The following is a 72089-nucleotide window of genomic DNA, read 5'->3' on the forward strand; positions in this document are numbered from 1 at the left end:
TATAATATCAAGGATTGTGATATGCCATTCTGCATGGCGGGAGTCTTCGATGAATCTTCAGAGGGTCGTATCTTGTTGAGTGGGTTCACCATGTTCCGTTGTTGTTCCGGGTCATTGTCTGGATTAACTCAGGAGTATTGCTCGGAGGATATTTTGTCAGGGTTAGCGGGTTAGTTCTCTAGTGAAGTCAGGGTTCAGTGGTTTAATCATCTGTGCGCGTATGATCGGCAGTTGCCTATGGAAGAACCTTGTGGTTCAAAGCACTACCATTGTTAGGAGAGGAGCAATAGCAGGAAGATGGTGGTGTTAGTTGCATGAGTTGCATGGTCATTGGAAGTGCCAGGGGAGTCTTATATATGCATGGGTTGTAGACGGTTAGAGTCCAGTGTTTATTTGAGATTGGAAGTTTGGGGTGAAGACTCGTCAGTTCAGGGCAAGGGTTGTGGTTATTAGTCGCAACATAAGAACTCAAGGAATTGGTAAGGTATCATGGGAAGTGATTTGGATTATCAGACTGGTTAAGTTTTCAAGAGTATTCTTTAGGATTTCAGGAATTGGGTGATTATTGAGTTTGGCTAACAATGGAACGTTATTATCGATTAGTGCAGGTCGTAGGCAATTCATGCTATATGAGGATGATTGGTTGGGAACCCATCGGGTTTAAGGGATGTGAGAACTTCATCTAATCCAAGTGGGGGAGAATCGATCAGGTTTTCTAGAAGACATGAAAGGTGTGAACTAGGGCAAGTTTCACATCTTGGCCAGGAGGAGAGACGGCTCAAGTGGTCGTTTATATTGCGGTGGTGTAAGTGGGAGTTCAGGAAACTTCCAACCGCTGGTTGGCGCCTTCTTTATTATGCCTAGCAGGTTTGTGGTTGAGTTCAAGTTGAGGGCTTCAGAATTCGAAGTATGATCTGAACACCTGATTGGATGTCGTTGGATGTAGGTTTGGCTCAGGATGAGTGGGGTTGTGATGGTTTAGGTGTGGTAAGGCCATGGGTGGTAACCATGGTAGGCTTGAGGTGTTGTAAATATGTGATGGGATCGTAGCATTCACCAGTTTGATGTAAACTACCGTTGGAGTTGGTCATGAGCGTAAAGGGGGAATTAGTTCGTGTCGTGGGCACGTCGGTTAGGATCATCGAGGAGTAATTCCCTATTTGATTTTGAGGACCATTGGGGTCTAAGACGGAGTTGGGTCTATGTAGCTCTAGACGGGTGGGACCCGTGGGGCGAGGCCGCTTCGTGGTATAGTTGGGGTAAGACCCGTGGGTGAGGCTCGTGTGATTATGGCAATCCAGGTGGGACCTGGTAGAGACCGTTGGTTCAAGGATTAGATCTTGAGTGGCAGGATTAAGTGGGTGATCAGTGTGTGTCGCAGAGGGGTTTATAGGCGAGGTGGCCTTGTTATTTGGACTCTTGGGAACCTGGTGGTTGGACCAGGTGTGAGACTGGTAGTATCAGCGATGGTTTGGGAACCTTTGCATCTCGGTCTAGCAAGGGGTTGTCGTTATCAGAAATTCTTGGGTGAAATGCAAGTGCAGATCCATGGATCTTGGGTTATGAGTTGAATGTCGGATTGGTTTCTGAGTAAGATATTGATTCGGGTATCGCGATTGTTTTGTGCATAATTTTCGTTTCTGTGGGTTGAGGATCGGGGTATCTATATGCCGAGGGCATCGATCGAAGGGTTCAAGGGTAATAAATGGATTCAGTTTTGATGGTATATATAACCCAAGTATCAGAATAAGTCAAGGAAGTATTATTGATTTGGAACTTGTGTGTGGAGTGGCTTGTGATTGTGTCTTGGATTGGTTCTATTTGTAAAGGGCGTCAAGATAAGTCAAGGAAGTATTATTGATTTGGAACTTGTGTGTGGAGTGGCTTGTTATTAAGAGGAGATGTTAGGTCACTTGCAGTTGGGATTGGATAATCTCATAGTAGATGATTTGATCCTGTTGTGCAACTCTCGTCTGAGTCTAACTGTTGCAGTGATGAGTCTCCTACTCGAAGGATTATCTGAGCCTCTATCAAGTATAAGTGTTTTGCAGGGATAATTGGTATGTGATTACATTTTCTAATGGGAACCTCAAGTATCAGAAGTTGAGTAGTCAGTTGGGAAACTAAGTGGGATGGATTCAACAATGGTTCAGTATGGGCAGTTTGGCAGGGAGTCACACCATCTCGCGATTTAAGAATTTAGGTTGACTAGTTGTGGTTAATTCGCAAGGGATTACTGTCGGATGATGGAAGGATTCGTTCATCTGTGGGTCGGAGAGCCCTATGAGGTTGGTTTCGGTTGCCTAGGGAAAGTCGTGGTATGCTCAGGGTTGTGGCCGTGTTTCTCAGGTTGTTTGGCTTGTCGTGATTGGTAAGGAATTATTTCGAGGACGGAATCTAATTTAAGTGGGGGAGAGTTGTAACGCCCTGTTTTTTGATCATTTCTATTTCAGAGTGGTGATCAAGGATTTGATATTAGCAGGCTTAGGATCCTTGAAGAATTGAGTTTTAGGCTCATTTGGAGGTGGATGATGTAAATTGGATGATCCGGGTATTCGGTTTGTGTTTTGGAGTCAAAGGGTATTTCGGTAATTTGTCAGCTCGAGATTTTATGGAAAATGCATGTTTGTTCGTGATATGGTAAGGCAGGTATGGGTTGAATAAAGCGTAGAGCTTCTTGTTACCTGTTCATGGATATAAGGATCGTCGGAATTTGGTTTATAGCAAAGAAGTTATGGTCATTGGAGTGATTAAGGGTTTAAGAGGAAACCCTAGTACGCGGGGCGTACCTAGGGAGTACATGCAGCGTACTGATGCAAGCGGTGTAATGATGGGCGTAATGTTGTGTACGCTTAGCGTACTGCGAGGGTCAAATCGGGGTTATGGGACCTTGTACGCTGGGCGTACGAGGAGTACGCGGGGCGTACGAGGGTTAAAGGAAAACCCTAATTTTCGGATGTGAACCCTATATAATCTCATTAAGTCTTTTTGGTTGGATCCTTTACCAGCCTCCAAGACCCCAAAACCCTAGAAATCGTCTCTAAGCCTCCATGGTTGTGATATTGAGCTCATAGTGTGCATTTTGGTGTTTTTGGGTAATTTTCAAGAAGATGGAGTTTAGTGTAAGGTTGTGGATCAAGGAAGAGCTTGTGGATCTTGATTAGGTGCTTCATTTCCAGCTTTTTTAAGGTAAAAAGCTTTGACCTTGTTCATTGTTAGCTTAGATCTTTATGGTATGAGTTGTTGGTTCATTTGTGGTCCCAAGAATGAGATCTAGTGGTTTGGTACCACTCCAGAAGCTATGAGTTGCCTCTCTTGGTGTTGTTGAGGTTTTAGATGCATAAAGTTGCCTCCTTTAGGGTTTGGAATCCCCCATGTATGAGATGTTATCCATTTGGTGAAAGTTTAATGCTTTAAGTTGATGTTGGGTTATTTTGAGGCATGCAAAGTCATCAAGTCAATGACTTTATGGGTCTAGATGTTCTTTAAGAAGTAGATCTGCGGTTTGGACTCCTGATCTTGAGCATTAAGTGCTAATGGAATTTGTCGCTTAATGGAGGAGTAGGCTAGGCATATAAGTCTGTACGTTCAGCGTACAAGCCAATTTGCATGTACGTTGTCAGGAGGATTTTGGCTTTTAGGCTTCGTGTTGGACTTCCTTTTTGGGCTTGGGTGTTTGAGTTCTCAATGGGCCATCTGAGTACAAGTGTTTTGGACTAGGAAAATTGGTTGGGCGTTAGGGTAAGGCCCATGTAAGGAGTTTGGGCCCAATTTTTAAAATTGGGCCATAATTGGGCCTTGGTTGATTATATGGCTTTTGGGCCTTAAGAGTGTGAGTTTGGGCCTTAGTCTTGTACCAAGCTAGGTTAGGGGTAAAATGGTCTTTTTACCCCCAAGTATGGATTTATGGACTATGGATTGGAACCCAATTGTTAATTGGGTGTTGTTTTGATGTTGACATTTCGGGGATCTGTAAGCCAGCAACCAGTGATCGTCTCTGTGTTTCGGCAGTGCGAGGTGAGTCTCCTCACTGTGTTTCGTCTCTGTGTTTCGGCAGTGCGAGGTGAGTCTCCTTACTGGGTTTAGTGGGTCAAAGACACCAATGCTGACCCATGGTTTATATATTAAGATCATAGATGTTTGTTCGACTCATTCACGTGTTATATGATGATATGCTTATCGGGCAAGGCCCGATGCCAGGCGGGGCCTGAGGAGTATAGTGTATGCTGGTTATGAGTATCTGTGTTATGCGTATCGGGCGAGGCCCGATGCCGAGCGGGGCTCGATGATCGTATGGTATGTTGTAGTCATTGTGATTATTGCATGTGGTAGTAAGGTTATGTGTTTGTATGATTATAGGTTTATATGATTATGTGTGTATCGGGCGGGGCCCAATGTCAGGTAAGGCGTAGTAATTGGCAGATCTATAATCCGAGCGGGTCTCGATGCCGGGCGGGGCCCGAGCCCGAGTGGGACTCGAGACCGGGCGAGGCCCGACGGAGGGCGGGGGCCCAGTATGTGATTTATGTATGTGTGGTATGTGGTATCTTGGGGAAACTCACTAAGCTTTGTGCTTACGTTTTTCAGTTTATGTTTCAAGTACTTTGGTGTTTAAATGGAAGAGCTCGGGATGGTTGCAGTGCGTAGACCACATGTTCCTGCATTCTGTGATTTACTCTGATTCGATGATTTTTTTGCTAAATCTTGATTACCATGGTTTTATGGAAATGATATGTATTAACGATTTACTTATTTAAAAATGAAAATTTTATGTTATTATTTTTGGGACGTTACATCATATTTCTCAATCTTGATGAAAAGGGTGGAAAGAGCTTATATTCTTTCAGATTCAGCTTCATTGGTCTTGCGGTCACTTTTCCTTTATCCTTTTTAGCATCTTCTTCAACTAAAACCTCTTCATATTATTCTTCAGCTTTTTCTGGTTCTATTACATCTTCTTCTTCTACCAGAAATTCTTCATATTCTTCAGCTTGTTTTTCTGTTTTAGAAATTCTTGGGCCTTCATATCTTTTTCCACATCTTAGGGAAATAGCACTCACATTGTGCTTCAGATTATTCTCAGTGTGCCCCGGTAACTTTCCTTGAGATTCTAAACGACCCACAGAAGTGGCAAGTTGAGACACGTGTTATAGCTCTGGTTTCATTCTGGAATGCTTGGGTGCTCGTGGAAAGACTCTTCACTATATCTTCTAAGGCCACACTGGAACTGATGGGTTGCTGATGCAAGTTCTGCTGATAAGTTTGCTGATTCGGATTCTAAATGTTGTGCTGATTCTGAGGATTCTGCTGAACGTTCGTCTGATGAAAAACCGGCGGTTGCTGAAATTGTTGTCTTGGCTGAAAAATTATTGTTCTGATAATAGTTTGGAGGCTGATTATAAATCTTTTGTTGTTGGTATCCTCTGACAGCTTTGATTGGAGCAACATCCTATTGTAATATTGGACACATATATGTTGGATGTTCAGTCTTCAGGCAGATACCACAATGTTTCTTTGCAGCTACTTTTTCTTTTGTCTGGAGCAGAACCACTTTTGCTAGTTCAGATATTTGGGACTCCAGATGAGCATTGCTGACTTCTTTGACACCCGTTGGCTGATCTGAATACCATTCGTCTTCATTACCAAAATGCTTCGACTCTATCGCTAGTTTTTCGATCAGCTCCTGGAGTTTTGTTGGTGTCATATCACCTAAGGAACCGCCACTGGAAGCATTTATCAGATGTCGCTCCATGGGTGTCAGACCTTTGCAGAAGCAGTTGTAGAGCTGATATTCACTGATAACATGTTGTGGGCACCGAACCGGAAGCCTTTTAAATCTCTCCCAGTAAGTGTGTAAAACTTATATTTTTCCTTGTTTGATACCAAGTATTTCTCTTCTGAGACTTGAAACTCGCGTTTCTAGGAATTGCCTCTCTAAAAATAACTTTGTGAGTGGTGATGGAACCGGATGGTAGCTCATACAACCATTCTCTTGCTGAATCTTGAAGTGAAAAGGGACATGCCATGAACTTTATTTGGCCTTCAATTATCGCATGTGGCTTCATTCCTAAACATACCACATGAAATTCCTTAAGGAAATTATGTGGTTCTTCATTTTCCAAGCCTCTCAATGTAGGGAGAAGGTGTACCAGACCAGATTTAAGATTAAAATTCTGAGCTTCCAGAAAATTAATGCAGAGAGACTGCTGATTGACTTCTTGGGTGGGCCACTCTCTAAGAGTCTTTTCTGCTTCATCTCCACTTATACATGATTATACAGATTCGGTTTCTGAAGAGTCAGTGGTTTAAGATTTAACTGAGGGTGTTGGAGAGTATGATTTATAGGGGTTGTTAGAAGGTGAAGATGGGGGTACTTTCAGAAAAATGGAAAAGTCGGACCTGGTTCGTTCCACAAGGGACTGCCTTATGGTGTGGTGATTTCTAGAGGGAGTGAAGAGGATGAACCAAAGAAACTAGCTAATTGTTCTTTCTTTGCTGCTTATTTCTTCAGTTTCCTTGCAATTCTTTGAATTTCAGGATCAAAAGCTCGAGGTGTACCTATACGAAAATTTATTGGCATAAAACTATTAGAAAGCACTGTGTCCCTGGCAAGGACGCCATGTTGTTAACACACTGTCGCGGACGTATTAAGAAAATAAAACACAGGGAAGCAGGGTCGAATTCTTAGGGACACAGCCTAACGATCAATGCCTTTTTGCATCAGGCACATTCCAGTCAATAAAATAGGAATTATAAAGGGGTTTTTTTAATTAAACAAAAAACTAAAAATTGCAGTGAAAATAAATTAAACGAAAATCAATAATAAAAATGGTTTCAACTCTGCTGCAACTTTCCTAATGATGAAATCAACCCATATCTGATTATTTAGAATGCGTTCTATCTAAGCTGGTACGGAGTAAAACTAACAAGCTCTAGTATAATCTCTTTTATCTAGTAAAATTAACCAAAACAAGGTCTTCAGTTAACCCTAATTTTTTACTGTCTAATTAAATAAGCTCTTAATTAAGATCATAAAAGTTTCATTAAGTTTTGTGTAAAATTCCCAGCAATCCCCAATACTTCTCACAAGCTTAGAAGCGTAAAGATATGATTTTTCAGTTTATATCAGAGTTAAATCCCAAACACGGAACCAATCTGATACATGTTATTTATTACCATTTGACAAGAACAATTACGAATTCTATTAACTGGTTAACTGGAATGATAAAAACCCAAGCTAGGTGATCAGACTAACAAGAATTAAAAATCAAACATGCATTAAGCTCAAAACTGAAAAATCTAGATAAAAACACAAAAAGGAAATCATGTTTGATAACTGATCACATGAAAAGTATTAGTCTAATACAGAACTGAAAACTAGGGTCTAGCGAGACATGGATAAAAATGTCACACCCCCGAACCGGGACGACGGAAACGTCCGGGGGCGGATGACTTCATGTACAGTATCATAACAATTGAATATAAATGAAACATAGCAACCAAAAATCATACATTGGAAATACACACTTACATAGTTTACATATTGAATTTGTTCATCAGTTACACAAAAGTAAGAAAAGTAAAATTTCTTGAAGTCGCACCACTTGATCTCATAGTCGAGCTTATTACCTGCTACTGGATCCTTGAGAATACAAGTCGTTTTGAAAAGCGTCAACTAAAAAGTTGGTGAGTTCATAAGTATTTTTGTATAAAAATGGTTTTGTACTGTTTTAGAGTAGTTCTCATAGTGTTATCAGAAAATCCGATATTTCTATAAAATAATTTGTAAGTCTCGTTCTAAAACTGTGAATATATGCATGTCTGCTCTTTGTTATCTTTTGTTTGTAAGAGTAAAGCGAATATTCCCAGGAAATCCGATATTTTCTAAAAAGAAATGATTTGAAATATTGGTGTCCGATCTTATGTTAATGCATGTGTGTTAATGTTTGCGAAAATAGAAAGAGAATGATCCCAGACAACCCGATGTTGTCTGTGTAAGAGAATGTTGGAATCTCAACCCCCGAGGTTGAGTACCAGCGCGTATAGGTTACCGTTTTATCTAAAAAGAAGGTTTCCCATAAATTTTATAATGTTAATTCCTCTAAGTGAGCCGCTATAACCATACTTGATAATGACAATTTCGCCTGTCATGACGTCTATGGGACGCCGACGGAATAAGGTACGGTTTGTCACCCTAGACTGACCTAGTCTAACTGTAGTGAACAGCTCAGGTGTGGGGCGTCACCCTCGTATAGATCTATACATAAACTCACGCTCTCCCTCCAAGAGACTCTGGTTACAACTACAGACTACGATCGTACACTCAATAGGTGTCAACCGACACGTCTCACTAGATCCTTAATCAAATTTACGCAGAAAAAGAAAGTAGAACATATAAGGTATATTCCAGGCCCAATAAACATGTAAGTGGACAACTAAGGCCCACTAAGCATGTAAAGTATTTCTAGGCTCAAAAGGAATGAGATTATATATATCTCGGGCCCAATATACATGTAAAAGGACAACTAAAGTCCACTAAACACGTAAAAGGACACTAAGGCCCACTAAACATGTAAAAGGACACTAAGGCCCACTAAACATGCAAAAGGACAGTAAGGCCCACTAAACATGTAAAAGGACACTAAAGCCCACTAAACATGTATATTATATTAAGGCCCAATAAGGACGTATATATATATATATATATATATATATATATATATATATATATATATATATATACATATATATATATATATATATATATATATATATATATATACATATTAAGTACATATTGTTGGGTTTTGAGCATTCTAACACACCTATGGTGTACATGCAACCCTAAATACCTTGGATCTATGTTTTCTCTATTATACATGCAAATATCAATTTTCCAAGGTATTGTTCTAACTAGCATAATATAAAGTACATGTAATATAAAATCTAGTAGAATTACATACCTCTTTGTTGGTGCTTGATTTCTTCAAGCTTTAAGAGCTTAGCCCCAATAGTGTGGAAGCCTCAAATGAAATCACAAATCACCAAAACACATTGGAAGAACTTGAGAGAATATGTATGCACACTAAAATCGGCCCACTCTTATTTTCACACACTTGTGCCAATTTTGTGAGCCAAGGACCCCTTTATATATTATGGAGGATTAGGGTTACATCCATGTAAACCCTAATACCCATGACCTTTCATTTACATAGGATCCATGGGTTAAAAGCTCCATGGACCATCCATGAAAGCTTAGCCCAACCTAAATGAACTTGGCCCATTCCATATATATAAGAGTCCATATTTAATTAGTTCTTTTTGATCACTTAATTAATTCTAAATTAATTCTTGATCAATACTAATTAAATAATATGATTCCATATTAATATATTAGAACTTATAATATATTAATATAAATCATAAATATACTATTCTCAAAAGACTATCCATATAAATTGTGCCGGTGAAGTGCAACCCAAATGGACCATGCCGGGTCGGGTCAAGTACATACCAAATATAGTTATGGACTTAGACATTAATCCAACACATATAAGTTAACATGTCTAGATGTTTTAAAAGTATATATAAGTTATACAAGAGTAGGACGCTTTTACTCTTACATTTGACAAGTGTTTTAAACCTTTCTTTAAGATATGTCACTCAAGTTACAATCTTGGAGTATGACTCTAAGAATTGTTTTGGAACGAAGTATGACTCATCTTTCTGATCTAACCATTTCAACAATTCATGACTCCTCTTCTTAGTCATAAGAATGCACTAAGAAGACCTTTAGAGGACTAATTGTGATATGATTTCTAAATCATTAAGATGATCACAAACATGATACTAAAGTACTCTCCCATCTTTTCAGATTTGAGAAACTTTTATCTTTCTGCCTAATTTGATTCTTCCCATTCGTTCTGCCATACATTGAGACTTTTCCAATGTTTCAGAATTATACTTAAACTTGTAAGTATAACCATATTTACTAAACTTTAGTAAATCAAATAGTCTTAACGAGCTTTGTGGTGGACATGACCAGTGCACAAGAATGTGTACTCGATCCCTTTAGTCCTTCACTTCACTCACACATCTATGTGAACAAGTAATTAGTCTTGATTTTCCAATGCTTGAAAGTTCTCATTCATCATACTATTCAACTTGCATGATTCCAAGTTTTGGTCCAATTGAAACTTGGGTGATGAGGAACTTTCCTGATTTGGTAAATTTAGACACTACCACAAATGAAAGAAACAAATCCATTTTCCAATATTGCTGTCAGTGAAATCATATAAGCAACAATTTTCCACAAATGTCATTGTAAGGATACTTCAAATAAACAAAATTAAACAATTTTTCTTTTATTTTAAAACTTTGCGGAAAAACTTATCCTTACAATCCACATGGAAAATTGTTGTTATTTATTCCTTAGCAATATATCATAACTTCTTAAGCAACTGCTCAAAATTCTGATGCGATCGAAATCCACCTTCGCGATCAGAATCAGCATATACTTCCTTTAAGATTTCTCTCTATTCTTTGATTCTTAAAACATCAACATGTGACCCAGTCACATCATGTAATGAGGATCTCAGAATAGAACTTAACAGAGTTAGATAATGGGCTCTACCTGATGTAGAGTCAAACTTATTGACTTTAACATCCTTAGGTAAATTTGGCAGCTTTGCAATCAACGCCCCTTCCTTTGGCAAAATAAACATATGGACCCTTTGGTAATGGGACTATCTGAGACTTAGCCTTTCTCTTTACCATTTGTTCAACCGGGTTGACTATGGCCAATCCCTTTCCATTGGGAAGAGAATGCTTTTTCTGGATTTCCAGTGTCACCATTGTCACTGTCCATAAATTTTTTTGGAAGTTGATCTTCTAATCAAATTGGCTTTACTATCGTTCCAAATCATTGCTGATTCAGCAGCACCAAGCAAATAGATATGATCATTAAGGTTCATGTCATAGGCTGCTTCATAGTAGTCCCAAAGGAACTCACTATGTGACTTAGAAAGTGATTGAACATCCAACTTTCTCAAGACTTTGACTCCCAACTCTCCCGGCTTGTCAATATGTGACTTCATCTCTAAGATGTGATCACACATCGACCTTGCTTGCCATTAGGGCTTGAGTGACCTTGAACTTGTGGGTTAGGGAGAATAATTGGAGGAGGTAGAGGAAGAGAAGTATGACTTCCATGAGCCAAACTCGGGAAGTCATATTCATTAGAAAAGCTTGGTTTGGGAAGATCATTGTTGTCTAAACCAGACATCAACAATGGGAGAAATTCACGTAAAGTTGATTTAAGTCCTTAATATAACACCCAATATGATATATTAAGGCTAGGACCCAACAAACTATTTTATAACTTGGAAGAGGGATGCCGTAATCCAAGCTATAAAATATTTGAAGGTAGGTGAATGACGATTCACCAATTTCCACCAAGATAAACGAAATGTATTATTAGGTTTTAATTGGTTTTGAAACTCCTAGATTCTTTTGAGATTCATTGAACTTTTCAATGGCATGTTTCAATCTCGAGTGTGCCCTTCAGGTTTTGTGACTGGGATGCCGAGGATCACAAAACAAGGTGTGAAGTAACCATGCAAATATACTTGGTACCCTTAATATTTACCCCTCAATCGATGTGCCGGTTAACCACACACGCTCCAACGATACTATGATAAACATTAAGTTACCCTTTTCCTACCTTGTTAAGTCCAGGTTAGTGTGTCGGTTAACCACACACGCTCCACTAACAGCTTAAACAAAGTGCAAAGTGTAATTTCATGGATTAGCACCTTATTCACATTTTCCTAAGTAACTAAGATTGGGAATTTATAAGTGTTTAGTTACTTAGTATTTATCATTATACGTATAATGAAGGGAGAATTATAGTCCTTGTCCTACCTGTTCGGCTAACGACCCTCCACCGGTCAAGGAAGCGGTGGGTGAGAGTGGACACCCATTAAACTGCCATTTTATAGGCAGTAACCTTATACCCCCCTTATAGACCGACTTCGTGAATCAGGTCTACTAACGGTAAGACTGACTTGCTCTTATACATATATATATATATATATATATATATATTATTAACTTATAATACTATAAAGTATAAGGTTGAATTTTAAGTTTTAAAATTCTAAGGGCTAACTTGGAACTAAAGTATTCATGGGGAAAACTTTACAAATTCCAAAACTTGAGGGCAAGTTTTGAAACTATTCAAAACTCTTGAATTTTCTTAACTTATGAGTTTAATTAAAGTTTTAAAGACTTTAATGAAGAGACTCTTGAACATCCATAACTTGAGGACAAGTTATGGAGTTCATAAAACTATTTATGACAAAGATGACTCTTCAATTTTGTAACCTATGATACTTTTATGAGTTTTAAAATTCATAAATGTGACTTTTCATATAACTTGAGGACAAGTTACAAAAACACATTTTATGAACTATTTCTAGATCAATTTGGATTGAAAACAACTAACACACAATTTTTTTCATTAATCTAAATTAACTCATAAAACAAGGTAACACAAAAAAAACATTTCATGTTCCATAACTTAAGAACAAGTTATGAAATTCTTTAAAACATTAAGACCAAGTTTTGTAACTCCATAAAAAACTTTGAATCAATTTTTTTTAAAACATTTTCATATCCATAACTTATGGAGGTTTCAAAAAACTCTTTAGATCAAACTTTTAAAACTAATAAAATAATTATATCATTTTATCTTTTACTAAATTTGACCTAATTTAACTCATATAGCAAATGATTCAAAATTTACAAATAATTTGTTTTTCACAAAAACAAGTAATCATCTTAAAATCTGACAACCTTCATGTTTTTTTCCTTTTTTTTTCCTTCAACTTGAAAAAAAAAATACATTTGCATCAAATATAATAGAAAACAACCCATGGCTCTGATACCACTGTTGGGTTTTGAGCATTCTAACACACTTATGGTGTACATGCAACCCTAAATACCTTGGATCTATGTTTTCTCTATTATACATGCAAATATCAATTTTACAAGGTATTGTTCTAACTAGCATAATATAAAGTACATGTAATATAAAATCTAGTAGAATTACATACCTCTTTGTTGGTGCTTGATTTCTTCAAGCTTTAAGAGCTTAGCCCCAATAGTGTGGAAGCCTCAAATGGAATCACAAATCACCAAAACACATTGGAAGAACTTGAGAGAATATGTATGCACACTAAAATCGGCCCACTCTTATTTTCACACACTTGTGCCAATTTTGTGAGCCAAGGACCCCTTTATATATTATGGAGGATTAGGGTTACATCCATGTAAACCCTAATACCCATGACCTTTCATTTACATAGGATCCATGGGTTAAAAGCTCCATGGACCATCCATGAAAGCTTAGCCCAACCTAAATGAACTTGGCCCATTCCATATATATAAGAGTCCATATTTAATTAGTTCTTTTTGATCACTTAATTAATTCTAAATTAATTCTTGATCAATACTAATTAAATAATATGATTCCATATTAATATATTAGAACTTATAATATATTAATATAAATCATAAATATACTATTCTCAAAAGACTATCCATATAAATTTTGCCGGTGAAGTGCAACCCAAATGGACCATGCCGGGTCGGGTCAAGTACATACAAAATATAGTTATGGACTTAGACATTAATCCAACACATATAAGTTAACATGTCTAGATGTTTTAAAAGTATATATAAGTTATACAAACTTGCATCTAAAACATGTGTAAAAGCTTTTAGCATGATAAAAATATTTTCTTGTTTTTGACCTTTCTGTCCCTGTTTTTAGAAAAATTATAGACAAATCATCGTAAGTCAAAATTCGGATCCGTAAACTCTGAGGGTTTGGAAAATGAGTCTACTTTACTCATAATATTTATTAAGATTTTTAATGGCTTCAAACCAGTGTGAAAATGTTCATCTTCACAGATTGGCCGAAATCATTCCTGAAATGATAGGCAGTTTTGTAAAAATCGCCAAAAATTGTGTAAAAATCGTATGAATGCGTGAGAGTAGTCATTTTAAAGGTATAAACCTGTACATTTTTCATGTAAAACATTTTTTAAAAATATTACCATCAAGATGGTCAAAACAGTCCGTAATTAGACCAAAACATTCATGTTAAAAGCTGATTTTTGAGTTTAGGTTATAGATGTTTGAACACAACACTTGTTTTTGCTAGTTAGAGTGTATAATCTCAGATCTACAAGTTTTCATGTAATATACAAGACAAATCATGCTTTTCTCATGGTTTTTATGAAGATCTAAGTGATAAACTTCATGTTCAAGTAAAGATCCAAAAGTTAAACACTTAACACAATGGTACATGCAAATATCCAACGGTTAAACGAGAGTTGACTTGTATTCTCCCCCGAAAACATGAAAAATACGAAAGATATGGGGGTATGAAGCTCACCTTGGGGTTTTCAATATGTAGATGAAGAAGATGAAGAATTTTTGAATCCTAGCTTGAGCTTGGAAGGGATCTCGAAATGGTGGTTGATCTAAGCCCCATATTCACGAAAATGGAGTTATTTGAGCAGAAATCTTAATGTAAATTTGAAATAAAAACATGGAGTTTAATAACAACTTACCAATTTATGAATGCTTGGAAGGAACTCTTTGCAAACCACTCACAACTAACGATTTTTGGGGAAGTATGGAAGGGATTTCGTTAAGTTTTTTAGAGAGAAAATGAGAGGATTTATGAGTGTTTGAATGAAGAATGAAGGAGGATAAGGGGAAGGGTGGTGATTGGCCGAATATAAGGGAAAGGAGGAGAGAGGGAAGTGAAGCTTGGAAGTATGTGAGTCATTATCCTCTTGCCTAGATGTATGAAGGTTATTTCATGTTTATTTATGGTGTAATATTGAGGTGGCAAGCCTAATATCTTCTTAATCTTTTTCTTTTATTTTTTTTACTAGCCCACCTTAACCAGCCCAAGGTTGGCCCAATAAATAATTAAAAATATTTGTGGGCTTGATTTGGCTTATTGGATCGAGTTTTTGGGTCTTCACGTGGTTGTTTCGACTTGAATGACAATGTACGCAAGTATGAACTTAATATCATTCACGTTTGAATTTCACTAATTGAAATGTTACAAGGTTACACAAAGAGTTTTTCTTGTACAAAGGCCAACTTCCTAACCCAAATTTGCTAGTTGTGACAAAAAACAAATTAAAACTAATAAAAATATAAACTAACTGATTAATCTTGCTAACTAAATGTAGGAGATGATCTTCAGCTTTCAGATCTTCAGAAATCCCTGAAATCAAAGAGAAATTGCGTCTGAAATCGTCTTTTTCGTCGTCTGGAGCTTCAGGAATCGTCCAAGTTCAATCTGATCAGAGAGGCATCCTATATTTACAATCCAAAGTCTCCAGGAGCAAGAAACCCAAAAATTCGGTCGAAATTTTGGGTCACACGATCGTATTTTTCTAGTTCTGGTCGAATTTTTCATTTTTCTGATTTTCAAACTTTCTAAACTGCGAAGTGTTTACTCGATCAAATTTGAAAAAATTTGATCGAATTTTTGCATTTTATCCTTTTTTTCACAAACACGAAATTCGTCCAGAAATTTGTCTAGTTTCCGGAAAATTTTGAATCTCGTCAATCGAAGTTACGAGTCAAGAGATATGGTCAAAATACTGACATGGGGTCAAAGTTGTCAGCAACATCCTTTAGGCTTTAGAATGTAGAAATATATATTCATATGATCAATTCGATCGAATATTTCTTAACGAAAACACCTTCTAAGCATTCCTCATAATTCTTAAAAAGTTCCAATTCCATTTAGACTTCAATTCTCCATTAAATTCATCCAAAGTTGCTCACAAAGTACTACTCCACTCGAATTATTTGAAAATGACATAAAAACGCTAGCAATACGAGAATTATAACGAATGAAATGAGCTAAACATTATTTAAACTAATGACACGCAAATATAACAAATATGATGCAAAATGCTAATAAAAACTACCATAAAATATGCATAAAATGGCATTTATCACTCTCTCTTGTTTTGCATCCTGTGTTCTATTTGTGAGCTTATTACTCTATTTTTGGGCGACGCTTGAAGACAAAGAAGTTTCTCTTGTTGCAAGAACAAAGACGACCCAAGTGTAGATCTAACAAATTTGCATTTTTTTTCTGGACATTTGTGAGTATAAAGTTTCAAACTTTCTCTTTGGTTCTTTAGATCTTATTAAACACTTCATTTTGTACATTTTGGTCCATTTTGTTTGTGATCTTGGGGTTGAGAGAACCACATCACCTTTTGAACAATTGGGGATGACCCTTGAATATTATTGACTAGGAAAGTTGGGATCTTTTTCGTTCCCATTAATATATGTAAGTTATTTTGGTCTATTAGGTCATTTTGATATATTAAAGTCTAGATGTTGCATTATTGGAATGTATTAATGGATAAAGTTGGAAACTTTATCTATTAATACATTGTTGAGGATCAGATCTAGAAGTTTGAGCTTTTGCTTAATGGATTAAGTCAAAGTACCCTTAATAATTGCATATGGGCACGACACGTCCTTTTCCTTTCACGATGTGCTTTCGGAAATTTCTGAACCGCATCTGCTTTAGCCTTGTAACTTGATTGTTTTGTCTTGTAGTGAGCATAGGGCGGCCATGAGAGTGTGCGATACGTATGGTTGACCAAGAGTTGACTTTTTGACTTTTGACCATTGAATTTGATCAAGTACATGGGTCTTGAGGTGTAGACTACAATTTAATATGTGTTTGGTTAGGCAGTTCGTGTAGCTGAATCTTTGGGGTTTGAGTAGTGAATTTCAGTTCTCTTAGACCAGGTGAGTCTTCTCACTATGTTGTAGGACACTAGGTGTCGTTATGTGATTTTTTGTTTTAATGACTCTTTCTGGTTTGTTGGTCTGCATGTATGATATATGCATGTTTGGTTGAAATAGACATGTTGGGTTGAAACATACCCGTTCGGTTGTACAATATTGTTTGGTTGAAATGGACCCGTTTAGTTAAAACACACATGATGGGTTGAAGTAGACCTATTTCGTTGCCTCTTGGGTTGAAATAGACCAGTTTGGTTGAAATACCCCTGTTCGGTTGAAACATACTCGTTCGATTAAAACAGACTTGTTCGATTGAAAAACACCCGTTACTGTTATGTATGGATTTTGTGTTGTATATGGTATTTTGAGGAAATCACTATGATTTATTTTTATAGTTGTGGATTAAATGTTTTCCAGGTACTTATTGAATCGCGAAGGCGGGACTATACACACATTAGTAAATTTATGATTCGAGATTTCGTGTTGTTTCTATTTATAACTTTGATTTTGACTTATGGTTTATGAACAATTGGTTTTGAATTGAATATATATTTATGTAAATGGGTGTTTTTGCTATTTTGAAAATGAAAAGTTTATTATGAAAATGGGGACGTTACAAGTTGGTTTCAGAGCCCTGGTTTGAGGGATTTAGATGAACACTCGTGGGATTCCCAACTAAAACTAAGGATTTGAGAAATTTTCATACACATTTGAAATAATTATTTTTTATAAAAATGAGAAATGAGTTATAAGGAGTGCATTCAGCTGGAGCCCGATCAGGAAATTGGTTCCTGAGATATGCATACTTGTTATATATGCTGATATGTAAATTGTTAAAAATGTATGCTAGTGCATGAGCTAAGGATCCCTTTAGGAATTGTGTGATAGGATTGTTTGATATATGAGATGCCTTACAGCCTTAGGCGTTTGCTCGCTATGTGCTATATGAAGTTAATGTTAATTTGACTGGTTGTTAAGTGAATTCTTTAGAGTTGTACATAATTAGGATTTATAGCCTTAGAATGCTTGACTTAACCTTACTTCCTATTATTGGGGATTTTAGGTTACAATAAAACTGTACATGCAGATTTTCACATAACTGTTAAGGGTACATGAAACCTAAAAGAGATCTAAGTCTTTTTCACATCTAATAGCAACATACTTATGAAAATACAAAACTAAAACCCTTTGAATCGAATTCATAGTTAGAGAAACATGCCTTTTCTTGATTCCAATCACGCTAATCAAGAGCTTTCTCGTCTCCTTGGAAAAGTAGCTCCAAAAGTATGCGATCATCTAATGTTTCACTCCCACGACTCAAGAAACCCTAGGATTTAGAGGAGAAAGGGGAGAGAGGAGGAGCATTTCGTTCTCCACCCTTTAGGTAGAGAGAGCCGTGAAATCTTGGTGCCCAAGGGTCCTATTTATAGTTTAGGTAACTTAAAGATGAATCCAAATTTGAATAACTAAATAATAAATTTAATCCCAACTCAAATCCTTTCCTTATCTGCTACTAGGATGCTTCCACAAACCCTAGAAACTCCTTCAAAACCGCCCATGCCATGGAGGGTTCTAGAATTGCTTCTTTTGTTCAACTATTGAACAATTACATTTCACCCCTTGCACCTATTATTAATTCCAATTAATACAAAGTTAATTAAAGATTAATTCTGATTAATAATTAATCAATTATAAATAATTTTAATTAATTCATAATTAATTATTAACTATTTCTAATTAATATATTAATTATATAATATATTGACAAATCATTTATCACTCCCCTACAATCAATTCAAGCCATTTCTTGGTTATGAGGACAATCCAAAAAGGACTTTACCTTTATTCGTAAACATTATACCAATTCAGTTAGTACCTTAGAGACCTTAATCCAACAGTCTCCCACTTGGATAAGTCTCTAACTACAATTTCAAGTACAACTCCGAATAACCAGTAAATAGTGTTTCCAAAGATACTGCCAAAATCTGATTAGACGTTGGTCCTAAGGTAAGTAATCAGATATCCCTTCATTCTACAAGATATCATATGGATATGAGACATGGATTATAATCAATCTCATAGTCCAAGATTCTATTTCTCGATTTACCGATTTATGACGACTAAATTCAGACTACTAACTAAACACATCAATTTAGTCCGGGCTTCGCCAAGCACTCCAGATGTCGGCAACAAATCATCAGGGGGAGGGGGCAAAGATATTTCTTTTTCCTGTTAAGGCAAAAGTAATGAATAAACTTTGACTATATAATCATACATTTTACTCATCAAATCATGCATGAAATTACACTTTATAACACTCAGTTACGAGATGAGTTGGAGTAAACCAATGTACAATTGATTTGCAAAATATGAGTTATATATATATATATATATATATATATATCGGTTTGAAGAATAGAAGATATTATCGTCTTAGAATTACTCGTGATTGAATCCATGAAGTAATCTCTAAGAGCAGGTTTAACCAATACTCAAAATCCTTATTTTCAAAGTACTCATGAATATTGCAGCAATCTCTATGCAATGTACAATCCCTATGGACAATCTACAATCAATTCATGACAGTCTTAAATCAATACCTATTCTGAAAAGTATGACTGAATGTGGCATTTCGAATAAATTAATATTCAGGAAGTAAAACAAAAATGAAACACAATAATAACTAATTGTTATATGGCATCATACTATTTGAATATGAATAATTACTTATTATTTAATCACCATAACAATTACAGATTTATCTATTGTATAAAATTTTCAGGTAATCGACTTAAAAAATTGTCCACATTTCTTATGCCAATGCTTTTAGCATGCATATCATGGTTTTCCTTTGGTCATCACTATTGTGAACAAATCATCGAAAAGATATTCACTTCACAACTAGATCTCCATCCTTAACATTTTCTTGGATGTAGTGGAATTTCCTCCTATACATTGACCTTTTGTGATCTCAAGAATCCTTAGTCAATATGACTACACTTTCACAAAATATTTCTAATGGCAATTTGTTACTTAGGACAAATCTAAGGTCAAATATGATGTTTTCTACTCCAGGTTTTCTTCTCGGACATTTCACTTGCAATAATGTGGTTTTACAAACATTGTAGAATCTGCCACCATCTCCTACATGAAACCTTTCATGCTACAACTCGAAATGAATATCCATCTAGACTATGCCTTAAAGTTATCGCTAAAAATTCATGTCACTGTAACTCTTCTCATACATGTTCTCTGTTGTCTACAAGCAACCATTCCTTGCTATCTTTCAATAGTTTAGAATGTTATTGACAGTTGTCTAGCAACTCAGTCATGCCAATTTGTGAACAATCTCATGATGCTCAAAACATCTGAGACATCAAAATAAGCACAAGTCATATCTTTCATGATCGATCCAATATCCAAATCATATGAGACTCGACTCATTCTATCATTTTAATGACTAGTACAAAGGACCTTTTGATATTCACTCAACTCTTTTCTATGAAGCATACAACTAATCCCTTTGGAATTTTCCATAACCTTTCAAAACATTGTGCTTTGATTGAATCTTATTAACCATGTCAATCTATACTTTTAGATCTGAATACCAAGTATCAATGTCGTTTTCCTATGTCTATCAAAGCGAAACAATTCTCAAGTTTTTGCACTTTTCAACTTAGAGACAATGTTTCCTATGAACAATATTGTCACTAGGAAGACAACGACACTCCCACTAGCTTTGACATGAAATCAAGACTCATCTGGACTTCTATAAAGACAACGCTCTTTGATTTCTCATGGAAGAACAGATTCCTTGCTATGTGATGCTTAATTAAATCTACGAATAGATTTTTCAAGATTACACACTTGACTGGATACTTTGTATATTTAAATCCTTTCTGGACATGTCATATATACTTTGAAAGTTTCCTATTGAGGAAATTTGTTTAAACATCCACTTTGCCATGTCTTTTATCAAATAAGGAAAAAATGGTAACAAATAACCAAATAGACCCTTCTCAGCTGCTCATGAGAATGTTTCCTCATAATTAATTTCTTGAGTTTGAGTGAAAACCATTTATACCATACTAGCTTTGAATATGTTTACATCCTATCCATGTTAGTCTTCACGTTGAAGATCTAATCGCAACCCACTGTCATATGACCAGGCTTTGGATCAACTAATTTCAAAATTAGTTATCCTTCATGGATTGAATTATGCTATTCTTAGAATCTTCTAATGCCAACCATAGGACCTACCTTTGCCTCCTAGTAGCTATTAGGCTTATCCAAATTGATCAATGTTTAATCACTAATCAACGTGTCTCTGTTGGGATTATTTTGTGTTATGCCAATAATTGTATTGCATTGTTATATTTAATCTTATGTAACGGGATGAGCCTGTCCACCCGATATTAACGTGTTAGGGTTAGAGTATATATAGTGCATGCATGCACCGTGTTTTGTTAATGATTTTGTAACCCTAACATGCCTTTACAATAGCAGTTCTTAATCGAGCTATTCTAAGGCATATACTATAATCATTAAGCACGAATTTGATCTTCATTATTTTGTGTTTGATTCTTATTCCTATTTTGAATCTATCGATCACTCTTATTGTTCTAACAGTTGGTATCAGAGCAGGAGATTGTGTAAATCATATGCAACTCTTCTGTTGAAGTGTTATTAGGGTTTTTCCGCTTTTATAGGATCTGTTATAGCCGTCTTCATCGTTTTGATCGATTGTTGACTTTGGATCTTGATTTCTGTTACGCCCTAAACTTGTTTCTAGTTTACACATCTGATTCTTTACAGGTTTAAGTGAATCGACAACATGCAACCTGAAGATCCTCACAGGCTCTCCTTTAATCTTTCAAGCAGCATAAGATCCACTACAAGGATCCCTATTTTCTTTCCCCAAGACTATAAAGTCTAGGCTTTACATTTTGAAGATTACGTTCAAGGACTTGAAGATCATGGTTCCTTGATATGGGAAGCCATGACGGTGCAGACGTTCGAACATACTAGTACAATAAAAGTTATTAAAACTCCAACTGATTACAATAATCTTCTTCTTCTTCAAGTAAAAGACGTTCCACGGGACGAAAGAGATAAGTTGATCAGTAATGTCAAGGAAATGAGGATTATTAGGTTTGCTTTGACTCCATACACGTTTTTCCTGGTAATTTCCTTCGATACAGCGAAAGAAATATGGGACAGACTGAAATAACTCTACTCGAGTGATGTTGATCTTGAGCATTCTACTCAGACGCTACTTCTGTCAGAATTTGGAGCCTTTGTCCAGAAGCCCGAGGAAAAACTAGACCAGACATTCAACCGGTACAATCATCTTTTAAGTAGGATGATGAAGCATAAGATAGAACGTGAACTGATTGAACAAAAGGTCACATTCATGAACGGCTTGAAGTCAAAATGGAAAGTTGTGGTATCAACGGTTAAAGCACATGAGCAGTTTAAAAGCTACTCTATAGCGAAGCTTGTGGGGATTCTTAGGTCCCACGAGGATGAAGTGGCAAAAGAAGTGAATTTTGTCTCTGGAATGGGTTCTTTGGCCCTAGTTGCAAAGGGCAAGAAGGTTGTAGAAGAAGAAGGTTCGGAGACGGATCTCTCATATTGCGAACTCACGAAAGAGGAATATGCACTCATGGTGTCAAACCCCAGGAAGTTTGCAAAGAAGAACTTTGGACGCAACAAAAACCGAAACTGGCAGGGAAGTTACAGCTCAGAGAAAGTGAAGGATGAAAGTTCCAACAACTCTCAAAAGGAAGAAGTGAAGAAGAAGAAGAAGCTTATGGGGGACTCCGACTATTATTGTAATTATTGTCATGGCAAAAATCATCTAGCTAAGGAGTCCATGCTAAGAAGAATGAATGAGAAGAAAGAGGAAGAGGATGATGAGGCCTATTGTCTCAGAAAGCTGGAAGAGATCAAAAAGAAGAAAAATGTAGATGACGCTAAACCTGCTTTGATTGTGCAGGAACAGGATGATGAGTTTAGAAGAGTCGAAGTTTGGTCGACGGATTCGGAGGATGAAGAGTTTCGAAGGCCGAATCACGGGAAAAGCTTCATTGTGAAGGCTGAAGTTTCGCAGTTTGGTGGAAGATGCTTAATGTTCAGCAATGACGTTTCATAGCAAAGAGGTTACGCTACTGATGGCGGACGGGTCTCTGACAACTTCTTCGCAGTGAAACCTGTTTTGGAGTAGATAAGTGAATGTGAGAAGATGATCAGGAAGGTAATTCCATTCTCGAATCTCTAAATATTCATGTGTCTAGGTATGAAACTGAATTAAATAACTTAAAATTTACATTTTCAAGTTTCAATGATAGTCTAAAACGAACCTGTTTAACTAATTCTAATTTAACCGATCAACTCGGAAGGGTTTCAAACAAAAGTGAAGAGAGGTGCATGTGGATTGAGAAGTTAGAGTCGGATTTATCTAGGTCTAGGGATGATTTAATTTACTCGCAACGTGACAGTTTGGGGCTTTTGAAACAATGAAACATTTTTTGTTTGATTGCAAAATGTCTTTACTTTAATATTACTCAGCTGCATATTGACTGTGAAATAGGAAAGAAAATCCACAAGATGATTTTGCCTTTTCTTGAATTGAAAGAGGACGAAATCGATGCAGACTGTTACAAGTGCGAATCCATCATCTCATCAGATGAAGTCTCAGATGCTAATAAAATTGGACTGGACAAAATCGAATCTTATATACAGTCCAAAGACCATAAAGAGATGTTAACAAATTTTTGATGAAAAAGATAAAGAGAAAATCAAATTTGAAACTGTACATAAACTTAACTCTCTATGCACTAAGTTGAGTTCGGAAAATAAACTTAATGTTGAAAATGTGTCTGAATTCGATGATAGTGACATGAGTGAGATCTCTGTAGAGGATGAGGTTGATTGTTCAGAATTTGTTAAAAGCGAACCTGAACCTGCGAAAGTTTTAATTTTTGAAAATTCAGTTGAGTTTGCTCCTATTTCTGAAAACAAATCAAAGGTTTTAAAAGAAAAAGATTTAGTTTTCCAAAATGTTAGAATTGTTCCTAATCAATTTTTCGCAACTACCGGACTTAACAAAAATCATACGATCGAACTAACGTCCTTGGTAGAAGAAGACAATGTTGATGGGTGTGACGAATATTTTTTGGTCTTCCCCCATTGACAATGCAGATGAAACCAAAGGTCTCTCTGAAATGATCTCTTGGAGAACAAAGGCAAGACACGTAGCAGAACCGCTGAACAAAGTCAACTCAAGCTACGAGAATGGAAGTCCGAGTGGAACCAATAATGTTTCAAATGATACATCATCCGAACAAGCTGAAACTCCTGTTAGAAAGTCGAAACCTAGGGCTAGTCGTCATAAGTCCTCTGAGCAATTTGCTGCTCAAAAACATCAAAGAAATGCTAGATATAATAAAAATCTAAAAGAAAGAAAGCATTTCTGGAGATCCAAAAATCCTAACTTCGTTTATCAAGAAAAATCATCAAATCCAAGTGCGAAAGTCTCTTCACGTCCGAACCCTAAAAGTTTTTCAAAAACTCACTCTTAGTCTCCACAGGTTTCAAAACAAAAAGTTTTTCAAAAACCCTCTTTTTCAAATCAAGCGAAACCTCTGGAGAAGACTAAGTCTCACTTCTTTCCTAACAAGAATGCTTCACAATTTCTCAAGACATCAAAAGATGTTAAGGGCAAAGGAAAGGTAGTTTTTGAGCCTAAAATTACTGTCAAGAGGTCCGAAACTAACTCAAAGAAAGTTGAGAAGAAGTTTTTCAAGCAACAAATCAAAGATAAACAAAGGAAAATATCCTCAGAGGATAAGAAATCAAAAGATAATAGGATCACTGTTTTTCAAATCACAAAGAAAGATAATGCCACCTTGATTAAAAGATCTTATTAGGTTGATAAAGAAATTGCATTTCCTGTTTTTGTGAAAGCCTCACATGCACCCAAACAACATTGGGTTCCTAAATCTCTTTGATTTTTGCAGGTGATACGTGACGAGCAGTTTGACTCCGAATGGTACATTGATAGTGGCTACTCGCGTCACATGACAGGAAGGAAGGAAGAGTTGAGATACTTTAGAGCGCTGAAGGATGGAGGAAGAGTGAAGTTTGGCAATAATTCACTCGGATAAATCAAGGGATACGACATGATTACGAATGGAGAATTTTCCATTTGCAAGGTAGCATACGTGGAAGGCCTGCAACACAACCTAATAAGTGTTTCTCAATTGGTTGTAGGTACTGGATTGAAAGTATCGTTTGATGATGAGGGATCTAAGATCATTGAAAAGGAGTCCAAAATTGTACTCCTAATGTCTAAGCGAAAAGGCGAAATGTATCCACTAAATCTGAATCCTATCAAAAGAAAGCCTGCTATCTACCTAATTACGAAATCTTCTTCAGATGATAGTTGGCTATGGCACCGAAGGCTTTCGCATCTCAACTTCAAGGACATCAACAAACTCGTGCTTGGTGATCATGTGCGAGGGCTTCCTCTCTTGAAGTTTTATAAGGCACACCTATGTGTTGCATGCGAATTAGGGAAACAGAGCAGGAAGAGTCATCAACAATTGTCAACACCAAAGTGATAGAACCACTTGAACTTTTGCATATAGATCTTTGTGGTCCTTCTGCAATTGAAAGCATTGGTGGCAACAAATATATTCTTGTAATTTTTGATGACTTTTCTAGATTTACCTGGGTGCATTTTCTTAAACAGAAGCCATAAGCCAATCCCAAGCTCAAGGATTTTATAAAGCAGATCGAGATTCAACTACGAAAGTTGGTCTGTAACATTCGCAGTGAAATTGGTTTGGAGTTCAAAAACCAAGCGTTTGAAGAATTTCTAACTGAAAAAGGAGGAACTCACAATTTTTCTGCTCCATACACTCCTCAACAGAACGGGGTCGTTGAAATACGAAATCGGTCTCTGTGCGAAGCTGCGAGAAGTATGCTATCATTTGTGAATCTGCCACTTTACTTCTGGGCTGATGCTATTGGAATAGCCTGCTTTACACAAAACCGATCTCTTCTCAATAAGCGATTTTCATTTACTCCCTATGATATTTTAAATAATCGAAAACCTAATGTCAAATTCTTTCATGTATTTGGTTCCATGTGCTTCATTTTTAATACTAAAGAGCAAAGGAACAAATTCGATGTGAAGGTTGATGAAGGTATTTTCTTGGGGTATTCTTTGACTTCGAATGCATATAGGGTTATAAATAAAATGTCCAAAAAGATAGAAGAAACCTATTATGTCACATTCGATGACAATTATATAAAGAAGTTACAGAAGACTGACAGTCAATCAAATGAGATATTTCCTAAGCCGAATCCAACAACGATTCCTCTTTCCACTCTCTATGAAGAGTTCATGAATCTATTTGACGGGCCATAGAAAGCAATCTCTTCAGAATCTAAAGCAGCTGATAATAAGGAATATGAATTAAAGAAAATTATCGATGATGCTGCAAAGGATCTAGAACAAGAACCACCAAGTCCGAAAGATCCACAAGCTGCGAATGATCCACCTTAGGGGGGAGGGTTTCACATCAACCTCTTCATCTCAGACACATGTTCTGGGGGAGAATGAAACCCCTGAAATCAGCTTAGAACCACCATTCCACGGGGAGGACTTAAATCCAGATGTGGAGACAAATCCATCATTCGAGGGGGAGAATGAGAATACAAATGACGATTCAGATGCTCAATCTGAATTTGAAGAAATAAATGTTGAATTGGATTCATATTATGATCCTAACTACCCTCCTCTAACCAAATGGACCAAAGATCATCCAAAAACACAAGTAATCGGAGAAGCCTCTGCTGGAGTTCTTACGAGAGCACAACAAAAGGCGAATCGGACCGCATTATTCTCCAAAATGGAATTTTGCATGTTCCACTCGTTTATCTCCAAAACTGAGCCTAAAAACGTTAAGATTGCACTTGATCATTCAGATTGGGTGCAAGCAATGCAGGAGGAGCTCAATGAGTTTTAACGAAACAAAGTTTGGAGGTTAATTCCAACTCCGAAGGATGCTTCCGTCGTTGGTCTAAAATGGGTATTTCGCAACAAGCTAGACAGAGGGAAATATGATTCGAAACAAGGCGCGACTAGTTGTTAAAGGGTATTGCCAAGAGGAAGGCATCGATTACGAGGAAACTTTCGCACCAGTTGCAAGACTGGAGTCAGTTCGCATCTTCTTAGCGTATGCAGCACACAAGAACTTTGAAGTATATCAGATGGATGTAAAATGTGCCTTTCTGAACGAGGAACTTGAAGAAACAGTGTATGTGGAACAACCACCAGGATTCATAAACGAAAAGTATCCCAACCACTGCTACATTCTGGATAAAGCAGTATACGGTCTGAAGCAAGCTCCAAGATCCTAGTATGAAACTCTAACTAGATTCTTAAAACAAGCTAAATTTAAACAAGGTTCGGTTCACCCAACCTTCTTTCGCAAGAAAGATAGTGACCATTTGATGATTGTCCAAATTTACGTTGATGACATCATTTTCTGTTCTACAAATCCAAGCTAAACTGTTGAGTTCCGAAAGTTGATGGAAACTAAATTTAAGATGAGCTCTATGGGTCGGATTAACTTTTTCCTTGGTTTGAATATAAGACAGAGTCAAGAGGGAATCTTTATCAACCAGGAGGCTTATACGAAGACCTTACTTGCTAAGTTCGGAATGGTGGGAGATTCGAAGGTGAAGGTTCCAATGACATTCGGAACAAAACTAACTCCATCTCTGGACAAACCAGCTGCTGATATGACTCTCTATCATCAAATGATAGGTTCATTGATGTATCTAACCGCCAGTCGTCCAGACATTATGTTTTCTGTTTGCTATTGTGCTAGGTTTCAGGCGAATCCTCGTGAACCCCACATGATTGCTGTAAAGAACATCTTCAGATATCTTAAAAGAACAACCTCGCTTGGGATATGGTACCCTTCAAGTTCAGGTTTCTTTGTGCAAGCATTTTCGGATGCTGATCTCGGAGGTTGCGGTCTAGATCGGAAGAGTACAATGGGAGGATGTCAATTTCTTGATGGTAAACTTGTCAGTTGGAAATCTAAGAAACAAACTTGTGTCTCCCTATCAACTGCTGAAGCTGAGTACATAGCTGCTGCCTCTTGCACTTCACAAGTAATCTGGATTCAAAGTTAGCTTCGTGACTATGGTATTAATATGAAGCGAATCCCCTTGTATTGCAACTATGAAAGCGTCACTCGTATATGTCACAACCCAATGCAACAGTCTAAGACCAAACACATTGCACTGAGGTATCACTTCATCAAAGATCACGTGGAAGATGGTAACGTGGAGATTCACTTTGTTAGATCCACTAATCAGCTAGCTGACATCTTTACTAAAGCCTTACCAGAACAAACCTTTAATCACATTCTTCAAGGCTTAGGAATGATTGAAGCTGAATCAGTTCTGAAACCACCTTCGCTCTAGGAAAGTATTGATTGAACTGCGAATGGGTGCGAACGCTCGTAGTAATTCATAGTCAACTGTTCAACTGCGAATGAGTGAGAAAGCTCGTAGTGATTTGTAGTTACTGTTCATCCGCAAATTGGTGTGAATGTTCGTAGTGACTCGCAGTCCACTGTTCATACTGCGAATTGGTGCGAATGTTCGTAGTGACTCGCAGTCCACTGTTCATTCGTAGGTTCGGAACTTCATATAATTGAGCAGACCTGAAGGAACATATTCATCAACACTCTCAATTCTAAATGATGGGACAGGTATAAATTCCGAATCTATGCACTAGTTAAGTGTCCCTAGAAGCATGTTGCAGCATGTAGTCTGAAGCCTCTGAGACTCTACGTTGAAGCCTTAATGAACCGATAATACCAATCGTTTCTTCCCAATTAGGTTGTTCATTCGCATAAGTCGTTGAGCTACCTTACTCTTCTCATATCGAGTTAAGAGTTGACTGCTTAGTCACTTTCGTATAGCAGAGGTATATTTATCTTTGTAACCCCCTCCCACAACTTCTCCATCACATTCGTTTCCACACTTCTAACCCTTAAGACTTGCAGAAATTACCACTGAGGTTTACGGTTGCACAATTTCTGTGTTTATGATCTTAAATTCGTTATCACCACGAATCGAGTGAAACCCAAAATCCAACACATATTTACGAATTGACGGTGACCAATTTAAAAGTTCTAGATTAATCACCATGGAATTGACGAAACTCCACTTTTGTGGTTCGTACCTTGAAATCTCTTTTTATTTTCGCGAGATGTTAATGAAATGTTCTAGACCTAAGACTTTTCTTCCCATAAGATCCAATTTTTATTTTTATTGAGATTTCTAAATTATCCAACCACTGAAAATTTTCCAAAGGATACTTGTTCTTATGGCTACATTGGTCAGACAAGTACTTCATACGAACGTTCAGACTTATACTGAGTTTCGGACTTAGTTGAAGAAGAAGCCACCCCTTTCGCCGTATTAAAAAGAAGCATTTCACTATTTCTCCACAAACAGATGATTGTAAATCATTGGGACACCACACAAGCACTTCAAAGTCTCTTCTGACTGCGAATGAAGAGATCGTTGCCCGGGATCCATCTGCTTTGTGTCTTTAATGACATCACTAGAATCCCTTAGAGAACTTGTTTTATTTCTTTATCTTTGGCACACTCTTGCACGAAGATCCTTGTGATTTTCAAAAATCTGGTTCATTCTCCTAATGGTTACTTTCAGGTTCGGAGTACAGTAAATGGTGATCAATTGCGAAAGTGAGCAACTGCGAAAGTTAGCAACTGAAACGGCATTTTTAAAGGGATAAAATTTGAATTTAGGTGCGTGAAGTTTGAACCTGAAGCCTGATGTCACGCTGTCTGACATACGCCACCTTACGTCACAGCTGTCACTCACGTCTTTTTAGGCGACTTTTTAGTGATTTGGTATAACCAACCGTTGGATTTCTCTCACTTATAAAATGGTATAAAAAGATTTCGACGCTTCATTGTTTTTTTACCACTTTCAAAAGCACTCAAAATTCTCCCGGCGATTTCTCTCTCTACTGTTCATCTTCTTCTTCACCAAGCAACCATGGCAGCCTCATCTGAAACTCCTTCAACCTCTGAACACATGGCACAATCAACATTCCTCAACATCAAGGCTAACTAGAATCTCATCCTGGACCTTGAGCCATCCAAGTACGACGCCTTTCTCCAACCTCTCATTGAATGCCTCTGCTATTCTCCATTGGTTATCGCTCTGACAAAGACTGAGAACGTACCCTTGGTTCATCTGTCCAAGGCGTATATGACAGAAGGCTACCAATCAGGGGAAGAGAAGATTACCTTTGAAATTGATAACAAGAAAACCTACATCAATAAGTCCAGGTTCAGTAGCCTGTTGGGGCTTCCTCAAGTCCGTAACTTAGTTGATCCAGAATCCATCTCCAACTTTGCAATTCTGGAGATGTTCTATAATATGGGATATCGTGAATACCTTACCGCTGTCTCCAAATTCAAGAAGCCTAACCTACCGCCAGTGTGGAATGGGTTGTTTACCCTTATATTCAAAAGCTTTTCTGAAAGAGTAACAAGATCCTACTATGCCAGTAAGATTTTCATGACAATCATGTACGGTGTTTACTCCGGAGTTAATCTCGACTATGGGACAGTGCTTTGGGCTCAACTTGTCCAGAGTACACTCTCTGCAACAAGGCACAATGAGATCTCCTGTGCACGCTTCTGGGCAATCGTTGTTCAGAGGGCAATTGAACGCCACAATATTCCATAGATTGATGATTCAATAATTGTTGTTATTCCGGTTTTCCACACCACCAACATCATTCTGTTAGATACTTCCAGATTCACCTTCATTGGATCTATTCCGGAATTGATGCTTCGCAATGTACCAGCTGTGAGTGAAGTTATTCGAGCCTATAGCAGTCTACCGGCTTTTGCTCCACGTCCAATGACCTCTGAAGTGCGAAAGGTTCTTGAGGAGGCTGATAAGCCAAAGAAGGGAGGTAAAAGAAAACCAAAGGCAGGACCCTCCGAACCTGTTCAATCTCCAAATAAGAAGAAAATCAACCGATGTCACAACCGTCAATTTTTGGGTCTAACAAAGTCATCTAGTATTATTACGTTAGGGCTTACTTTATATCTTCCATTGTACAACTTACAATTTTAATACAAAGTATCTCTCGAAAAATTCAAATTGTGTATCCTTGGGATTAAAGAACTCTCATAACACATCGTAGTGGAATTCATAATCCTAACATTTCGAGGCAAAACCATAAGAAAAGCTACAAAAGCCATCTCTCTAAACTCTCTCTCTCTAAAAATCTCTCTATGTGTCTCAAACCTCTCCCAAATCTCTCTACAAACCTCTATTCCAAATCTCTCCCAAATCTCTCTCAAACTTTTTCATCAACACCAACATCATCCTAACCCTTCCTTTGTTGAAAACGACTCAAAACGGATGGAGAAAACCCAAAAGAACAAGCTCATTTCGGAATATACTATTCATTTCCGGAGCCTCTTCTCTTGGTCCGGAACCGTCTTGGTCCGGAACCCTCTCAGTCCGGAACCTTCTCAGTCCGGAACACCTTCTCAAGAACCGGACAATTTCGCTCCGGATACCTTCTGATTCGGAACTTCTGACTCCGGAACATTGCTTGACTCCAGACCTTCTAAGGAAAACCAGGAAATCCCGCATGCTTCGGAAACCCTCCCAGCTTCGGAAGATCTCGCCTCAAAACGCCTCGCGTACTTCGGAAGGTTCGCATCGGACAGCTTCGCAACATCGGAATGGAGCCAATCCGGAAGCTGTTGATTGGCTCCGGAACTTGAGGATTTGCTTCGGAATTCTTCATTTGACTCCGGAAATGGATTTTTGACTCCGGAACCCTCGCATATCCAAACCCCATTCCAGATTTTTGACCATTTCGGACCTTTTTGTGATTTTAGGAGATTTTGACGTCGGGATTTTCCTACAACTCGTATTTTTCATAATTAAGACCCTCTAAACTTCCATTTTAGGCCAATTATGGAGCTTAGAACATATTTTCATAAGATTATATTATTATAATCACCCACTTGTGTAGCCACTTGTTTGGACACTTAGCTTCCCAAGGTGATAAGTACACCTTCCAATGCAAACATCAAATCACTGTCATTTCACTTCACTCTTTTTTCATATATAATGTATAAAAAGGATTCATTTCTCATTTTCCAGTAACACTCACTTCTATTCTCTCTTAAAATCAAACTCCAAACTCAAAGAGCAAATACTCCCTGGAACTTATACTTCAAGCTTCTTCCTTAGGATACATTGTAAGTTCTTATTATCTAGTGTTTTACAAACACTTTCTTATTAATTTATATATTCACACATTATTATGTGTTTAAAACCATTAGGATTATGACATCCTTCCCGCACTCTAACTCGAAGATCACCGGTTTTTATCTCGTTATCTAACCGCAACTACACATAAGGTGAGTTCATACCCCCACATTTTTCACATATTTTTCTATATTTTGGGGGGGGGGGGGGGGGGGAATACAAGTAACACACAACAGTATTCTTGTTATAACGCAAATATTTAAATACGTTATTTTACTATTTTTATGAAAAGTGTTAAATACACGAAACGATTTTACTATCAATCGCATATGATTTCACGAACAACATTTTGATAAACATTACATTATTTATACAAATATATATAATTATATATATATATATATATATATATATATATATATATATATATATATATATATATTTCGAGTATAAAACATTCATTTCAGCAAAACGTTACAAATGTAGTTTACGAAACTTTACCCCTTTGTAACTCATTGAGCAAAGGGTAATATTATACAAAGTGCATATAGTTGTTTTACGACACTTTCGACGTTATCCTGGAATTATGGGATAATGTCATTTACAAACGCTTTCATTCCAAAAACACGTACACTCGTTGATTGGAAATTGTGAGACGTTGTATTCAATCGTACCTAACTGAGCTATATTCGCAAGTCCTGTATTTATAACCAGAACCTCCGATACGAGGGCGTGATACTTGTGTATAGATCTATACGGGACTGATGATCCTACACCCTGGTTGTTAGCTACAGCCAGACCGGCAGGTTATGGGTGACAAATGTCATAAATATCTCGGCGCCCGAAGAACGACGAGGCATGCACCATATCTTAAAAGCACGGTTATAGATAACTCACATATTGAGACGACGTTACGTATGTTTTACAGGAAAACACACTTCTTCAAACGGTTTTATATACGAATAAAACTACCTTTTACTACTTTAATGTATGGAAAACATTGGGACATTACGGTTTTGGAGAGGTCCACCTAAGAGTACTCGAGGTTCTAAGAAATGATAAGTTTTATGCGAAGTTCTCTAAATATGAAGTTTTTTTAGGATTAGCAGAATACTATAAAAGATTTACCCAAGATTGTGGTACCAATGACCCGTTTAACGAAGAAGGTAGTTACGTTTCATTGGTGTCCCGAGCAACAATTGGCGTTTGAAGCGTTGAAGCAAAAGCTATGCGAAGCTATAGTGTTAGCCCTTCTAGAAGGTGTTGATGACATGGTAGTTTACTGCGATGCTTCAATCATGGGTTTCAGAGCTGTCCTCATGCAACTAGGTCAACTAATCGCATGCCTCAAGACAATTGAAGTCGCACGAGGCTAATTACGCGACACACGATCTGGAGTTAGGAGCAGTGGTCTTTTCTCTCAAAATTTGGAGGCTTTACTTGTCTAGGGTGCGACGCACCACCTACACAGACCACAAAAGCCCGAGATACCTAATGGATCAGCCCAACTTAAACATGAGGCAGCGTTGATAGTTGGTTGTAGTGAAGGAATACGACTGTGAAATCCTTTACCCCCCCCCCCCAGTAAGCTCAACGCAGTAGCTGATGCATTTAGTCGAAAGACGACTAACAAGCCAATGAAGGGCTTGTTCTTAAGGATGACAGTAATCCTTTACCCCCCAGTAAGCTCAACGCAGTAGCTGATGCATTAAGTCGAAAGACGACTAATACGCCAATTAAGGGCTTGTGCTTAAGGATGACAATAATTACCCTAGTACTAGAAATGATCAAGCAAGCTCAGAGCGAAGCAGTCAAGGAAGAGAACCGAAAAAGCAAGAGAATCATAGGGAAAATCTCGGCTTTTGACATACATAGTCGTGGGTTGTTAACCCTGCACAGAAGAGTGTGGCTCCCATACACCGGGGTAACCCGACAAATACTGATGGATGAGGCGCACAAGTCCAATTTATCGATTCATCCGAAATCTATAAGGATGTACAGGGGCCTTAGACATAGTTATTGGTGGCCTTGTATGAAGAGAGATGTAGTGTGGTACGTCGATAGGTGTTTCACTTGTCGAAAGGTCAAGGCCGAACACCAGATGCCCCATGGAAAATTACAGCCTCTTGATATCCCGATGTGGAAATGAGAGCATATAACAATGGACTTCATCACCAAGCTACCAAAGACTCCTCGTGGATTAGACACTATCTAGGTGATAGTGGATAGATTAACCAAGAGTTCCCACTTCGTGCTTATCCAAGAAAGCTCCTTGGATGTGAAGCTTGCAGAGATATACGTCAAGGAAGTAGTCTCTCAGCACGGAGTACCAGTCTCGATAATCCCTGATAGAGATGTATGTTTCATTTCTCGGTTTTGGAGGAAGTTCCATGATGAGTTGGGTACACGGTTGCATATAAGCACAACTTATCACCCCCATATCGATGGGCATAGTTAAAGGACAATACAAACTCTTGAGGATACGCTAAGGGTATGTGTACTTGACTTTGATGGGACTTGGGATACATACCTACCACTAGCAGAGTTCTCATACAATGATAGCTACCATTCTAGTATTGGTAGACCTCCTTTTGAAATGCTTTATGGAAGAAAGTGACGAACGCCCATATGCTGGGGAGAAGTTGGATAGCTCGTTATGGGGAGTATTGATATTGTGATCAAGACCACGAACTTATCCAACAAGTACAAGAAAGGTTGCAGACTGCTCAGAGTCGGCAGAAGAGTTATGCAGATTGACAAACATTAGATGTTGAGTTCCTTGTAGGAGACCTAATATTACTTAAGGTTTCACCACGGAAAGGTATCATCAAGTTCCGGAAGAGGGGAAAATTAGGCCCTAGGTCTATCGGACCCTTTCGAGTCATTGCTCGAGTGTGTAAGGTTGCCTACAGTTTGGATCTGCCAGAAGAGCTCAGACGGATCTACAACACCTTCCACGTCTCCCAACTATGGAAGTTCATTATGGATGAATCCACAATTGTACCTTTAGAAGATATTCACGTAGAATAACTTCTAAAATAAGTAGAGAAACCAATAACAATCCTAGATAATAAGACAAAGACCTTACACAATAAGGTGATCAATCTAGCGAAAGTCTAGTGGCAGTAGCGAAAAGGATCAGAATGGACATGGGAACCAGAAGAAGAGATGAGGAGCAACTACCCAAAATTATTTAGTTTGATTTCGGGGACAAAATCCTTATAAGTGGGGGAGAGTGGTAACACCCCATTTTTACTATAGCTGTAGAGTGTAATATTGAGTAATTATTATAAAATACGAAATAGAAATTTATTAATTTTGAGCCAAAATAATCACTATAAACATGTAGAAACATCAATATGATTTCTGAAGATATATAGAACGCTTAAATCGGACTTCGTATGGAGAAGTTAGGCTTCTTCGAAGTTTCATGATTAAACCGAAAGGACTCTGCGTATAGTAAAAAGTGAGTTTTAGATAGCTGGCTTATTAGCCTAAGTAATAAAAATGAAAGTCATAATAGTCGTAAAACCGGGAACGTACCTACAAAGAACGTCCAAATATGACTACGCGAGAGGAAGTTATGATTTTTTTGAAGTTTCAACGCAGCAGTGCGAACACAGAAATCGAAATTCTAATTGGTTGATTGTTAGCCGATACATTCTAAATGAAAATTGAAGATTTCGTGAATATGAACTCGTCGATATAAAGATAGTCGAGAACAAAATTCATATGAAGGAGTTATGAATATTGTACGGACTTTAATAGTCTAAAACGGTCTAAATATGAATTCTTGTTAGAACAAGAACTAGATGTTGAGGCCTTAATGATAGTTGTAGAGCTCGCCGAGAGGATTTTAGGGATATAAAACGTCGAAAACGAAGCTTGTATGAGAAATTCATGGCCGTCTGAAGATCTGCAAAAAACGCTTGCCCTGATGATGTGGCAGCATCGGAGTACGCCATGTGGCAAGGCTGGCCTCTCACTCCTCCAAGAGACAAGCGATGTGGAAAGATATCGGCGTGACACGTGGCTCCATTAGAGCATGACATGTGACACCTTCTAGAAGAAAAAGATGTGGATGAATTTTAATGTGACACATGTCGAGCAACCATATGGCCAGCAGGTCCCATGTGTGCGATGCGTACAATAAAAGGGTGCGGTGCGCCCTCCTGTATGGTCTATAAATAGCTGCAGAATGAGCCCATTCTCCTTACAATTTCCTTCATAACTCTCTGAAAACCTCTCTGCTTTCTTAGGGCCGTTTTTTCTTGGTTTCTTGAGTATTTTAGCTAGTCTCTAGAGTAGCTAGGAGCTCGACAAATAAAAGCTTTAAGGTTGGGATTCTATCCGCATATTTTTTCGGGTTTTCGCAAAAACCTCTGTAAGTTACGCTATACTCTTTTGCTTTCAGTGTAACTTAGATTTATATTCATAAGTCATCTTATGAATCTATAAATAAGATTTATTAGTAGTTCCATTTATAATACGGATTGATCTACTTACCGGAGAGGTGACCAGAATGGTCACGTTGGTTTGGTTGTTGGATTTCAGAAAGGTTATATGTCAAATGGTCTTGCCTCCCAACTGTTTGGCCTAGTTAATCCTTATTTGATAGAACTCTCAGTATTCATTAGGATTAGTGAAAAATCTAGCCTTTCATTACCAGATTCCCATAGGATATAATAAGCTATAGTATTATAGGTTAATCCTCGTTGAGTGTTGCTCGTCAAAATTGTCCGGTTAAGTGTTTATTCACCGAGAAGTTGTGCACGTGAGTTATTTTCATTATATTGTATACTACAGTATGTATCCTTTGTATGTTAGGATATAGTTATCCTGTAGTATGCAATTAGGCAATTAAACTAGGATAGTTACTTGCATGTTATGTGGACTACTTCTATATGTATGTTGTTATATATGTTGAGTTAAGGGCGGACCAGCCTTGTGCTAAAGGACAACATACTCGGGCGGACCAACATTACGCTAAAGAACAATGTGCGGACCAACTTTATGTTGAATGCTATATAGGGCGGACCAGCTATATGCTGAAGGCCAAGGTATTGACCAACTATAAGCTGAAGGCCAATATGTGTATATATTGTATATATGTGGTAGTATGTGGTATTTTGGGGAATTCACTGAGCCTCGGGTTATAGTTGTTGAATAACGGATTTTCAGGTTGTTCTTTGGATCTAGGAAAGGCTTGTGCATGATTGTGCTTGCATTGAAGGCAATAAATAATATTTGAAGACTTCCGTTAAAACTCTTTTTTCAAATAAATGTATGACAATAGTTTTTGTAATGGTTTGTAAGACTTATATTTTAATAAATAAAACAAAAAAATGCCTTAAATTTCTGGACGTTACAATACTTATGATAATACAAAACTAAAACCCTATGAATTGAATCCATAGTTAGAGAAAAATAGCTTTTCTTGATTCCAATCAAGCTAATCAAAACCTTTGTTGTCTTATTGGAAAATTAGCTCCAAAAGTATGTGAGCATCTAATGTTTCACACACATAACTCAAGAAACCCTAGGATTGAGAGGAGAGAGGGGATAGAGGAGGAGAATTGCGTTCTCCAACCTTTAGGTATAGAAAGCAACGAAGTCTTGGTGTCTAAGGGTCATATTTATAGTTTAGGTAACTTGCAAATGAATCCAGATTTGGATAATTAAACAATATATTTAATCCAAATTCAAATCATTTTCTTATCTGGTACTAGGAGGCTTCCAGACACCCTAGAAACTCCTCCAAAACTGTCCATGCCAAGGAGGGTTCTAGAATTGCTTCTTTTTTTCAACTATTAAATAATTACAATTCACACCTTGCATCTCTAATTAATTCCAATTAGTTCAAAATTAATTCCAGATTAATTATTGTTAATAATTAATCAATTCTAACTATCTTTAATTAATTCATAATTAATTATTAACTATTTCTAATTAAGATATTAATCATATAATATATTAACAAAACATTTATCCTTCTCCTACAATCAATCCAACCCATTTCTTCGTTATGAGGGCAACTCAAAAATGACTTTACTTTTATTCATCAACATTATACTAATTTAGGTAGGACCTTAGACACCTTAATCCAACACTTATTACTTGTTTGGTTGTAGACTTAGAGTAGAGTCACTTATTTGACCATCTATATGATTTCTGATTATGTATAACTTGCATTCACGAAGAACTATTGGAATTAGTAAAGACGTCTAGCAGCGGGAGAGCGAAGGTGGGAGGAATTGTAGAAGGAAAGTCTGGGAAGATTAGTGGTTTGTGCTCGGTGGAGCACGTCTGTATGTGTTTAGAATGTTTAGCAGTAGTTGTGTGTAGTAGGTTGGGAACTTTGAGACTATTCTTGGGACGAGTATGGATACGTGTGGTAGGTAGTATGAGCCCGTAATATCGGAAGCACATGATCCATATAGGGATCAAGAAGAGTCAAAAGGTTACTAGGGAGCTGGTTGATGATGGCTAGTGTGGTATAACAGTAGGGATTGTTGTAGTCCATTTTTGTCTCTATCGGTCTTTCGGTTATGGTTGCTCATGATGAGGATGAGTTTGGTAGTTTTTTGGGCCCAAGTGGCCATGTCATATTAGGTTTGATTGGTGCATAACTACAAAAGTTGGTTGATTCTAGGGTCTCGAGGGACTTGTTCGAAGTAGTGCCAATTTGAGTTGCGAGACTTAAGTAGGAAGCAATGGTGATGATCAATTTGACGATTGTAGCCTTTGGATGAGTGGTAGAACGATGTTTTGGGATGTCTTTTGTTACAATAGGGTTATATTATTCCAACCTCCTGTGTTCGAGGGAGAAGATATCAAATTCGTATTTGTCGATAAAAGAAAGGGATTTTTTTTCCACATCAACTTTCTACCGCAAGGAGTAAAGTCCGGTTTGTTGTAAACCGTTTCCGTCTTTCAACATGAAAATGTTTGAGATTTGATTGTTCTTTGGTTCGGTAGCCGGAGTGGAGATCATTTCACGATTTCAGCCTTCGACCATGTTTTGTGAAAAGTGGGTGTCTCCGATGTAGATTGAGAGTTAGATTCCAAAGACTGGACTGGAAGTCCAGGTGAGAAAAAAGGAGTTGGTGCCCGGTCAGCACTGCTGGCAAAAAAGTGAATTCAAGATTTCTTTATTTGCTCAGCTAGTCTGGGGAGCCGCATATGGGGCGGTAGGCGGGGAAAACGCAAAGGGTACTTATCATATGGTTGCATCGAAATGTTTTTAATAACGGTAGGGGAGCACTATTGTTACATTGGGATTCTCAGAGCTATCATTAGTGCATCAACATGAGATTCTTGAAGATTTAGAGGTGGACGTGTGTATGAACCCAAAATTTAGAGAGATTTGACTTTTAGTCAAACATTAACTAAAATGGCAAAATGGTTATTTTTGAGAATTTTTAAGTTTATGAAGTTGTGACTTCATTAAATTTTCCAAGATAAGTTTAAGTTACATAGATGAGATTAGATAATCTAGTTTAAGAGAAGAATTGCAAGAGAAGATGCATTTTGACCAAAATGGTAAAATGGGAAATTTTATGCTTTTTGGACCAAGTTTGTGACTTAATAGATTAAGACATGTATTATGTCTATAAGAACTGACTTAATGGAGTTGTAGAAATCATCCCCACCTTCACGTGGATATAATGATCAAAGAAAATGGGTTTAAGATGAAGACATTATGAGGGTTAGAAGTTGGAAGAAAAGTTGTCACCAAATCTGGAATGAAATCAACTAAGGGAGTTGTTGATGAGCAGTTACTCCGACGTGGTGAAGAGCTTGTCATGGCGCGATGAGGGTAACAATGAATAAGAGGATAAAACTCATCGTAAGTGAAAGGTAATGTACTTTCCCTCGAAGTGGTGGTATGCAGCACCATGACGTGGTTGCGAAAGTAGGTTGCTATAAGAGATAGACATTGCGGCTCGACTAGAGGCTGACCACGGTGTAATGTCCCGATTTTCAATATAAATTTTAATTTTTAAAGTAGAGTATATTGATAGTACTTGTAACCAATGGTAATATAAAATCTCATTTGTCTAACATTGTAAAGTATAATTTTCAATGATAATATAAAAATCCCTTTTTATTTAATCACTGTCAAAAACATAGCCTAACTATTCAAATCACAGTAAAAGTACAACATACATAAAACTAAAACATGATGCCAATACACATGTACAGTCAATCCTTGCTCTTCTCACGATCCGATGAAGTACCTAAAATCATTTGTAATCAACTGGGTAAGCACGAAGCTTAGCGAGTTACCCAAAATACCATATGCAACAATATACATACAATGCATACACATAATGGCCTTCAACACAAAGTTGGACTGCACCCTTGGCCTTTAGCATGAAGCTAGTCCGACCGAGTATCTTGGCCTTCAGTAAAGAACTGGTCCGCCCTCAACTCACAACATAATATATCAACATATATATTTACCAGATAACAGATAGTTCAACACTACATGCAATTTACTAACTAGCCAATCTGCCTAAGAGCACAATCTCATCCTACCATACAAGGATACATATTGCAATATCTAGTATAGTGAGAAAACTCAATTGGGTAGTCCTTGAAGTAGCTACGTAGGTAGCTTTGCAGACAACATGACCAATACGTATCAACCTATAATATACTATATTGGTTATTAACTATTTGAGTGTAACGACTAATATTTAGATTCTTCGCTAATACCAAATATACTTTCATGGCTATCAAATAAGGATCAACAAGTCAAGACAAACGGGAGGCAGGGAAATTTTGGCATATAGTGTTTCTAAAATCCAACAAGTATGTCAATGTGTCTATCCTTGACACATCTCCTGTAAGTAGACCAATCAGAACATTTAATTGGAATTAATTACTAATCTGGTACTCATAGGTTTATAACAACGATTATGACTATAATCCGCTATAAGTACGAGTAAGTATAACTTACTTGAATTCTATGAAGTACGAATATCCGCGAGCAGAACTTTGATGCCTACTTTTTTTCTCCTATCGAATCTTCCAGAGTTTTTCTAATTAAACTACAAAATGATAAGTCGAATCACGAGGCACCAAAATGTTCGATGGTAAGAGAGAAATACTCTTTGAAAGAGAATGGTGCAAGGAAGAAGTGAGGGGTGGATTTGTATTTATAGTGTGATTCTATGCACTATTCACTAGTCATTATTCATCCGTTGACATTGGGTGAGTAGCGTGCTGGTTCGAAATCTACTATTTTCTTGATATCTTTGGATAACTGTAACTTCTTCATACGAACTCTATTTTTGACATTATTTATATCCACTGTTTCATAATTTCCTCTGCTACAACTTTCCTTTAGATTTTACCAGCTAATTAACAATCTATTTTCACTTTATATATTTTAAGGAATATAGAGTGAATGTTTTTACAAAATTTATAACTTCTTCATACGAGTTACGTTCTCGACGTTCTTTATATCCACATATTCATATTTAAGCGGACCTCATGTTTACTTTACATTACATTGGATAAAAAGTAATATATTTTCTTTTTGTAATTTATAACAAATACTGGCGCAATGCGTTGTAGCATGTAACTTTGAAAATTCATAACTTCTTCATACGATGTCAGATTTTGGCATTCTTTATATTCATGAGTTCATATTGACGTCTATTACAACTTTTATGATGCTTACATTGGTTAAAAAGTAATATATTTCCACTTTGAATTTCATAAACAAATTATTATATTAAAATTATACTGTAAAGTGAAAACGGGGTGTTACACATGACAAACTTACACGCATCACGGCAAGGTAAAGATATTTTTGTGGCGTGGTTTTGTAGATCAGGAAACAAATTTTAACATGTTAAGAGCTCATTTTGATCCATTTCTCTTCTTTTTCGTTGGAGAGTTGATAAGGGTTGACTTTAGAACTAGAAGAAGGCCAAGAGAAGATATAGATGGAGTGTATTAAGGGTTTGCATCATATCTCCATTAAGGTAATGATTTCTCCATTAGATTAAGTGTTGAGCTTAATTGGTGAAATTGCTAGATTAGTTAGAATGGTGGAATTGATCACCTTATAACTTATATATGATGTTATTGAGTGTGTTTAGAAGCTTTGAACAAGCTTTGTATGTGATTTCCATGGTGAAATCCATATATGTGAAGTTAGGGTTGAAACATTAACTAATGATGCAATAGATTAGGGTATAATAAATTAGGAAGTATGGGATGCTTAATTCATTGGGTTGAATAAAGTTAGAAGTAGAAAATGAAATGATAAAAATTATGATCCACTGAGAGGTCATTTTGACATAGAGAGGGATTAAGCTCTTAATAGGCTAAGACATGTTCTAAGGGACTTGGCATGTTATATGAATAATCCTTGAGAAAAGAAGATGAATCAAGATGCATCAATGGAGGTATGGTGGCAAGGATAGTTAGTCTTCACTAACTAACCATGTGAGTTATAGCTCTCACTCTTTTATTAGATAATGTTTATATGTTTTATATTCTTTGTATGAATATATTTATATGCATGTATATTTAGAAGTTTTGGCATTAGACTGAATGTCCCCATGTTAAGAAATGATGATAGCCTATAGTTATAGTTTATTAAACCTTTAGTTTTGCATTGCTAGTCATATATAATATATCATTGCTAGTCATATATAATATATCGTTTCTTCGTCGACCTAACAACTATCATTCAAATAAATTCATTATTCTTAAGTCATAAAATAAAATCATATTTTCTTAAGGTTTGGGACGATTTTTGAAAAATACAATTATACATTTAAAATATTTATAAATACATGTTATTAAAAATAACAGTGTCATTATAATTAACTATGAGAATATATTTTTGTACTCTAGTGAAATAAAATATTATAATTATTTTGAATTATATGATAAAATAGCCATCTATTTAAACCATTAATTTTGATTGTCTCTACACATGGTTGCATGTGAAAAAAATTTAATATAATTTTCGATTTAATGTTATTTTAAACTATTAATATGGTTAATTAATCCAGATAGACACATAGTATAACCACATCATCTCAATGGTCTCTACCTATAGATTATACATGAATAAAGTTAAATATAATATTTGGTTTAATATTATTTTTAACAATTGTGTTATGGTTAATCAATTGAAACATAATTTATGTGTTCAAGTTTTAAATTTCGATGATTGTGATTATTTAAAATATCAACATTGTTTTCAGTTTTTAAGGTTACAATAATATTTCAATTAATGTTATTTTAACTATTTTTATTTCTAATTATTTTTAAACTACTTATTTGGATTTCATGATTATAAACATAGTATATGAATAATTTTTGGTTAGCTTCACATTACAATTTAGGTTTTATATTTTACGCTCCATTATTTTTAAATATTCATTGGATTTTGTTTTGAGATTATTCCATATTTTAATTTAAGGTTTTCAGTTAACGTTATATTTCAATTACAAAATTAAGTATCTTATATTAGTAATTCAAAAGTTATGAATGACAATGTTCTACAAATAACAATATATTTATAAAACTAATAAATTAAATATATCATGATAAAAGACTTAGATTTAAAAAATAGAATAATAAAGAAAATTAATATGTTAAACTCGAAAATTAATATGATTTAGGATAAATGATTTATCTATAAAACAAATATAAAAATAATTTTAAATTCTATTTTTTTTTCTAAAAAAACAATACATATAGCAGATAAAACAATGACCAAACTCATATTAAATGTTTTATATATATATATATATATATATATATATATATATATATATATATATATATATATATATATATATATATATATATGGAAAAGTGAATATACCCTGCAGTGTATATAAGCTTAGGTACTCAAGCTCACCATAATACGTCGTTTTGTTTGATATATTCATTATAATATTCTTAAACTTTAACCCCTAACTTGATTTACTTTCAAGATTTTTGAAATTTCATTATTATCTTTCTCTTACATCACATCTGTATGCCGAACACCTACTAAACTATATATATTATAACTAAAAATGAAAATTATGTAACAAGAAGATAAATGTAAAATTTATAAAAATCTTGCAATTAAATCAAATTAGAAGTTGAATTAGAAGAACATTGGACAATTACAATGTTTATATATGATACAAAACGACGTAATATTGTGAGTTTGGGTACCTAAGCTTATATACCTTTAAGAGTATATTCATTTTGCCCATATATATATATATATATATATATATATATATATATATATATATATATATATATATATATATATATATATATATATATATATAACAAAAAGAAAATATATTCATTAAACTCACAGTCTGTATTATACATTTTCAAAAATCATATAAAGAACAAATAAAACTATTAACAAATGGGTTGACTTATATAAATTGACATATTCTAAAATCACCTACCTCTTACTATTCGCTATAAATACTTGCACCTCAAACTATAGTTTTATGTTTTCTCAAGTAATCCTTATCTCTATTCTGTTTATCAAAATTTAGCAAGATGATCAATCTATACGAACTACATATATATCTATAAACCATTTACGTATTATAAATACCAATTAAGTACCAAAAGTTAAAAAAAAAAAAAATTCAAGAGTTTAAGTGATTAATTAGTTTAAAGTAGACGGGTTTTTGTATAAAGAGAATATTTTTTCATACAACTAAGTGTTTTTTTCATAATAATGTAGTTTAAGATATAAGTTAATAAACTCTTGAATTATAGTAGTTAATAAGTTGAAAGATGAATAGGTGTGAGGTTCAAATAAACAAGGTGCAAAAAATGAGTGATAATGAACCATTTTGATTTGGATAACATCGGTTCTTTTATATATATATATATATATATATATATATATATATATATATATATATATATATATATATATATATATATGGAAATGATCAAATGAGAACACCTAAAAGGTTGAGAACGCGAGACCAGTTCTACACCAATCAATATATAAGGACATATTAGTAATTTTATATTTAAATTAAATTAAAATAAAATAAAATCAATTAAATTCCCTTAAATTTAGGATCAGTTACCAAAATAGAAGGAAATATTTGATTTTTTATTTTTCTTATTAATGAAATATAAAAAAACATTTTTATCAAAAAAAAATTAAAACTAAAAAATTTAATTTTTTTTTCTTAAAAAATATTTTTTTTCTCCAATTTCACGTCTATTTTTAAACAACCAGATTATTAAAAAAACGTTTTTACCATGATTAAAAAATGTTTTTTATTTTTTATTTTTTACCAATATATCAAAAAGATTAATCATTTCAACCGAATATGTGTAATCATACAAAAATAAAAACATATTTATAGTCATATATGAATCTGTTGTAATCGTGAATGAATAGATGAATTAAATTATAATAATAAACGAATATAACACAATTTATAGAGAAAAACTACAATACAACTATAATCATAAATAAATAAAAATATTGGATATTTATATCTAGATTACACATCTATTCATAAATAATAACACAACAAGTTACAATGTAATACATATTTATTTTTCTATAATCACATTTGAATACAACATAAACAAAAATTATAATAAAAATAATTAATTATTCATAAATGAATATATATCATTAATCACAAATGAATACAAATCCAATCATAATGAATACCACTCTAATCATAAATAAATACCATAACTGCCGATCCCATGAGGCACATGACAAAACCCATTGCTAACTTAGAGAGTGTTACAAATAAGATCAGAAGAATCAGAAGAATAACTCAACCAGTCAGCAAAAAAAAGCCTCAAGTCAAATTTAACCCTGGGGAAATCAAAAGAGGCAGCAGCCTCTTGGCTTTTCCCCCTCACCTCGAACTCTTGTAGAGGAAAGGATGACAGAATGTGACGCGAACCAGAGGAGCACCACGCTCGGGATCGTGGATGATTTCGGTGATTACACCATTGAGGTAACCATTGTGTTCTCCAAAGTCGAGGATGTGGAACCTAGCAGGCCCCTTCCGGTGGTGGGTATGGGGCTTAAAGAACGACCCTACTCGCTTACGTTGTGCCCTAATCACACGCCTGATTTCTGGTTCTCTCTTACCTCTCTATCTCTCTCTCTCTCTCTCTCGCACACACTCGGTGGTTAGGATTTGGGGACGACAGCAGGTTCTGGGGAGTGAAGATCCTGATATAGGGTTTGGCAATCGACAGTATGTAGTAATATGGGCCGAGCTCTATTGTATGGATAATTTAGATGGCTGTTATAGGCATCAAGAATCCGTAGACTAATCTTCAAGAGTCAAATTTCAAACAAAATTTAACCATGATAAATTCGCAGCAACAAACCAGCATAACCGGTAGTCCTTTCCCCCCCCCCCCCTCCTCTTTGCGATCAATCTGCCACCATCGAGCCCCCTTCTTTCCCTTTCTTCTTCTTCATTCGCTGCCAAGAATAATCACCGTGAGGTTCTAATTTAGATGGAGCGATTGAGACCGATGTACAGGCGAGGGAGGCGTGCCCTAGGTATAGAGAGAAAGATGAAGTCGAAAATAGTGGAGTGAATGATGAAGTCATAGGTTTATAGAGAGAATGAGAGATTTTAGGAGTTGTTTAAAATAAGGGAATGATTAATTACCATGATACCCTTTTCTTATTTTTAATTCAAATTAATTGAATTTAAACATTTTAATAATAACAAAATTTCTAATTAGTTATAGCCTTAGATCTAAGATAATAGATGGATGAGATATGTTCTCGCGTTCTCAACCTTTTAGGTGTTCTCATTTGATCCTACTCTTATATATATATATATATATATATATATATATATATATATATATATATATATATATATATATATATATATATATATATAAAAAATTAAATATCCTCCTACCTTTTGTTCCTACTTATCTTCCTACCCAATGAAATTGTGACATGTATCATATTTGGATAAGATTAATAATATTTTAATACACTTTTCAGCATTTCAAATTGGTACGAAGATATGTAGGAAGAAAAGTAGGAGGATATTTAATTTCTCATATATATATATATATATATATATATATATATATATATATATATATATATATATATATATATATATATATATATAGAGAGAGAGAGAGAGAGATAAGATCGGGTGAGGACTCGTGAGGACATCTTAAGAAAATTGAAAAAAAATCTAAAAAAAATACAAATCATAAAACGAGCATAGATCTATGCTCGATTTTATGATTTTGTATTTTTTAGATTTTTTTTCAATTTATTTAAGATGTCGTCACGAGTCCTCACTTTAAAATGAGTCCTCACAAGAACCGGAGCCGATATATATATATATATATATATATATATATATATATATATATATATTGTAACGCCCCATTTCTGGTATGTGATTTAATAAAGTAATTTTCATTTTTAAGGGGTACTCGACGAGACTGTAGCCCGACTCGTCGAGTAGAGACGGTTTGATCACGCGTATTAAGCTGGCTACTCGGCGAGTGCATATGCTGGGACTCGGCGAGTCCGCTTGTCTGGATGAAGCCCTAATTTTAAGGGCCTGCACCCTATTTAAACACATTTATGCGCCCCAACCTCGCCTCCATCACCCTCAGAACATTCCTTATCAAACCCTAGCCTCCTTAAAGAGTGTGTGAGTGATTGTTGCCTTGTGAAGGAACTTTTGGTGCATTTTGGAGCAAGTAGAAGAAGGAGATGGTTGAAGAGTTCAAGGAAGAAGAAGTAGATCCGGGGCACACTCCTTTGTGGTCATCTTTTCTGGTAATAAAGTCTCCATCTTGTTTATTGATCTAATAGATCTAGTTTGTCCCCAAAATTGTTGATATTAAGCTCAAAAACCCCAAATCTCTTGTAATAAAGCCTTATGATCGAGTTATACTTCATATCTAGCCCCTCTTGAACTCCAGGAGCTCATTATAGCCACCTTTATGCAATCTTGGCCTTGTTCCAAACCCTAAGTGCTTAGTAGTTGATGATTTTGGGTATTTTAGCCTCATACCCTTGTGCATGCACGTAAAGTTGGAAACTTTACGTGTAAAACCAGCCCTAGAAGCTCAGATCTATGATTTAGAAGCACTGAAATCGATTAGAATCGACTGTATAGTAATAGCATGCTTGGGACTCGGCGAGTTGTTCTTCAACTCGGCGAGTTGTTCTTCAGGCTCGACGAGTAGTTCTTACGACTCGGCGAGTCGCAGACTGGACGTGTTCATATGATGAAGGGGAACTCGACGAGTTGTTCATACAACGCAGCGAGTCGGATGAAGTTAGACTCGATGTGTGTATCGAAGAAGAACTCGTCGAGTCTTCTTGGCGAGTAGAAGCGAGTAGAGGTCTAGAACGGATGAAAGGGACTCGGCGAGTTGGCGGCCCAACTCGGCGAGTCCGGTCAACTGGAAGTTGACTTTGACCAGGAAGTTGACTTTGATCAGGAAGTTGACTTTGACCAGGAAGTTGACTTTGACCGGGGGTGAAATAGTCATTCTACCCTGAGATTAGTTATCAATATTTGATTTAGTGTTTATGGGATTTGTAGTCGGGGAGTTCCGGAGCAGCAGTCAGATAGTCTCATACTTAGCACCTCAGCAGCCAGCGTTACGAGGTGAGTTTCCTTCCAGTAGGAACGGGTCTACGGCCACAATGTCGGCCCGTTTAGTTAGCAGTAGTTCCGGACTTCGGTCCGATGCAGTAGTTCAGTGTGCTTGATGTCTCTGTGATTCAAGCATGTCTTTGTGTTATGTGTTCTTGACTTCGGTCCGATGCAGTATGCAGTATATGTGCTATGTTAGTAGTTATGATTATGCTATGCTATGTTCAGTCAGTTTCCGGACTTCGGTCCGATGCAGAGGGCAAGGCCCTGGTTAGTTCCGGACTTCGGTCTGATGCAGTTTCCGGACTTCGGTCCGATGCAGAGGGCAAGGCCCTGGTTAGTTCCGGACTTCGGTCCGATGCAGTTTCCGGACTTCGGTCCGATGCAGAGGGCAAGGCCCTGGTTAGTTCCGGACTTCGGTCCGATGCAGAGGGCAAGGCCCTGGTTAGTTTCAGATTTCGGTCCGATGCAGTTTCCGGACTTCGGTCCGATGTAGTGGGCAAGGCCCAGTAGTTGTTTTATATGTTATTGTATGGTATGTGGTAGATTGGGGGAACTCACTAAGCTTTGTGCTTACAGTTTCAGTTTTTGGTTTCAGGTACTTCCGCAAGTAAAGGGAAGAGTTCGGGATGATGGCATGGCACACACCACAGTTTCAGTTTTATCCTAGGAGTTTTATTCAGATATTTCGATATGATTGATACAGTATTTGTTTTGACACAGTTACTTGACTTTTGAGTTACTCACTCTATGGTTCTTAGTATGTATGACATTCGATGATGTGATTTTAGTAATATTAAAACAAAAATTTTTGGGTCGTATTTTAGGATGCTTCAAGTTGGTATCAGAGCCTTGGTTTGAGGGATTCAGGCACACTTTCGGGTATGACTGGACTCAAACTAAGGAAACGGTAAAAGATTTTTCAAAAGAAAAATGTTTTCGAAAGAAATTTTTGAAAAAGAAACTTAAAAAGAAAAGAGTTTTGAGAAAAGGAAAAAGGGTGTGGTGCATGCGATCAGCCGAGCTCAAGTAAGTACTCCCAAATTACCCATACAAGTTTATGTTATGATCATCAGTTTCAGTTTCAGTAGAACAGCATGCTAGAATAGGACTAAGGATCTAGGAGGATGCCTTATGTGCCTGCTATATGTGTTTCAGCTATATGAGAATTGCATGCTAGTATTGAGTAGACAGCAGTAGGATAGCCTGTTTAGGTTATGCCTGATAGTATGAGCTTAGCATTGTATGCTAGTACAGTTTCTTGTTATGAGGATAGAATTGCTTGAGTAGTCTCCTGTGTCTGAATGCTGCTTGCTTCGTGCTTTGTGGGACTCGGAGTGATGGGAATTAGCCATTAGGTAAATACGTCACGTCACATGTGAACAGGGTTGAATAATCTCAGAGTGCTAGATTTGGCCCTATTGCGCAGCTCTTGTTTGAGTCTAACCGTTGTAGGAACGAGTCTTTTACTCGAAGGATTACCTGAGCCTCGCCACATGTGATGGTATTCAAGTAATGGCTAATTGGCATTACAAGGAGGCCTTCAGCAGCTGAGGACTGGATTGGGTGGAGTCAGAGATTTCCCTAGGGCAAGCCTAGGATGAGAGTAGCAGAGATCAGTAGCAGTAGAAGTGACTTGGTGGAGTCGAGGCAGTACTTGAGGAAAGTACGGATAGATGTGGAAGGTAGTATGGGCCCGTACTACTGAAAGCAGAGGATCCGTACTTGAACCAAGGAAAGCTGAGATGAGACCAGGAAACTGGTAGTAGTAGCGATCCCTCGAGATATATCAGTGTTTCTGACGTTTGTCATGATGTGTTTTCAGAATGGTGGTTTTACGCCCTAGACCAGCAGTCGGCAGTTCAGGTGCCGGAGAGGGATCAGGATCAGGCCCGGAGGCGGGGCAGTTGGACGAGCAGACTAGAGAGTTTCTCTCTTCAGAGATTACTCACACTATACTTGAGCAGACTCCTGTGATCTTCGGTTCGATCAAGGAGGGTATTTTAGAGCTGATGGACGAGAGGTTGAGCACCTTCCGTGCTGAGGTGGCGACTATGATGGGGTCGCGCACACTCACCTTCAGGGAGTTCCGGGCTTGTGAAGCTCCAGACTACCATGGGGCACGAGATCCCATTGCGAGTACCAGGTGGTTGGCGGATGTCGCCAATGCGTTCCGCACCAGCAGATGTCCCGAGGGGGACAAGGTCAGACTAGCATCCTGTCTTCTGAAGGACAGGGCACGAGATTGGTGGGAGGAGGTCGGGCATGTCATCGGGGATGACGCAGCGCTTGATGCCATGACTTGGGCTGATTTCACTACCAGGTTCAGAGCCGAGTTTGCACCGGTTATTGAGGTGCAGCAGCTAGCCAGAGAGTTCCAGGATCTCACCTAGACTACAGAGACAGTGGCGGAGATTACCGCTAAGTTCAGGGAGAAGGCTCTTCTTGTTCCTCAGTACGCAGCTGATGAGGAAATGAAGAAGGCCCGTTATCATGAGATGTTGCGGAGTGATATCCGCCAGTTTGTGAGCCGGTCCAGCTGTAAAACGCTGGATGATATGATTGCGAGGGCTCGGGAGAGGGAGATAGATCTGGAGATGGAGAGGAAGAGGAAGCCAGAGGTGGCTTCTGGTACAGGGAGTTCGGGCAAAAAGCCCAAGGTGTCAGATCACAGACCCAGGGGACAGCAGAGCCACAGTCGGTGTGGCAAGTGTGGGAGATTGCACGATGGGGTGTGCAAGGCAGGTAGTGCCGGTTGCTATAAGTGCGGCCGGACCGGGCATATGAGTAGAGATTGTACAGCTACTACTACCGTCACCGCAGCAACTGATCTGATTTGCTTCCATTGCAATCAGAGGGGACATAAAAAGTCCCAGTGCCCGAGTTTAGCAGCAACAGGGAAGGTGGCAGCACCTGCCCCTGCTACCTTGAGGATTACAGACGGCCGTCAGGGCCGGGGTGAGACGCCAGTGGCGAAGAGTAGAGCTTTCCAGATGACAGCAGAGGAGGCGCGAGCGACTCCTGATGTGGTGACAGGTATATATTTTCCTTTTATCTTCTTATAAATATTGATCGTTTCTCATGGTTATATGTTTACATATAGGGTCGTTCTTAGTGAACGACATTTCAGCTACAGTATTGTTTGACTCGGGGGCTACCCGATCATTTGTGTCTCTTACGCTTAGCAAGAGGTTTAGCAGAGCTCCGGGGGAGCTGGATTGCCCACTAGAGGTTGAGATAGCTGATGACAGGACCGTCAGGGTCGCGAGAGTTCATAGGGCGTGTTCGCTGCAGTTATTCGATGAGCAGTTTTCAGTGGACTTGGTTCCCATTCCCCTGCGAGGGAATAAGGTTATAGTGGGTATGGATTGGCTAAGCCCCAATGGGGCGGTGATTGATTGTGAGCTGTAGTTAGTGAGGGTTCGCACTCCCAGTGGGGGAGAGTTAGTGATTCAGGGCGAGAGTCCACAGCGCGGACCGATACTATGTTCAGCAGCGAGAGCCAGGCGCTACGTTCAGCAGGGTTGCGCAGGGTACATCGCCTATGTCATAGATGCCCGGGAGAAGGGTAAGGCGACAGTTGACGATGTGCCAGTAGTACGAGAGTACCCGGACGTATTCCCAGAGGATTTTCCTGGAATACCTCCAGAGAGACAGGTCGAGTTTCGGATTGACCTGGTTCCGGGTGCGGCTCCGATAGCCAAAGCACCGTATCGGTTGGCTCCTCCAAAGATGCAGGAGTTGTCTACGCAGCTGCAGGAGCTGCTAGACAAGGGTTTCATCAGGCCGAGTAGTTCACCATGGGGAGCCCCGATCCTTTTCGTGAGGAAGAAGGATGGTTCGCACCGTATGTGCATAGATTACCAGGAGTTGAACAAGGTAACAGTGAAGAACCGTTACCCACTTCCGAGGATAGATGACTTGTTTGACCAGCTTCATGGAGCATCTTGGTTCTCCAAGATTGATCTACGGTCAGGATATCACCAGATGCGGGTCAGGGATGAGGATGTGCAGAAGACCGCTTTTAGGACCCGCTATGGTCATTATGAGTTTGTGGTGATGCCGTTCGGGCTCACCAACGCTCCAGCCGCGTTCATGGATCTCATGAACCGTGTATGCAGACCGATGTTGGATCGGTCTGTGATAGTGTTCATTGATGACATCTTGGTTTATTCCAAGACTCAGGAGCAGCATGAGGAGCACCTGAGAGAGGTGCTAGAGACGCTGAGGAGGGAGAGACTTTACGTGAAGTTCTCCAAGTGCGAGTTCTGGTTGCGTGAGGTGCAGTTCCTTGGACACCTCGTCAACCAGAAGGGTATACTAGTGGATCCGGCCAAGATAGAGGCCGTGATGCAGTGGGAGGTCCCGAGGTCTCCAACTGAGATTCGGAGCTTCCTAGGATTAGCAGGGTACTACAGGAGATTCATTTTCTCCAAGATAGCAGTCCCGCTCACCCGACTGACCAAGAAGTCGGTGGTGTTTCGCTGGGGGCCTAAGCAGCAGGCAGCATTTGAGACCCTCAGGCAGAGATTGTGCGAGGCGCCGATTCTCACCCTGCCAGAAGGAGTAGAGGATTTTGTAGTCTACCGTGATGCTTCGATCACAGGTATGGGAGCAGTGTTGATGCAGCGAGGGCATGTGATAGCTTACGCCTCTAGACAGTTGAAGCCTCACGAGGCTAACTATCCAACGCATGACTTAGAGTTGGGGGCAGTAGTGTTTGCCCTCAAGATTTGGAGACATTACCTCTATGGGGTCCGATGTATCATTTACACGGATCACAAGAGTTTGAGGTACCTCATGGATCAGCCGAATCTGAACATGAGGCAGCGTCGATGGTTAGATGTGGTAAAGGACTACGATTGTGAGATCCTTTATCATCCGGGCAAGGCCAACGTAGTGGTCGACGCCCTGAGCCGCAAGGCGGTAGCCGCCCCGATCAGGGATATTTGTCTGAGGATGATAGTGATCACTCCATTGTTGGAGCAGATCAGAGAGGCACAGGTTGAGGGCCTGAAGGAGGAGAGACAGAAGTGTGAGAGGATTGTGGGCCAAGTAGCTTCCTTTGACTATGACAGTCGAGGATTGTTGACCCTTCATGGGAGAGTTTGGTACCGTACTGGGGAGGAGTACGGCAGGTACTGATGGATGAGGCCCACAAGTCTCGGTTTTCCATCCACCCAGGGGCGACGAAGATGTACAGGGATCTTCGACCCGACTATTGGTGGCCCTGCATGAAGCGGGACATAGCTTGGTACGTGGAGAGATGTCTGACCTGCAGGAAGGTCAAGGCGGAGCATCAGAGACCCCACGACAAGATGCAGCCGTTAGACATTCCCGTGTGGAAATGGGAGGATATCACCATGGATTTCATCACTAAGCTTCCCAGGACCGCACGTGGAGTTGATTCGATTTGGGTCATAGTGGATCGGCTGACCAAGAGCGCGCATTTCATACCGATTCAGGAGAGTATATCGGCCGAGAAGCTAGCTGATATTTATGTGCACGAGGTAGTGGCACGGCATGGAGTGCTTGTCTCGGTGGTGTCAGACCGAGATGTCCGGTTTACTTCCAGATTTTGGAAGCGGTTTCATGACGAGATGGGTACTCGTCTCCATTTCAGCACCGCTTTCCACCCTCAGACGGATGGACAGAGCGAGAGGACGATTCAGACCCTCGAGGACATGCTTCGGGCATGTGTGCTAGATTTCGGTGGCAGTTGGGATACGTATCTTCCGTTAGCGGAGTTTTCGTATAACAACAGCTACCACTCCAGTATAGACCGACCTCCCTTCGAGATGCTCTACGGGAGGAAGTGCAGGACCCCAATCTGTTGGGGTGAGGTCGTTCAGCGAGTCATGGGGAGTACAGAGGTGGTACTCAAGACCACAGAGTTGATCCAGCAGGTCCGTAGCAGACTGCAGACTGCGCAGAGTCGGCAGAAGAGTTACGCCGACAGGAGGCGTTCGGATTTGGAGTTTCAGGTGGGCGATATGGTCCTCCTGAAGGTATCGCCCTGGAAGGGTGTTATCAGGTTCCGAAAGAGGGGCAAGCTGGGCCCCAGGTTCATTGGTCCTTTTAGGGTTTTGGCCCGAGTAGGTCAGGTCTCCTATCGGTTGGATCTTCCAGCAGAGCTTAGCCAGATCCACAACATTTTCCATGTTTCTCAGTTGAGGAAGTGTTTAGTGGACGAGTCAGCGGTTGTACCCTTGGAGGATATTCAGGTTGATAGCAGCCTGAATTATATCGAGAGACCAGTTACGATCTTGGATCGGAAAACGAAGACTCTGAGGAACAAGGTAGTCAAGCTAGTGAAGGTGCAGTGGCAGCACCGGAAGGGTTCAGAATGGACGTGGGAGGCCGAGGAGGAAATGAGGGAGCATTATCCAGAGTTGTTTATAGATTCAGCAGCAACAGACTTCGAGGACGAAGTCTAAGATAAGTGGGGGAGAATTGTAACGCCCCATTTCTGGTATGTGATTTAATAAAGTAATTTTCATTTTTAAGGGGTACTTGACGAGTCTGTAGCCCGACTCGTCGAGTAGAGACGGGTTGATCAGGCGTATTAAGCTGGCTACTCGGCGAGTCCATATGCTGGGACTCGGCGAGTCCGCTTGTCTGGATGAAGCCCTAATTTTAAGGGTCTGCACCCTATTTAAACACATTTATGCGCCCCAACCTCGCCTCCATCACCCTCAGAACATTCCTTATCAAACCCTAGCCTCCTTAAAGAGTATGTGAGTGATTGTTGCCTTGTGAAGGAACTTTTGGTGCATTTTGGAGCAAGTAGAAGAAGGAGAAGGTTGAAGAGTTCAAGGAAGAAGAAGTAGATCCGGGGCACACTCCTTTGTGGTCATCTTTTCTGGTAATAAAGTCTCCATCTTGTTTATTGATCTAATAGATCTAGTTTGTCCCCAAAATTGTTGATATTAAGCTCAAAAACCCCAAATCTGTTGTAATAAAGCCTTATGATCGAGTTATACTTCATATCTAGCCCCTCTTGAACTCCAGGAGCTCATTATAGCCACCTTTATGCAATCTTGGCCTTGTTCCAAACCCTAAGTGCTTAGTAGTTGATGATTTTGGGTATTTTAGCGTCATACCCTTGTGCATGCACGTAAAGTTGGAAACTTTACGTGTAAAACCAGTCCTAGAAGCTCAGATCTATGATTTAGAAGCACTAAAATCGATTAGAATCGACTGTATAGTAATAGCATGTTTGGGACTCGACGAGTTGTTCTTCAACTCGGCGAGTTGTTCTTCAGGCTCGACGAGTAGTTCTTACGACTCGGCGAGTCGCAGACTGGACGTGTTCATATGATGAAGGGGAACTCGACGAGTTGTTCATACAACGCAGCGAGTCGGATGAAGTTAGACTCGATGTGTGTATCGAAGAAGAACTCGTCGAGTCTTCTTGGCGAGTAGAAGCGAGTAGAGGTCTAGAACGGATGAAAGGGACTCGGCGAGTTGGCGGCCCAACTCGGCGAGTCCGGTCAACTGGAAGTTGACTTTGACCAGGAAGTTGACTTTGATCAGGAAGTTGACTTTGACCAGGAAGTTGACTTTGACCGGGGGTGAAATAGTCATTCTACCCTGAGATTAGTTATCAATATTTGATTTAGTGTTTATGGGATTTGTAGTCGGGGAGTTCCGGAGCAGCAGTCAGACAGTCTCATACTTAGCACCTTAGCAGCCAACGTTACGAGGTGAGTTTCCTTCCAGTAGGAACGGGTCTACGGCCACAATGTCGGCCCGTTTAGTTAGCAGTAGTTCCGGACTTCGGTCCGATGCAGTAGTTCAGTGTGCTTGATGTCTCTGTGATTCAAGCATGTCTTTGTGTTATGTGTTCCGGACTTCGGTCCGATGCAGTATGCAGTATATGTGCTATGTTAGTAGTTATGATTATGCTATGCTATGTTCAGTCAGTTTCCGGACTTCGGTCCGATGCAGAGGGCAAGGCCCTGGTTAGTTCCGGACTTCGGTCCGATGCAGTTTCCGGACTTCGGTCCGATGCAGAGGGCAAGGCCCTGGTTAGTTCCGGACTTCGGTCCGATGCAGAGGGCAAGGCCCTGGTTAGTTTCAGATTTCGGTCTGATGCAGTTTCCGGACTTCGGTCCGATGTAGTGGGCAAGGCCCAGTAGTTGTTTATATGTTATTGTATGGTATGTGGTAGATTGGGGGAACTCACTAAGCTTTGTGGTTACAGTTTCAGTTTTTGGTTTCAGGTACTTCCGCAAGTAAAGGGAAGAGTTCGGGATGATGGCATGGCACACACCACAGTTTCAGTTTTATCCTGGGAGTTTTATTCAGATATTTCAATATGATTGATACAGTATTTGTTTTGACACAGTTACTTGACTTTTGAGTTACTCACTCTATGGTTCTTAGTATGTATGACATTCGATGATGTGATTTTAGTAATATTAAAACAAAAATTTTTGGGTCGTATTTTGGGATGTTTCATATATATATATATATATATATATATATATATATATATATATATATATATATATATATATATATATATATATATATATATATATATATATATATATATATAGAGAGAGAGAGAGAGAGAGACTTAGGTTATTGTATTCTAACTATTTATTGTGTGGATATAGGATTGATGATAGACCAATCATTTTAGTTATTTTAAGAAAGTGATTAATAAATATTATTGAATTAAATATAATTGAAAAATACAATCTAATTTAATTACAATGGTATTTTGGTCAATTAAGATAGATTTAATAAAGGAAAATTGCATATTTTAAGGGATTATAGATTCTATTAATTATTAAAAACCGATTTTAAGAATTATAATTATTTTAATTCGGACGTTCTGACAGAATATGTTTATGAGTATATTCAAAAATAAAAGTATTTTTGAACCATAAAATAATAAAAATATTTTTGAACCTATTTCTTGATCATGACTTTATAAGCTTCTTGTAGAATGACAAATTCTTGAACCATCAATTGAAGAATAAAAACAAAAGTTACATTAAATCTTATAGAATAAGGGTAAAAATTGCTAAGAATTACATTTATTGTTAAAGAATAAAACTAAAAACACTTTCAAATCAGGAAAAAAACATCAAAATCTAACAAAGACACTAATACATTCTAAAAGAATAATGCTGCTTAGAATCACTTCCAATTTTATGGTCCGTTCTTCAAGCATCAACTTCTATGAAAACAAATCCAATTGTAGTTTAGAATCAAATAATGCATTAGCAAATGAAAAATAAAAAACTAAATTCCTTTGGAAAAATATGGGGACTTGTGAATTATACCAAAACCTATAACCAAGAACTGTTTAACATGAACATGCATAAATCAGTGAGAAAATATCTATATTCCATTCCAACAGAATTGAAATTCGCGATTCCATTCCGACAAAATTGGAATTCAAGATTCAATTACCGTATGCATTCTGTTGGAATTACCTCATAAGTTTTACTTAACCTTATCATTATGTGAAAAAGAAATAAAAAATTCAAATCCCTAGCTTTCAACTTGCATTTAGCAAGTAAAACAAATTGGAATTACCTCATAAGCCTCGTTTTCTCAAAGCGTGCAAACATTTTCAAATTGAACAGATTAAAATAAAAAAAATCAAATCCATCTATTTCAATATGTCTTTCTAGGAACCGAACAATGCAAATGAGAAGAAGGAAAAATAAGTATCTGGCATTTGATTCCACTAATTCAGTCGTTGGAATCTTCTAAAATGTGGAAGATTTGGAATTTGAAAATCAAATCAATTAAGCACAATGTGGAAGAATCTACTAACATAACAATCATTGGCAACAAGAAAACCATACAAATGAGATACGAGCAATTCAATGAACTAACCAGATTGGGGGAGTGTGGGGACTTCGCCATAAATCGATTTGAGTTTTGAAAGTGGAACAATCGGTTTTTTATCAGCCTCAGCCTCGGTATAGATCTTTTGCTTCCAATCCCACATGGTTTGTCGCATTGATTTGTTGGATTTCACAAGCGAATCCCTTTGAGATTCTAGGGCTTCGATCTGTCTTTGTTGGATAAAGAAGCATGGATTTAGATAACATAGTAACAAATAGAACTAGAAACTAAAGAAACACTAAAAAATTCACAGAAATCACAAATTAGCAAAGTGAAGAAGCAACAAGTCAAGAAGAAATCACAAATTCAATAAAGAAAGTCATCGATCAGCAAGAAGAGAAGGGAGAGGGAAGACTCAAGAACCTTATAGAAATAGGATGCTTACCTACTTAGCTCTTCATGGCTTAATTTGATGGTGGGAGTCAATCGATCAGGAAGACCAGGAGGCAGAGAGAAGTCGCATACTCGCACGCAAGAAAAAAAAACATTGAAAGTCAGTAGTATTACAACACCAGTCCATACGCTGTCAGATCGATGGTTGAGGTCGCTGCCGGATCGATGGTTGTGGTCGGCGGCCAATATTTGGTTTTTGGAGAAAGAGAGCGGCTGTAGATATAAACGGGGAGAAATTAGGTTAAAAGTAATATGTCAATAACATGATTATAGGGAGTATTTGTGGAAGTTATTAATCAAATTACTAAATTACCCTTATTTATTTATTTAATTATTTATTTAATTTTGATTGGTCCATACTTATTCCTATCTTCACACAATAATTAGTTAGAATACTTGAACCTATATATATATATATATATATATATATATATATATATATATATATATATATATATATATATATATATATATATATATTATTTCACAACAAATTCTATTTCATTTTATGAACAACTTTTCAACTTTGTCTGATTTTCAGGAATAAAGTAATCAGACGGTGAAGGTTACGAGGAGTCAACAAAAATAAATAAGTTTGTTGAGTGCTGAAATTAAAATGGATATATATACAATCGACAGTTACAAATCAAAATTTAACTACCTTTGAAATTAATATGAATTATTGTATTTTATTAATGAGGTGTATGTATGTTCATTCTTTATATATGCATTAATGTGAGAAGAATTTTTTTTACATATCACAGATATTTGTTTATGTATGTCTCTCTCTCTCTCAATATATATATATATATATATATATATATATATATATATATATATATATATATATATATATATATATATATATATATATATGGATTAGACCCGGTAAAGACTCAAAAAATATGAGGACTGTGAGGATAATTCTTTACCACCAACTGCGTCAATGGCACAAGCATATAAAACCAATATTTGGCTGTGACACGTACGCATGCGACGCACGCCCGTGATAATTAATATAGACTCGATGATTTAATCACATGCGACGAACGTCCATTAAACGTTATTTAAGTGAGTTTTATTATTTATTTTCGTTTTTAATTTTTTTAAAAAAAATATTTTTACTAATAAAAAAATTAAACATGTATATTCTCAGTTTTATGGTTTCTAATTTTATTTTTCGTTTTTTTCTATTTTTTCCATTTTTTTTATCTTTTCCAAAAAAAAAATTGTTTTTTTTTGTATTTTGATTGTTTAATGTCTTTACCACATATTTGAAGTTAGAAGTGTTTTTTTTCTTTTACTTTTATTTTTATTTTATGATTTTTTATGTTTTTAAAATAAATATCGATTCGAGTTTTTAGTGTTTAATAATTATAAAAGTTTTAAATAATAAAAATATTAGACATCATAATATTTATCATTCATATTATTTTTGAATCATATTTTTTCGATCATAAAACTTTGAATCATAGTATTTTAAATTATTATTTTTAAATCATATGATTTTGGATTAATAATATATTCAATTAAATAAAGTCTTTTTTTTTCAAAAAACAAATTTTGTATCATTATATATTTCTAATTGTAACATTTTGATATTGAGGTATTTCTATTTTTTAACCCTAAGTATGAGAATTAATTGCATTTTAACCATTGATATGAGAATTGTGGCGAATTGGACCAAGATGACATTTTTGTTATTTTTGGGACGTCACCACGTACGCTAGGCGTACGTGCCGAAATCTCAAACCCTAATATTTACCGTTTGGACCCTATTTAAGCATCCTTAAGTCCTAAGTCCTCTTTCTTTCATTAGCCTCCAGCCCCAACTTTGACATTTGCAAACCCTAATTCGTTTTTAAGCATTCTTGAGCCATTTGTGTGTGTTTTGGTGTTCATAGAGGAAGAAAAAAGGAGAGAGAACAACTTAGAAGCTTGGAACAACCTTGGAGCTAAAAGTTTTGCACCCTCCTACATCTCTAAAAGGTATAAAGTTCATACCTTGATGCTTATTTGGTTAGATCTAGTTTGTATGATGTTATTATGCGCTTTTCTCCCCAATCAATGATGTTCTTGAGTATGTCATGCTCTAGATTCAAATGGATTGTCCTTACAGACGTTTTGGAGTATCTAAGGTCATAAAAATGCAATCTTGATTGTTAGTTTCCCTCCATGCATGTTCTAGGTTGTATTAATGAGTTAGGAAGTTAGTGTTTTTGTTATTGGGCACTTAATAGCCATGCAATACCATAAAGTTGAAAACTTTATGGTTAAGGACAGTAGTTTAGGGATAGATCTGAGAACTGAATGAAAGAGCTTAAAGAAATAAGCTCTTAATAGAAGGATTAAGTGAAGTTAGTGTACGATGGGCGTATGAAATGGTATGTTGGGCGTACCAGGTCAACATCATGTTTTCTGGTCAAACTCGTATACGCTAAGCGTACAAGCTGAGTACGCTACGCGTACTCAGATGTGTTGACCAAGTTTGACTTTTGACTTTTTGACTTTGACCAAGTTTGACCTAAGGGTATTTTGGTTATTTTGAGTTGTAAATGAGATTGGTCACTATTTGATGAATAGGTGACGGGTAGAGCTGATATTCGGAGTAAAGACCTATTCAACTATTTGTTCGGATTGAGAGGTAAGTTTTCCTCATTGTACTTATGGGTAGAAAACACCAAGGGCGGCCTATTGGATTTGGTATCCTGTTTTATTATGTGTCATTATGCTGAGATATGTATTCACTGGTTATGTGATTAGACTGGTAGATCTGTAGGACTACCTGTGTTTGTTGATTATTGTTTGATATTGTATTATCGACATGTTATGGTTCTTTGGGTTAAGGCGGACCAGCTGGTGCTGAAGGATAAGACACCCAGGGCGGCCCGGATAGACTGAACGCCTGCGAGGCGGTCCAGTTAGGACGAAGGCCCTAAGAGCGATCCAGGTAGTCTGTAGGCTTGCGAGGCGGTCCAGTCATGTTGAAGGCTCATGTATGCATAATGTTGTTTGTTATGTTGTGTGGTGGTACTTTGGGGGAACTCACTGAGCTTTGGCTTACAGTTTCAGTTTGTTGTTTCAGGTACTTCAGAGGATCAGGGGAAATCAAAGACGTGATCGTGCACATTCCTACGGATGTTATGTTATTGGATTTTAGGATACTCTGATTTATGACTTATACTTTTGAAACAATGTTTTGTAAACAATTATGATGTTTGGGTTGTTTTTAAAAAATGAAAATTTTACTTTGATTTGTGGCATGTTACATGAATCATCTAATTTTGATTCATAAAAGATACAATTAACGATCACAAAATATATGAATCAAAATATTTTTAGATCATAACAATTTAAGGATCATAAATATGTTGAATCAAATTTTTTTTTATCATAAATATTTTGAATCATTTCATTTTGGATTATATTACGTTCAACATTTAAAAAAAACTTATAGACTTTTCAAATATAGTTTGGTATCTAAACAACCAAATTTATAAAAAATTATTTCAAAAAATTTCATAATATATGATATACAATAGGGATATCTCCAGAAAAGTCCCAATATTTTGGGCAAATTTTTAATAAAGTCCTAAATTTTATTTTTTGAATAAAAAAAGTCCAGACTTTTTTATTTTTAGGATAGGAAAGCCAAAAAACCGGTTAATTTATTCACTTTAGCCCTTTTTGACGTGTTCAGCAGGTCATGAGACCAAATTGTTATTTTTTCGAAAATAATGAGACCTTTTTACAGATTTCGTCAAAATTTTTATAATGAGACACTTTAGCCCTTTTTGACATGTTCAGCAGGTCCCATGACTTTTTGAAAAATTAACAATTTGGTCCCATGACGAAATCTGCCGGTTTCTTGGGATTTTCTATTCCAAAGGTGAAAAAGTCAGGATTTTTTTATTCAAAAAATAAAATGTATGACTTTATTAAAAATTTGCTCAAAATATTGAGACTTTTCTGGAGATATCCCTATACAATAAACATTTAAAATGATTTTTAATTTAGAGAACATAAATTTCTACATTTTATTTTTTATAAAAATTTAAATTCATTTAAAGAAAACATTTGTATCTTTAACAATATATATATTTTTAAAAAAAATATATTTTACAAACTCATTAAAATTGTATTACGAAGAACTCTATCATTTGTTTTTTTTAAATTTAGATAAAAAAATTTCCATTATATTCTATAAAAATAATATTTGTTAAGATTTAAAAATAAACACCTCAAAAACTTACTTTGAAAAATTCTTATTAAATGGTTACTAGTATAATGAGTAGAAGTATCATTTAAGTTTTTAATGATTTTTAGAGATTTTTTTCTGGGTTTTTTTTATAAAAATAAAAAAATTACAAAAATATTTTTTATTTAAAATTTCATGATTATGCTTATTTTGTAGAAAATTAAATTTTAAGAACTTTGATTTTTTTAGAATTTGTTTTTCAAAAAAAAAAAGTTATAACCAAAAAACAAACTGGACGGAAAAAAGAAGGTCTAACCATTGGCTGGGCACAAGTGCCACAAAGAGAAAAACATAGGGGTGGGGGGGAGTGCTGGATGGCGCGTGTTTCCGTTAGTGACGTTGTTGTTAGCTCTTATATGATAAATCTTATAACAAGTTGATATAAACATTGATTGTTTTGAATTATATGATAATGTAGACATCTTTTAAAATTCTATAATCCCAATTGACAGTTGTCTCAATAACCTCTAGATGCGGGTTACTCATGAATAACATTATATATAATATATGGTTTAATGATATTTATAGTTGTTATGATTAATTAATTTTAAAAGGTTTATTTGCTTAAGTTTTTAATTTATATCATTGTAATTATTTAAGTTTTTAAAGGTAACAATATAATTTTTATATATAATGTTATTTTTAACTATTTTTATTATAAGTTATTTAAAATAATGTATTTAGAAACTCTTAATTATTTTAATTTGGTTTTCTAAATTTAACTTTTAAAATTTATTTGATGAATATTGTTAGTTTTCTTTAATTATAATTATTTAAAACAACAAACGTTATTTTTGTTTTTAAAGATAACATTATAATTTTTATATAATATTACTTTCAACTATTCTTACTGTAAGTTATTTTTAAGCTATTTATTTGAAAATTCTTAATGATTATAAAAAATAGTTTCATGGTTTTTTTTGTTAATTACAATTTAGGTTTAACGTTATCAGTTATAACTTTTAACTATTTATAAAATAATCTCTAGATTTTTTTTTCAAGTTTAACTGAAATTTTGATTTATGTTAACCGTTTAACATTATATTGAAATTAATAATTTAACTATTTTGTATAAAATCATAAATTATACAAAAGTTGTAACTTTAAAATAATCATTGCTCACTTACGACAACATATCTAAACTAATAAGTTAACTATAACTTGTAAGAAAGTTAAAGTCATAATTTTATAAATAAAAGTAAAATATGATATTTTAATATTGTAGTTTAGTTAATTTATGTTTATAATTTAGTTTTTGAATTAATTTAACATTCTTAACCAATTTATAATAACTATTAGAAAAAAATTGAAAAGTCATGAAGGTTTCAAATGCATGTGGTACAAGCAAAAATGCATCTTTTATAAGTATACTGGGTGAATACTTGCGTGTTGCGTAGAATACAACACCATATTTGAAATCTTTTCAAATATATGTTTTTTAAATATATTAATGACGTTGTTGTTAGCTCTTATGTAATAAATCTTTTAAAAAATTGATATAAACATTGTTTGTTTTAAATTATATGATAATGTAGACATCTTTTAAAATTCTATAATCTCAATTATGTCAATGGCCTCTATCTGTGAGTTACTCATAAATAAAATTAAATATAATATATGGTTTAATGATATTTATAGTTGTTATTATGATTAAATAATTTTAAAAAGTTTATTTGCTTAAGATTTTAGTTTCTATCATTGTAATTATTTAAAACATCAAACATTGTTTTTGTTTTTAAAGGTAACAATATAATTTTTTTATATAATTTTACTTTTACCTATTATTGTTGTAAGTTATTCAAAATAACGTATTTAAAACTCTTAATTATTTTAATTTGGTTTTAGAAATTGAACTTTTTAAAAATTTATTTGATGAATATTGTTAGTTTCTTTGATTGCAATTATTTAAAACAACAAACATTGTTTTTGTTTTTTAAAGATAACATTATAACTTTTTTATATAATATTACTTTTAACTATTCCTTTTATAAGTTAATTTTAAGTTATTTATTTGAAAAATTTTAATGATTATAAAAAATAGTTTCATTGTTTTTTTTGTTAATTTAGGATTACAATTTATGTTTAACACTATAGTTTATAATTTTTAACTATTTATAAAACTGCCTCTCGATTTTTTTTCAAGTTTAACTGAAATTTTGATTGAAGTTAACCGTTTAACATTATATCGAAATTAATAATTGAACTATTTTGCATAAAATCATAAATTTTACAAAAGTTGTGACTTTAAACTAATAAGTTAACTATAATATGATAAAAAGTTAAAGTGATAATTTTTTTAAATAGAAGTAAAATATGATATTTTAATGTTGCAGTTTAGTTAATTTATGATTAAAATTTGGTTTTTGGATTAATTTAACATTATTAGCCAATTTATAATAATTATTAGAAAGAAATTGAAAAGTCATGGAGGTTTCAAATGCATGTGGTGCAAGTAAAAATACTTCCTTCATAAGTATATACTAGGCGTAACCTTGCGCGTTGCACAAGAATGCATTTAAGTGGTTAAAATAATTATGGGAAAAGTAAAATATGTTGAAATTTACGTTTTTAGTCATGTTTTGAGCATTAACCGAATTATCAAATAACATAAAAATTCATCAACTTATATTTTGATACTATCTAATATAGTTCATACCTTATAAACTTTACTTTTACTTTTATAATATCCAATATATATTATAAGTTTTTGTATAACATTAATATAATCTACTTTTCTTATGTCCGATAATATTTTTTGGATAAAATAAGAAATAAGTTGTTTTGAATGAGCTATTAATAAACAATATTGAACTAATAAACTTTGTATTACACTATTTATATTACACCAAAACATCCAAGGTTTCATATATGAAATTTGAAATATTAAACATTGAAATTAAGAATGAAGTCATACAAAATATATCATTAGACATAAATGTCATCAAGAGTTTTAAAATAAGTCGATTAGTAAATATGATATTTAATTTTAATTACATATTTTGCAAGGCGTACGTTTGACTTTATGTTGGTGCGCCGAGAATCCGCTTCCTTAATTTGTACCTAAAAAATTAAGGTGAATAGGAATATAAAATAGATATTACTAAGCATTAATATAAATAATTAAAAAGGGTATGTGGATCTCCTACCACCAGTTAAAGACAACATACCTCTCTAGTGGTATCGATTCCTATGTGAAATTGAAGTAGTCATTCTATGTACACATTGTTTTCTAATTACATAAAAAATATGAATAACCAAACATAAAAATGTTATCTTTATGTAGGAAAAATATTTTAGTTAACTAACAAAATAAATAATATAAGTTTAAGAGTTAGGAATTTCAAAACATTAATATTTTTATTAATCAATCAATTAAGTAACACATGTTGAAATTTTTACAATCATTATTAAAAAGCATTTGAAATATTAGATTTTAAATGAATTTTGGTTGAAGTGTTTTGACCTCTATTATAATATATATATATATATATATATATATATATATATATATATATATATATATATATATATATATATAGAGAGAGAGAGAGAGAGAGAGAGATGGAAAGTATAACATATGTATGAGTTTTAATTAATTATTTTCTTGAAACGATACAATTACAAAACAAAAAAAAACATATTTAAAATATTTTATTAAATATTTTCGACATCATCCTATATAATATACGATCAATATATTAACGATTAAACCACAATATACAACGACTGTATTACAATAATCAAAAAACGAAAAAAATACAAAAACGAATTAGTATAACAAACTTACAAATTAAAAACTCTAATATAATAGCATATCTCCAAAAAATACAAAAACGAATTAGTATAGCAAACTTACAAATTAAAAGCTCTAATATAATAGTATATCTCCAAAAGTGGTCATAAGACCTCAACCCAACACAAAAACCTTTAAGTTTGTTTTCTTTATGAAATTTGTATATGATTTGTATGCATGTCTTCCCAAAAGATTGGCCTTTTTATAGTAAACTTTTCACTAAATGCTAATTAAACATAATATAAGTTATAAAACTTTTGAGTGTTAAATCATAATTAAGAAAACTTTTGAGTTGCATTATTTAAAAAATGGGGTTTCAAATGAATGTGGTTTGAGGAAGTTAAAAAAGGGGGTTGCAAATGCATGAGATTCAAGAAAAAATGCTAGTTTTATAAGTATGTATAACTAGGCGAATCCCAGTGCGTTGCGCGCGGATATAATTATTTAATTAAATTAATAAAATTTTACAAATTGTGATTTAGTATTTATACATGCAAAAACCAATGTCAATAGCAAAATAAGACATATAGCTAACCTATTAGTTTTGTTAACTGTAATAAGTTTATATTATTGGTTGTTTCTACTATTAATTGATGATTTTATTGACCGTTTTATGTTGTATAAATTGTATATCAAACGCATGTTGATTTCTATATATATCAAATAACAAAGTAGTATGAAAAATAAATATTATAACTTCTGATGATTTTGTAGACCGTTTTAAATTGTGCAATTATATATAAAACATATGTTGATTTGTATATAAAACAAATAAGAAATAATATGGAAAAATACTACAACTTTTAACAACATAAAAACCTTACAACATTTAGTATAACATTTACATCAAACAAAACCTATTAAACACTTATAAATCATTTAAAAGGAATATTTAGAAGTCAACATATATTTGATATATAGAAACATTATTATAAAAAGAATCGCGTTGAAATAACCATTAATGCGACAAAACACATTTTTTCAACTTTTTTCATATTTGAATCACAAATATTTTCAATCATATTTTGATCAAAACTTATTTATATAGTACAAATATAGTTATAGTGAGTATAAATAAGTGGAAAATAAAAAAGCATTGAACATTAATAATCATAACGTAAATTTAAAAAAAAAAAACAAAAAAAAAACTCTAGAATGTACTGGAAAAGAAAAATGCATGACTAATTACATTAAATTTGGAATCAAAACTACATTTAAAATAGAAAACTCTTGAGTTGTAATAGGAGTTTCAAACACTTGAGTTGTATGCAATAATATAATATAAATATTGACAATTATATGTTATAATAACAATATTATTGAAATTTTTCATTAAAATAATGATTTCTACATTAAGTTGTAACTAATTTTATAATTATTTTAAGTATACGATAAGATAGATATAATAAGTTGTGTTAGATTTGAAATAAATAAAGTTTTTGATTTAATAATAATTATAGGTAATTTTAAATGATTTTGAAATAATTTGTTTAAGTATTTTTATTTCACTTAATATTGTTATTATTATTATTATTATTATTATTATTATTATTATTTCAAATAACAATCATTTTTTAATATAATATAATATATTTTGTAGTTTTACTTTATTTTAAACTATTATTATTTTTACTTAATTAAAAACTACTAGTTTGAAAAAAATTCTATCATTATATTTAGAAAAAGTTATCGTACTTCATTATTGTATTTTTATTTTTGTCCTTAAAGCTATGAAATATTGTAAGAGAAAGAAGGGTCTAAGTAAAATAATGATTTGAAATTCAAAGCTATGGTAATTGTTAAGTACTAAGACTAATCTTAAAAAAAAACATGTTAAGAGTGAGTTAGGGAGTGGGGAGTGTTACGCGTAAATATATTTTTATCACTTATATTTTCTTATAAAAGTATTAATATTTTTTTTATTTTTACTTTAACTTACGGTGAAGAATGAATAGGAAAAATGAAATTGACTAATGTAATAAGATATAATAGAGTACTTATTTTTATTACTATAAAAACATTTAAAAAGTGGATACATACATATAAATTTTGCGAGAACATAATGAATGTATTTTTATAACATATAAATAATCTTTGGTTTTTCAACAATAAAGACATATCATATTTAAAATCATTCGTTCTAATTCGTCATTATCGCCAACAATTTGGAATAATAATTTTGAACTCCTTTTATCAAAATCAATTATCAAAAGTTCAATCGATGTTATTTAGAGCAAAATAAACAATATGAACTAACATAGTATATAACTAATAACATAAAATACATGTTGAATAATATGTTCTATTGGACAGGAAAATGGATTGTCTTAACATAAAACAAAAAGACTACATAAAGATACATACATGTTAACAAAGTTAATTGCTCTAACTGATAGATACCTTAAAGGTTGATTTACCAAAAGCTCATGAGAAGTAACTATCAGTCCCACTTCATAATCTTGTGATTATAAGAAGATCCATAACACATAAAACTAAAAAACTTGTCTCAAGTATACATTTACACACATACCTAAATTTGAAGTTTGGTCAATATATAAAACTTTACATGCACCAAGCATGCATTTACTTGCATTTACATTTAGAAAAGTTGAAATTGCTCTCTTACATCCATGGAACCACTCGCATAACTTTTCAAACTCTACAAATATAATCTATCATTTTGTGTTGACATACATGCAATATGCAAGCTACAATATTCTTATATAGGCTATATATTTCATTTAACCCATCAATTAAATAACATGATTTGAAGAGTTCTGGAAGTTACAAATCACAACATTTCAATTAATGATAAATTAAATTATATAAGTTGAATAGTCTTGTGAGTTTCAAATGCATGAGCTTCAAGAAAAAATGCTAGTTTTATAAGATATATAGATATAGATATAGATAGATAGATATAGACTAGGCGAATACCCGCGATTTACGCGGAATACAACAATATATTTGAAATCTTTACAAATATATATGTTTTTTAAATATATCAATGGCGTTGTTGTTAGCTCTTATATAATAAATTTTATAATAACTTGGAATAAACATTGTTTGTTTTGAATTATAGCATAACGTAGACATCTTTTAAAAATCTACAATCTCAATGGCCTCTACATGCGGATCACTCATGAATAAAATTAAATATAATATATGGTTTAATGATAATTATAGTTGTTGTTATGATTAATTAATTTTAAAAAGTTTATTTACTTAAAATTTTAATTTTTATCATTGTAATTATTTAAATCATCAAGCATCGTTTTTCTTTTTTAAAGGTAATAATATAATTTTCGTATATAATGTTACTTTTAAATATTGTTTTTGTTAGTAATTTAAAATAACATATTTAGAAACTCTTAATTAATTAATTTGGTTTCAGAAAGTAAAACTTTTTAAAAATTTATTTGATAAATATTGTTAGTTTCTTTGATTGTAATTATTTAAAACAACAAACATTTTTTTTATTTTTAAAGATAACATTATAGCTTTTTATATAATATTACTTTTAACTATTCTTATTATAAACTATTTTTAAGCTACTTATTTGAAAATTCTTAATGATTATAAAGAACATTTTCATGTTCTTTTTATTAATTTAGGATTACAATTTAGGTTTAACACTAAAATTTATAACTTTTAATTATTTATTAAATAGTCTCTCGATTTTTTTGAAGTTTAACTGAGATATGATTTAAGTTAACCATTTACCGTTATATTGAAATTAATAATTTGGCTATTTTACATAAAATCATAAATTATACAAAACTTATGACTTTAAAATGACAATTGTTCACATACGACAACATATTTAAACTAATAAGTTAACTATAATATGTTAAAAAGTTAAATTCACAATTTTTTAATATAAGTAAAATATGATATTAAGATTTTAGTTGAGTTAATTTATGATTAATATTTAGTTTTTTGCATTAATTTAATATTGTTAACTAATTTATAATAATTTTTAGAAAGAAATTGAAAAGTCATGGAGGTTTCAAATGTATGTAGTGCAAATAAAAATGCATCTTTCATAAGTATACTAGGCGAATCCTCGCGCGTTGCGCGAGAATAGAATTATATAGTTAAAATAATAACTTTTACCAAATTATTATTTAATATTTCTACTTTGAAACAAAATGTTAGTAGTAAAGCAAACATATAGTTAACATATTAGTTTTATTAAACATTATAGTTTAATTTTTAAGTCATTTTGATATATATAATTATATGATAATTTTATAAACCGTTTAAAATTGTGTAAATTATATATCAAATGAATGATAATATAACGGGTAACAAAACGTATGAACAAAAATATGAACTGTAAATTTTAGTAACATAAAAATAGAAAAACATCTATTATAACATTTGTATTAAAAAAGATATATATACAACGAATAATAAAAAATAAGAAAAATAAACACTATAACTTTTAATAACATAAAAACACTAAAACATCTATTATAACATTTATATTAACTCTTCATATTTAAATCACAAAGCTCTTCAAATACATTAATGTTTTTTAATGAGCAAAACTTTACAACCTTATAAAAGAAAGGAAAATAAAAAGTTATTAGTGATTACTAATTAATAATCATAAGTTAAAAACTCTTGAGTTATAACTAATAAATATACATAAATTAGAAAACTCTTGAGTTGTAGTGTGAGTTTCAAATGAATGCGGTACTTGGAAATGTATATTTATTATTATTATTATTATTATTATTATTATATTTTTCTAAATAATTGGTTTTGATGCATCATTTTAATCCCTTCAATTATTAAACATAAAGATATTTAATTATAAATTTATAACATACATAGGTGCATATACATGTTAAACAAATCACATATAATATATATTTTCGTAAAT

Source organism: Lactuca virosa, chromosome 9 (assembly GCF_052849685.1).
Source record: "Lactuca virosa cultivar CGN04683 chromosome 9, Lactuca_virosa_CGN04683_v6, whole genome shotgun sequence".
NCBI lineage: Eukaryota > Viridiplantae > Streptophyta > Magnoliopsida > Asterales > Asteraceae > Lactuca > Lactuca virosa.